Source organism: Frieseomelitta varia, unplaced genomic scaffold, assembly GCF_011392965.1.
Source record: "Frieseomelitta varia isolate USP_RPSP 00005682 unplaced genomic scaffold, Fvar_1.2 scaffold_435, whole genome shotgun sequence".
NCBI classification, from domain to species: domain Eukaryota; kingdom Metazoa; phylum Arthropoda; class Insecta; order Hymenoptera; family Apidae; genus Frieseomelitta; species Frieseomelitta varia.
The window spans coordinates 3,840-75,928 of NW_025110185.1; the positions used below are offsets into that span (position 1 = coordinate 3,840).

Here is a 72,089-nt window from a genome sequence, read left to right on the forward strand (position 1 = left end):
TGCGAAACCTTTTCGAAATTTTCGAGTCTGACGAGGAGTAGGTTCGTTTTAATGCCGAAATTTTTATGCATCGAAAAACACACACTGCCAGAAGGATATTTTCCGTGCCACTTTCCACGAGACTGAACCTTTCCGAAAATTTCGCAACAAGACGATCGAAATGGGCGCGTTGACGAGTTGTTCGAGAATTCATGCAAGCATAGTTCACAGTCAATTGCAGCTTTGTGTTCGTGATACGAAGCGGTGTACAAGAGTATGGCAAAGTACGGTTCGGGGCTTGATATTAGGCGAAATCACTCGCCGGTCTATCCACGTTGGTGTTCCCAGATTGCAATATAATGACGTCGTAAGTCGACGAATAATTGCGGAAATTTGTATATTCAGCCCGCGGGACTCGCCGTGGCCTCGATAATCCGCCGTTCCTCGAATCCAATGAATCCTTTATGCCGCGACCAAGTCAACCCGCACCTGGCCTATATAAATTCTTCCGTGCAAAATAATTTTGCATCTCGCGTTTCAGCGACATTGGTCGACATTTCGTTTGTGATTAAACGATTTAAATCTACTAAGAGATTTAAAACACGAAGAGAGAATCGTAACGATCCTTGTTTCTCGCTACAACAAACTTCAATGAACATTTGTATGAAATTTAGATTGCAGATGCAAAGTATAAAATACATGAAAATATACATGAGATATTCAAACTGAAAACGCTCGCCTGTAATTTTTAACGAATAAAAGACACAAATTCCGTAGTTTGTGGTGTTACCATGTTCTTCGAACATTCTACGTTAATTCTGTAACACGAGTGATTCTACTTTTATATAAAAAAAAAAAAAAAAGGATATAAAACTCTACAGTCTACTTGTTACGTTTATAAAATCGAAGAAACGTTCCTCGAGCGATTCTCTGATCTTGCTGGTAAAAATGTTGGTAAATGTAAGTTCTAATTAAATCTTCTCAGTTTTCGATAAATAATTTACCGAACATGGACAAATGGACAACCTCTGGGCCTGAATTTTATCAAAAAGCGAGGGTTGTTTGATCGAAAGATAATTAAAGACGACTATCAACAAGCACCATCGACCCCTAGCCCCAAGCTCGAGCAACAAAAGTCACTGTAGGAAATTTAATTCAAAAGGAAGCGAAAACTCCGGAAACGGCGTCATCGATGTCTCATAAGCGTGCACGTTGCACTTATGAGGAACTGGCTGGTAGTTGGAAACGAACGAGGCGACAAGGGGGTTGGGGGGCGCGGCAGAATACCAAAAAGGTTTCGGGATGTGCGGTGTGTCGAGGGTTTACGAGAGGAACGCGGCCACCGCAACACACGCGGTGGCCGAGAGCAAACCAAACCAAAGATTAATGCACTACACTTACTGGGGCAATTTGCGCCAAGTGTCGGCCCTAGACCTGCCCTGTATACCTCCGGGGTAGATTTGTTCCAGGGTGGCGTTCTCGCGGCCAGATCCCTCTCTCTCTCTCTTTCTCTTTCTCTCCCTTTGTCTTTTGTAACAGTCATCCCTGAGAAGACTCTCCTCCTCGGTGTCCGGGAAACGAGGAACAATAAGACTTGCCGAATCGATGGACACGTCGAAGATGTTGGCAAAGCTATTGATGTAGCAATTGTGGAATATTTACGCATGTATGGGAAATTTAACAGTTTCAATACTTTTATAAGTGAAGAGCTACGTGTGACGTTATTAAACTACTGATGGTTCTACTGAGATTATCTTCAATTACAAAAAATTGTAGAATTTAATTGGAGATTCCACGGGAATGCGGTCACCCCAAAGTGATTTTGGAAGAGAGAGATGAAAGTACTGTTTCCAACAGCTGAACTATTTAAATATTCTAAATCTGAAACAATCGTCCAAACCATGACCGTGTTTGCTTAGAAGATTTTGCTACAGACGACAAAATATTTTCGCACCCAAGAGTTTTTAACTTTAAAAGGTTCCTCCGTTAAAACGAATCGATTCTAAATAAATATATTATAATGAAAACTCAAGTTTTAGTACCGCGCTGTACCACCTCCAGACACGATTGTAAACGAGACTACTCCGTCACTAACCTTCCTCTCAATTTTTTTCTCCGAAACCGAAGCTCCGGTGTTCCCGATCGACGCAAGTCTGGCGCGGCGAAGGGAGGAAAACGCGCGGCAGAAAGACGAAGACGGGAAGCTGAAAGACAGAGGTGGGACCCGGTTGAACGGGAGTGGCAGTTCTTGCGATTAGCGAGCGACTAGGGGAAGCTCGTTGCCGGAGTCTGAGGTTTTAATTAAGCATTCACTGCGGATGATATCGCATGCCTCTTTATACTTCATAGCGGCCAGATGTTGCTACGAGGACCTTCCTCGCCTTAGGTCCTTCGTGCTCCGCCGCCGCGCCGCGGAAGGAACGTCGCTATTTCGTTTTAATTATGCATGTTTAATTTGCTTATATCCTGGCCGCCGCTGATACGCGCCGCGACTAGACGTTTCTGCCCGAGTTTCGCCACTGTTTCTCCCCCTTGCAGCCCCTCCTGGCAAAGATTTCACTGTGACCTGACGCTTGATGGTGATTGCTCGACGTTGCACCGTGTTTCAGGTTCACTTTGCCAGCAGAATTCTGCAGCATGTCACGCGTAATATAATTTATCATTTGCATTCAGCGTTGAGGTATAAATTCATATTGTTACGAGAATGTGCAAGGATGTTCTTTCTCGGGCGTGATGAAACTATGAATGTTTCGGTGTTTATGAAAAAATTTTGAAAGACACTCCCGGAACGCGTACGTGCGGACAATTCCTTACGGCGTTCAACGAATGAAACAAATTATCTCCGTTGCAACCTGCAATCAGCATAGACATTCCAATTTTAAAAACACTGGATCTCAAAGGTTGAAGGAAACCCAATTGAAACACAATACTTCCTAGTACGCGTATATCAATCGAATGAATATCTTCAAAAAAATCTGCGAACATTCTTAAGAAGTCGGTAAAGAGACACTGTTCTTCCTTTCACCGAAGTTTCCAACGATTATTCATAAGTTTGCGCACGATAATTAAAACACACTGACGGTGCACCCTCGAACGAAAAGGGATGACAATTCTACGAAGTTCGGACGCAAAGCGACCAGAAACGTTTCTTGGGGAGGAGGGAGCGGCGAGTAAAGGGGACGGAGGGAAGAGGACGATTTTATTTGGAGTCTTTAACGAGTTCGCTTTTACCTCGGACGTCGAAGAGGAAAAAGTTGGAAAGGATGGCAGGGAGTCGTGTTTCGTGAACGAAGGGCGAAAGTTTCCCTTGCGGAGAGGACTCGTTTCAGTGATCCGGTGATTGACAGATCGAACCCCGGCTCGCAGACCATGCTAAAATGGCGACGAAAGATGGTTTATTTTTAATGGCGGATGTGACCGACGGAGGAAAGCGTTCTTTTTTTTTCAGTTTCAGACGACCATGGTCTCGGCTAATTTAAAAATAAAGCTCTAGGTTTCTAAAACTAAAGAATGTCTGATAGACATTCTTTAAATTTGAATTATTCGAGCAACGTTCAGTAACTCTTGAAATTGTTCAATTAATTCGTTTATATGTAGTACGTAAGATAATAGAAATTTCTAGCCAAAGTTTAATTTTATAGTATTGTTAAAAGAAAGACCTTCTTTTAAAAAATAGTCAAGAACTGCATTTTCTAAAATATATCTACTGAAAATTATATATAATAAAACTACCCCTTTCGATTCGAAATTTTTGGTTTGTACAATCACGTACGCTTCTTTAATTATTCAAATGCTCGAACATTTCAATCAAAGATGTTCGAAATGACGTCGAGACAGTCGAAAACGTCATTTTCAAATCAGATTTTTTTTAAACAAGTAAAACGAAACGAGGGCAAAGTTCCGCGCACGCAGAGCAGTTTTAAGACGCGTGGAGTTGTCGATAGATAAGCCTATTGAAAAGAAAGTGGTTTGAAGGTGGTACACGAGTCTCTTTATGCCACTCGATAGCCTATATATTAGGCATCCCGGCGGGAGGGGTGACGGTGTCAATATATATGCAAACGCCGACATAACGATCTATCGGTACGTAAATATATATAAGGGGTGCGAGAGGAGCGCGGGCCGGAGGACGTCGAGGAAAAAGAGGGAGGAAGGGGGTGAGCGGGCGCGGCATCGAGAAAAGGGAGAAGACGAACGGAGAAGAAGCGTGGAAGAAAGAGGAAAGTCGAAGCTTAATATAAAACTTCATTTCGCAATCGGTGGCAGCCGGAGGAAAACGGAGAGAACTGACAGACAGAAATTCCAGTACCGTAAAAAGGGGCCTCGCCTGGAATCTCCCATTTTTCTAGTATTAAGCTTGCCCGAGATAAGATAAGCGCGAACGTTCGTGGATTCGAGCACGCGGCGTTGCTGCAAAAAAAGTGGAAATTTCTCGGTTAGAAGAAAACGGCACCGCGACCGGTGGAAAATTCTTTCGATCTATGCTTTCGGAAAACATTGAGAGTAAGATGGATTTTCTTCTTTTTTTTTCCACAACTCTTGCTGAAAAGTAATTGGAATTGCCAACCTATTTTGCAGCTAATAATTTACTAAATCTGCTGTCTTGCAATCTATACGTGCTACTTGCTACGTTCTCTACTATTTATTCGCACTACTTATCATTTCATCTGTTATTGATTCGTATCGCTATACTGCGACGTTTCGTCTAAAATAGAACGTTGAAACATTTAACATGATTTATTTTCAGTAATTTAATGTTGAACTTTAATACAAGTAGCTGTAGTTTCGTAGATTCATCATCCACACCACAGGTATCGAGGATTATCGAGGATACATAATAAATAAAAAAAAAAAACAGAATATAGATATATAGTAAAAGATAGTCTCAAATTAAAGATACTATAGACACATTCGATCAATGCTTGAAAAAGAACAATTCAAATGCAAGAAACACCACGAGTGTGACTCAATGTTACGACACAAAGGAGTTGAAGATGATACCTACAAATAGAAACCAAAAGCCGCGTAAAAATTGCAGAAGATATTACACAAATATACCACTAAAAGCTGGCCACGATAACTAACGTAACAACAACGTTTTCGAAAATATAAAGGTTCGGAAACTGAAGCACCGTTTCACGAACAAGGTAAGCGTTCGATGCACGCAAGAAATCGGAATTTCGAATCGATCTGAAGAAGAAAGATCCTCGTAGATCTCCCGAGGGGGCCACCCCTTGCATCCTCGGTCGTATTCCTCCTTGAAACGAACTTTTCGTCCGTATATTTCGAGCATCCTTCCTATATTCTTTCGGTGTGCGGCAGAAAAGAAGGGGTCGGAGCCGAGCGGAGCACGGTGCGCGCGATGAAACTTTTAATAAATGGCGGAGTCGATATGAAGTATAGGACTTTGACATATCGTGTGTCTGTAATGTATAGTTAAATCTGGCGGCAGATGTGGCGGCAACTCGCCTCCCTCTCGCGCGCTCTCTCGCTCTCGTTCTCCGCTCTGAGCCATCCGCGCCCTCGTTCGCGTTACGACTCGGCTGTCGCCCTTTCAATCTCACTCTTTCTCACTGGCCGACTCTCTCGCTGCGCCAAAAATTTTCGATTCTAGCCCGCTGCCACGTTCCGATACATATCCCGAGCATAGATCACAGATTTTTAGGGTAAATGCATAGAGCGTAGATCTTGCGAAAACTTTGGAGGAGACCAGCAGAATGAAACTTTTCTCGTATTTGCGGGATTCGTGGTTTAACCACTCGCGCTGGCAGCTAATTGGCGGACCATAACGAGCGACCAAACGCTCGCTTTCTTTTCGAACTCGTCGGTATGACATCACTGGATAGAAATGATCGAGAAGTAATAAGTTTATTATTTGTTTCGCCTGGGTTTCTATTTAAATATACTTGAAACTGAGAGAATATTCCAATTTTGGGACAAAAAATTCTCGAAGTGCGAGACACGTCACTCCAGCACAAGAGGTTAATGTTCCCGTAATATCTCGAAAACTAGTTCTGATTAATCTTTTTTGAATCTTCGAAGTGAAGAATATTCTGTTTTACGTGTGATTCTTAAATGGAAGGAGCCCGTAAGATAATTTTAGTAGAATACTCTATAATAATTTTAGTAAAATGATCTATTACTAATCGAATAATCTACTAGTATTTTATTGAGACAGACTGAAATCCACTAACATTCATTTTGCTTGTAACAGAGAATTTGGTCACTCTCCAAAATTAGGTTAAAAGGGGTAGAAACTTTTTCTTGCTATCATCTATCATTTTCTTTCGCGTAGGAAAAGGCTTCCCATAGCTACCTAAATTTGTAATACATTTCGCTCCACTGCGAGAGAATATTATTCCATCGTATCTTTAATGCACCAGAGGCAAAGAAAGGAGGAAGTAAAAAGCGATTCATCTACATTCTGGGGTGCATCGTGCAACGAGGGTAGTGACATGAATTTTTTTTTTCTTTTTTTTTTTGCCCGGGCAAAACGGTGGCAAAGTTTTCGATCAAACGGGCTGTCTAAATGAGAGCTCCTCCACAAAGCGGATCAGGGTAATCTGTCATCAAAACTGCCCCATGGCAAGTCGCCGTAACACCAGCCGGCGCCCCCAGCGGCCGGAAACCGTAGTGGCAACGCGTCACATCCACACGTCCCATCCCTGAATCTACTATCGAATTTACTACCCTCGTAAAATTCCCAACGATTTTCTCGGAACTTTGCGCCGATCGGGGCACTGTTTTGATCGCGTTAAATCGTCCGGTGCTCGCGTTTTGAGTTCCGATGGATTCTTTCCTGCGAACTTTGACCATGTTTTATTCAAAGCGTATCGCGGAACGATTCGCAGGAACCATGCAGAAATGCAAACAAAGTAGTCTACATCAATGTTCTAAACGCCAGAACCGAAACAAAAACAAAAAAGAAAAAAGACTCTTGCTATTCAAACCACATTCGACTCTCCGAAAAAGAAGAAACGCGTCTCGAAGAAAAGCATACTACAAAGAAACATTCCACGATCTCTGCCACTCGCGATACTCATGCGAGGAATCTATTTCACGGAACGGAACGGAACGGAAGAAAACTCGGTGGTCGTCCATCCGAAAGGATCTTTACCTTCTCCTCGGCTGTTCCCCCGAAGGAAGTGGAAGAACCGCGTGGCCGAGCACGTGAGAATTTCCCCTCCACGTGGCTGATCGTCGGAAGCGGCGCGCTCGCGCGTCCCGCCCATAGTTGCGCCGGAATCCATGACCGCCTCCGTTGGCCTCGTGGTTGTGGCAGCGAACAGGAGAGAGTCTGCTGGTCGCACTGCCGCGCCGAGGCGAGAGGCACACAGAGCTCTACTCGGCTACGCGGGTGCCTGTGTTCGTCGTACCCTCTGACGGGTTCCGTGCCCTCGGAACCTCGATACGACCAGCCCGCCTACGACGCCGGAGGGTTGTGCCTCCACCGTTGCGATACCGCCTCCCCATTGGTCGACTCGTTCTACTAGCACCCGATCACGTGACTTAGCCGCAGCACGGTTGCACGCAGCAGCGCGAGAGAGAGCCGACCGCGCGACGAAAGCGGAGTGACGCTGAAGAACCAACTCGGCAACCAACCGACCAGGCCCCCCTACTCGACGGAGAAAACGAGACAGCAGTAACAACAGAGACACGCCACGGAGAACATTGCAGAAGCGAAAAAGACCGCGGTGGAATTCGTCAGCGTGCCGCTGTTGGCCTCGAGTGGAAGTCACCAGGCGAGAGAGCCTCTCTCTTCTTCGTCCCCGAGAGTTTCCTCTCTCCTCTCCACCCCCTGCTGCACCCAGTGTTTCCGCCACCATCGTGCTCGATCCTCGAACGCTCGATCCCTTCCCACCTTCTCTTCCAACCTCTTTCTTCTCTCTCTCTCTCTCTCTCTCTCTCTCTCTCTCTCTCTCTCTCTCTCTCTCTCTCTCTGTTCGTTCTCTCTCTGTCGTCGTCCGTTTCACTTTGATCGTTTCTCTCTCAACTATAGTTCACATCTCCGGCGTCGCCCTTCTCGTACCACCTCCACCTCCACCTCCTCCTCCACCACGTCACTCCATGGCAAGTGTACATCGCGATCGCTGGCTCGCCTGCCTAGCCAGCCAGCCAGCCTGCCTGGGTTCCGGCCGATCGGAACGCTCCTGGTAGCCGCGGAGTACGCGATCCGGTGCGCGCCACTCTCTCGTGCCGACCTCGTCACCGATCATCCTCGTCGATCCAACGATCTCCTCTGTGAAAGTGTGCTTCCGCGTTTTTCCTTGGTGATCCAACCGCCGTACGGATCGGTTCTGTGATACTCTCGAGATGGTATCTACGCGCTGCGAGTGTTCTGTGCGACGTCGTGCTTCGATCTCCAGTGAACTCGGCGAAGAGATGGCCCGATGAACGAGCCAAGTGGGAACCAGCTGTCGTCTACGGCTCCTGGTCGAAACCCGATATATAATTCTCGTGGAATGAGTGAATTCGCGCGATTATGACTCCGCGGTGTATGAAACTGCAGTGCGAGGGATTCGTTCATGGTGTAGTATCGTTTCTCGTGTTCCAGATGACGGAGCCGCAGCACGATTAAACTCACTTTGGTTCGAGTGAAAACAAGGACCATTCAGATATATTAATCAGTAAGAGAATCAAGCGGAGCCAAACTGAGTTGTCTCCGTTTATACACAGGCGAGAAGGAATTTGAAAACGAGTGTCATCCACCGTTCCATGCGCGACAAGCAACAACTGTTGCCACATCGAGAAGAGGATCGCGAGAATTTCACGCAGCTAGGTGGTCCTGGCAGCGTGCAACCAGCCGGAAGGCAGCTCGAGGCATTGGTCCACGCGGGCAAGGAGATCGCGAGCGTGAAGACGAGGCCGACGACACCCGTCCTGGCGAACGACGGAGGGGGTGGCTTCTGGCTGGCCACGGTGGCAAGTGTTCCGGCCGGGCTGCCCCCGCACGGGACCCATCATCCAGCCATGGACCCGACATGCGGCTCAGCAGAGACAGGCTTCATCAACAGCCAACCCTCCATGGCGGAGTTTATGACCGCATTGCCCCAACTGGCCGGCGATGCTAGCCTTCAGCATTCTCCAGGCACCGGAGGATCCATCAGTCCTGGATCCCATCATCCTGGTTACCACGCCATGATGGATCCTCACGGGGTCGCCGATCCGTCAGTCAACGTGCCCGAATACCCGTGGATGAAGGAGAAGAAGACCACGCGGAAGAGCAACCAGCAAGGTAAGCAAGTGAAAATTGTGAAAGATTTGGAAGGATCTAGTTTGAAAGATAATGATACGAGGTTTTACGAGGAGTTTCTTGCGCGAGGAGGAATGAGAACTGTAACGTCAACTGGGACCTTTGTAAGAGGAATTCGATACTAAATGGCAAACGAGTGGTTCCGAAATTTGATATTGGTAGGTTTCCAAGTATTTATTGGAACGAAACGTGTATTGAAAGTTGAAATGTAGAAATTGTTTTGAAGAAGTAATTCGAATGATTCTAAACGATTGTATTCGACGATGAAAAGATAAATGGATCTAAAAGGCACCCCGCTTGTAAATCGAGAGACATGATTAGTCTTTTTCCGTGTAAGTTACATTATCAATTAGCAGGACCCCACAGGACGATTCAAGGGATCGTTTGGTATATGTTTCGCTGCGAGGGTGAATCGACGAACGTCGATTAACTGTGGCCCATAGCGGTCTACGTGTATTCACCAACGATTACTGTTCTTATTTCATATGGTTTTACAACCTTTCCACGATGCCTTAATAAGTACAAATCCCTCATTCGTCGCGTTGATCCTTCGATCGTTTGATCGTTCGATTTTAACATTTTTTGAACGAGTTACGTTGGAGCAATCAGTGGCTCGTATTTTAAAATAATCGGCCAGCGCTAGCTAATTTCTATAAAACAGATTTTCAGGCAGAGAGGAGTTAATCCACAATTTTATTATCCAAAATTCGGCATCCAAGAATTCGATATACGCTATTTAACATACAGTCTACTATTTGTAGGATTTAGAGAACCACAGTCGGGATTCAAAATATCTTTACGAGTCACTACACGACACCGAGATACAACGGTGTCTTCACGTTGCATCGCTCTCGTCTCATCGCTTAATAAATATTTTTATTCATTTGTATGAATATTCGTGCAATTATATTCACGTCACAAGTGTTCATTTCCAACTCCCCATAAAAGCTCGATGGAGCAACAGGACAATGAAACATAAAATCACCCCTTTTACACATTAACAAACACATCATTCTTCGCAAGGAAACGTTCGTCGAAAAAAAAGATCAGCGAGCCGTCATTCATCAACATCTATCAACCTTCTATTCACTTCGGACAGAACGTTTAATCGTCTACAATCGGTGGGGTATAAATCAATTACCGAGGAGAGAGAGCTCGTAAACACGAGTGCGAATTGTCCTCTAGATCCTGCGTTTGTTACCCCTGACAAAACTCCAATCGAAAACCATTGCATTAAATCGGCGTGTTAAGCTGCGTTTACGTTAAATAAAAGTAACAACGGGCTATCAATATTTTGTACACCAAATATCTTACAACGATTAAAATAAGAATATCACTAACAATAGAATTTCAAGTAACGTAAATGAGTAAATGGAAGAATATGCTCTCGTTGCACTATTTTCTCAAAATTATAAATATCTCGGGTAAATTAAATTCGTGGCAATGAACCACAGTGAAGGATTGATCAATTAGCTCGTTCGATTAAAACTCGTCCAATATAATCTAGGCTTTGCCAACAGCCAGAAAATTATAAACATCAAAATTAGAAATATATCAAAATAAATAAATTATAAATCGGTAAATTAAATGCGTGGCAGTGAACCACAGTGTGAAAGTTCGATCAACTCGTTCGTTCAACTAAAAATCACTTGATATAAACTAGGTTTTGCCAACAGTCAGAAAAGCCACAATCGCAAAACCAAATCAAAATTATAAATATCTCGGGTAAATTAAATGCGTGGCAGTGAACCACAATGAAAAATTGATCAATTAACTCGTTCGATTAAAACCCGTCCAATATAAGCTAGGCTTTGCCAACAGCCAGAAAATTATAAACATCAAAATTAGAAATATATGAAAATAAATAAATTATAAATCGGTAAATTAAATGCGTGGCAGTGAACCACAGTGTGAAAGATTGATCAACTCGTTCAACTAAAAATCACTTGATATAAACTAGGTTTTGCCAACAGTCAGAAATTATAAATTATAAATATCTCGGGTAAATTAAATGCGTGGCAGTGAACCACAATGAAAAATTGATCAATTAACTCGTTCGATTAAAACCCGTCCAATATAAGCTAGGCTTTGCCAACAGCCAGAAAATTATAAACATCAAAATTAGAAATATATGAAAATAAATAAATTATAAATCGGTAAATTAAATGCGTGGCAGTGAACCACAGTGTGAAAGATTGATCAACTCGTTCAACTAAAAATCACTTGATATAAACTAGGTTTTGCCAACAGTCAGAAANNNNAAATTATAAATATCTCGGGTAAATTAAATGCGTGGCAGTGAACCACAATGAAAAATTGATCAATTAACTCGTTCGATTAAAACCCGTCCAATATAAGCTAAGCTTTGCCAACAGCCAGAAAATTATAAACATCAAAATTAGAAATATATCAAAATAAATAAATTATAAATCGGTAAATTAAATGCGTGGCAGTGAACCACAGTGTGAAAGATCGACCAGCTCGTTCGTTCAACTAAAAATCACTTGATATAAACTAGGTTTTGCCAACAGTCAGAAAAGCCACAATCGCAAAACCGAATCAAAATTATAAATATCTCGGGTAAATTAAATGCGTGGCAGTGAACCACAGTGTGAAAGATCAACTCGTTCGTTCAACTAAAAGTCGCCCGATATAAACTAGGTTTTGCCAACAGCCAGAAAAGTCACAATCACAAAGCCAAATCACGGAAATGATTCGTTCGAGGATTCATTGGCTAAATGGTGATGAAGCTACCGCGTACTCCGAGTCAATTAACGCCACGGTTCCGTGTATGCGCGCGTTTCTACGTGGATCGTGTGCACGTAGATCGTCTGTCCGGCGACACCACGTTGTGGCTTGCCACGAGGTGCCCGTTGTCCGACGGCTAATGATAGCCAGCAGCCGCACCTTTTCCTCGACAAGATGGCATCTGGACCTCGTCACGTGCGAAAACCGCGCGTTTCCCAAGCATTCGTAAACATTCGCCGACAAATTATGATGCATCGTCCGGCGGAACGTGAGTTCGCCGCGCGAACAATCGATACACCGATGGCCAACACATGCGGGCCCTTGAAAACCCTTTCAATGAGAACGAATTGTTGTCTTCCGACGTATGTACGAGGACACGAGAACAGTCCACCCTGCGGGGAATCCAAAATTGAAAGAAGAATCCCACGTCTTCGACTGGCTGTTTTTCTGAAATTCGTTCTGGTTTGTGGCAGAGAACCTCTCGGTCAACGTCGATTAGTATTTTCGTTAGGTTGTGCTCAACATTTGTGGATGGTTGGAAAGATGATGACACGCGGTGCCATGGTCACGGTTGTTGAATTTTTCCCAAAGTCGGTAGCCTATTCTCGTTTGTTCTCTGATTGGTTGGCGGCTGAGCGAGATCTTCGCTCCAAGGATTTAACAACGGAGAGAAATTGTCATCGAGGTGGTGTGCGTTAACGCAATTTCCTGCGTCGTTACGGGGCGTTCTTCTTCCAATTGTGCAACCGGAAGTGGTGTAATACCGAAGGATCGCGTTACGAACGCGAGCTTCGATAGCGGTGTAATTGACTCGTCGTCGTGTCATTTTAGTTAATTAATGAAATTGCGAAATGCAGGCGATTATTGTCGTGATTTTTCTACTACAGAGTTTCCTCGTTCACAAACACTCTCATATTTACAATCATCTTAAACGATGACCTGTCATAATGGTACAGATACATGCGTCAATCTTTTCAAATTTGTAATCAATATGTAAAACAATTTCTACGAACTGCAAAATTGAAGTGAAAGAAACAGCAACTTCGGTCCGTGAAAACTTGCAAGCACAGGACAGTCATCGGGAAAGTCTTACAATCTAAATAAACAAGTATATATTTCATCAAACAGTATGATATGTTTGTTAGACGTCACTTTTCACTTCGTCAATTCGATTTTTGAAATTCCACGGCAAAGCATGGCAAATTGAACAGAACTCAACAACATTCAAATCGTAAAGAAACATCCTCGATCGATTGAAAGAAAGAATGGAAAAGTCCTCTGAACGAGAGGAAATTTCGAAATTTCGTCCGCTTGACGCATTGACTGGTATATAAACAGAAGGCAGCGGGATCGCGATCCATTTTCCAGCAACTTGTTGGCTATTGTCGTCCCATCGAGCACCAATAAATCTACGGTGGAGGACCGTGGCGCGGTCGTTGGACGCAAGGTCGCGCGCCGCCGCCACGATCAAAGGGGCGGCCAGTGGTTTATGGGCGAAACCGGGCCAAAACGGGCATCGCGTACTGTTCCCATTTATCCGGAAGGCGGTTGGCACTGTCGTCGGCCTCGGTTATCCGTGGAAAGTCGCGGGCCGATCCGGTCGCGGGACACGTCGGAAGATTAAGTGTTCGGCAGGAAGGTTAACCAGCCGTTGGCCAGGCGGTAACACGCGGAATCATCTGTAAATTGAGCGCAGGGCCAACGGGAGAGAGCGTCGGGACGGCCATAACTCACGTGGCCTGCTCTCTGCCACCGATCCTCTCTTCGTCGTCTCTATCTATCGCTTCTCCCTTTCTCTCTGCCTGTTTGCCTACCCCTTGCCCGTGTTTCGCCTCTCGAACCCTCTCTTATCGTTGGACGCTGGACGACAACCCTTCCCGATCATCCGACCTTCCATCGTGGCAATTTTAAGACGCACAGTGCGTGAAACACACAGACGAAGACAATTACGAGGAGACTGTGAATTTCTGTCCGTTTGCGAGGTCTAGACAGACTGTGAAAAATATTTGCAGTATGAAGAAAATACTGAAAAGTGTAGAATTATTCTGATTGACGTGATTAGACTGCGGTTTTTTATATATTTTCCTATAGGAAGCTTCAAAACGTAAAATTACAATAGGCAAAAATATAGAAAACATTGAGTATTTAGATTTCATTTCTTCAGTTACGTCCATATGAAGATATTACGTTATTACGAAAATCAACTCTACCCTATCGTTTGTTGGAAATTTTAGAATTTTACTGACAGAAAACGCTACTGACAAACAACGAGATCGGAGAGGATGCTATTTTTGTTACGAGAAATGTCCGCCGTTTAACGCTTTCGGCGAGATTCATTCTACCGTTCACTTTCCCGTTTTTTTTCCGGGAGACTTTCTCTCGTTAGCGGGTACTATATTATCATTGTACTTCACAGTAGCAAACTTCATAATTAAGAGAAGATTGTGCGAAGATACAACAAAGTGTGATCCAGTATACTGGCTCCGAACAATCTGGAAAACCAAACTAAAGAATGGTTCCGGATTTCTTCGAGCTGCATTCGTTATTAATTTTGTCCACAGAAGAATTTTCGCCTCGAATCGTCTCGCGTCTTGCTCGAAGAAGCAACTGGATTTTCACGCGTTTCTGGGAAACTTGAAGATAATGTAAAAATAAGAAATTGTAGAGGAGTGAGCATTAAAAAACGTCCAAATTAAAATCAAAGTTTGACTTTGTTCAGAAAAATTTTTCCAAATATATCACGTGTATTGTATATCTTTGAATATAGAATTTCGCGAGCCTCCGAATATTACCAAAAATTCGCAGAAAACTTCATTCGACTGTCTATTAATCGTCTTCACTTACATTTACAAATTTATTACCCACATTATAGATAATATTAAATTCTTCGATTCTACGAAACAACCAAAATATCGTAAATTTAATCGATCAATGTTGATATTTAATAATAATTAAATATATAATTACACTTATTTACAATAAAGTAGTATTTTTATAAATACAAGATGAAATATCGTAAATTTTTTTAATCAATCATCAATGTTGATATTTAATAATAATTAAATGTATAATTACACCTACATGCAATAAAGTAGTATTTTTATAAATACAAGATGATATATTTACATACTTATTATCTACAATATAGACAATATTAAATTCTTCGATACGAAACAACCGAAATATCGTAAATTTGATCGATCATCAATGTTGATATTTGATAATAATTAAATGTATAATTACACTTACTTGCAATAAAAAGTAGTATTTTTAAAAAATACAAGATGATATATTTACAAACTTATTATCTACAATATAGACAATATTGAATTCTTAGATGCTAACCAAACGTACACGTTCGTCAAACTCCATCCCTTAGTTGAATTTCAGCAGAAATCCTCCTCGACGACGCGCCTCTTCGGCTCCCTGTCAAACTCCGGCCAGAAGAGATTGTTCGAAACTACCGGCCGATCCTCAAATAAGCCGGGGAACAATCGCGCGAACACCGCAAGTATCGCGGCGATATTAATTAGCAAAGGGATGACGACGTAAGCGGCGGTGTCCTCGTGCCACGTAGACACCATCAGCATCGTCGCCAAGGATGAAGATACGGCTGGTGTCTCGTAGCACGGCGGAACATCCTGGCAAGGAGATAGCAAGGAGGATAATGATAATCCAGCTTCTAGCCTAGTGATATCCCGGGGGATGCAGGGATTAATTGACACATCGGCGTTTCGAAGGAGAGAGTCTTCTGGGCTGGCGCCTCCGCTTTGCTAGCCGTGGCGACGTGACTGATGAGACGCCTCGAACAAGCCATCGTGAAAAACACCGTTGGATCCGTGGCGTGGTTTTTTGCCAGCCACGGATCCGGCAAGAATTACCGGAGCAAACCATCATCGGCTCTCTCTCTCTCTCTCTCTCTCTCTCTCTCCTCTCTCCCCGCTCGTCTCTCTGCGCAGCCCCTCCCCCCTTGGGCGAATAACTCGTCTGTCTAATCAGACGAGTCGTCCACCCTTCCTATTTTCTTCGAGAAACCCGAAGCGTGGAAACAAACGCGCGTCGATGTTACAGATTGGAATTTAATGCGAGTACGGTGACACACGCGGGAACGGGACGGGACGGGACGGATGACGGGAGGAAACGAGGGTTGTCTTGAGAAAAGGACGTGCTCGAGGAACGCTCCAGACAGCGGGAGGCTGCTAATTGAAATTTTCGGATGAAGACTCGGAGGTGTCTGGAATATTCGGTTCCGGGCTGTGAGTGGCAGATAGTGGTGCTACGAAGCGAGATTTCTTTTTTTTTCTTTTTTTTTTTTTTTTTTTGAATTTTTAATCAAAAGGATTTTTTTTCGGAATTCGTTAAAACAGTTCTAACGTCTAAATTTTCTCTATATCTTTGAAAATGTAAGATCAAGTAGCGCGATATTTGGAATCGCTGCAATCAGTCGCATACGGAAATTTGAGAACGCGTGAAGAATATTTGAAAGTGATTAAATACCAGTGATTAAATTTTGCACATTCCGAGTCTCTTAAATTTGTGACTAAAAGAATAAAAGGATGTTTTACACCGCTACGCTAAATTTTACATGTGAGACAGAAAGATCTTCAATCTTACTTATATCGAGTCTCTTTCAAATTTCAATAAAAATTAAAAGGGAAAACCTATACCTGTTTGACACCATTAGAATTGCAGACATTCAAAGTTTAAATCTAACACACGACGGAGAAGGAAATTTTGTTTTTAAATTTAAAATCGAATAAAACGAAGGATGCTTGGAAAGTAGATTCTGCGGTGACACGCAAGTCAACATCGAAATAAAAAAAAAAGAAAAAAAAAATCGGAGGGGACGGGGATTGTCGAAAGAAAGGAGGCAGTCGAAGTTTCCAGTCGATTCCGTGATAAAGGTGATTGAACGATTAGGAGTCTCGAGGAGAGGAAATCGCGGTTGGAAGAGAAAGGGGGCATCTAATTTAAAGATTCATTGGAAAGTAAATCCGCGGCGAATTAGAGATAACTCTCCTAGGAAATCCCAGCCAGCGAGCTCCTTAGAAGCCGCTACGTTTGCTCGACGAAAGAGAGAAAAGAGGAAAGCGAAAGAGAAGCAGAGGGGTGCTCTTAAGACTATGGCATCACCGGGAACGTATTTAACCCGGGGGATAAACCAAACGTTTGGTGGAATGGAACATGAAATTTCTTCGAGTGTTGTTGAACACAGAATTTTTAACAGACAGCTGACTTTGGACTCAATTTAATTTAATTCGACAGATTTATGAAAAAAAAAATCCTTGTTTACGAGTAATACTCGAAGAAAGAAAGGGGACGTCCTCTGGATTTTTCTAAAATTCGAAAGATCGTGGGTGGCTGAATCGTGGAAAACAGAAGGCCAGGGAAGCTCGTACGGTCATAAAATCGAATGATAGTTCAATTCTCTGACGTAAATCCAGCGTGAGCCTTTCTTATCAGCTGCTCCGCAATGTTGTACAAAGTAGAATCGAAAAGTTTCGGCGACTGCTGTCAGAGGGGAGAATTTTGAAACAGTCGTGTTGCCAAAGATACCCATTTAAGTTCCTTCTTTCCTAAATTAATTCGGTAAAGAAAAAGAAAAAGAAATACAAATAAACAAAATCTGAAATCTACCAATAAAATTACACGGAAACCAGGAAAATTTGACTCAATTTCGAAATTGTTTCTTTCTCCCATCTTGTACTTATCTATTATCTCTATTCACTTAGATTTAATTTCTTTTAATACATATACGTATACGTATTGAAATGAACCGACAGTACATACGTGCAGAGAAACATATTCTTGATACATAAATGTACATTTCTATTGCACCCTTTACCAACAGGAGAAACCATAACAAGACACGTATCACAGTAACGTCAGGACATTTAATTTAATAGTTTATTTTCATACACACACATACACGTTGTCACTGCATTTCTTATAAAGAGTTCTCGTTTTTGAATAAATCGTTATAAAAGAACGGGCTAACGCCGATAAATAAATAAACAGCAGACATTCTACAAGGAGGAGGGGAGACACATCCTTAACAAATTTACGACAACAGTTACTACTGTTCCAACACTTGGCAAGCGTCCGTAAAAACTGGGAATCGGCATCGCGGCTTTCTGCGTTTATAACACGGAACTGCACATCTGCGTGGAACCGGTGCTTGAATAATAAACACGGTATAACAAATTGATAATCCGGAACCCCATAATCGTGCGCATATTTCGGCGCGGGGGAATCTGTGGACCGACACTAAAAGAACTTTCCACGCTCGTTGTTGCGCCAAATGGGCCGCTATAAAAGCGTGGGGCGCCCACGCGGCAGCCCTCTTTCCTTCCCGATTCCGTTTCACCCTCCTCGTCTCCGGCTTCCGTCGTCTCGCGCTGCGTTCACTATGATCGAAGCAACTATAAATCCGTCCAACAAGTTGAGTCAGTAGAAATAAACGAGCGATTGAAACAGAAGCGTATTTACAATCTCCAAATATTGTAACACTTGGGATATAAGCATAGCGAGTCGGTGTAGGTCGCGGTGCAGCTGATTAGATTAATAAGGTCAGGATAGAGTTAATCAATTGTCTCTTTCTCTCTCTCTCTCTCTCTCTCTCTCTCTCTCTCTCTGTTTGTTCTAATTGCTTTATCAGCTACATTTCGACTTAACCTCTTGCGCTGGAATGACGTGCCACTCACATCGAGAATTTTTTGTCCCAAAATTGCAATATTTCCTCAGTTTCAACTATATTTAAGATTTGTAGAGCAAAACAATTTATATTTAAGTATTATTATTAAGTATATAATAAGTATACTTAGTACACTTGTATAAATATACTTACTATACTTTTATACTGATAAATATACTTAGTATGACATACTTTTATACTGATAAATATACTTAGTATATCATACTAAGTATATTACTATATCATACTTACTATACTAGTATACTGATAAATATACTTAGTATGATATAGTAATATACTAAGTATATTTAAGTACCCAGGCAAAACAAATAATAAACTTATTACTTCTCAATCATTTCTAACCGACGAGTTCAAGAAGAAAGCGACGAAATTGTTGTATACGATTCGGTCACTCGTTATGGTCCGCAGTCAGTTACCAGCGCAAGTGGTTAAATCTATCTTTTGTCTTTTTACCTCTAAACCCCTGTTCGCTATACGTTTTCGTCTTTAAATTCAGGAAATTAAAATTGAAAATTCTGTAAAAATGTTATCGAGTGTCTCGTCAGCCGATGGTTGAAGTCCCTTGGCATTTGTCACGCGAATCGTTTCGTTTACCCTTACCGACGCCGCTGTAGAATACGATTCGCGTGTGTCGAGTCCCGTTTCGTGTTCCTTCGTTTCATCGCGCGTGTTCGATTTCGATATTTCGAACTGAGCGCTGTTCGATAAAAATGTTTCGACAAGCCCTGTCGAAGATTGATGAATCGCGGGAAAGTGCCGGCGGAAATCTGATCAGAAGGGTTCGGTTCTAGTGAGATGTAAATAATAGCTACGCGGATACACTGGTGCGCGAATGGTTTTACAAAAGGAGCGTCGGTCGTCGTTCGTATAAACTGGTGGATGGTTGTTGGAGGTCTTGCAGTATTGCTTGAAATTTGTAATTTGATAGAGTGAAATTTCGTGGTATCTGTGTCGATTGTTGCGTGGAAATATTTGTGAAAAGTTTGGGGATAATTTCGGAGTAATTTTCGTATTTTTGTTAAAACTTGAAAAATCGTCATCCATGATTGAAGAAGTCGTAAAAACGAAAACTTTTCCAGTCTTTTCTCTCTTTCAAATTAAAAAACAAAAAACTTTCGAAGGTAATTGAGGGTTCAAGACAGATTTGAGGGCCAACTCAATGGCTCCCTGTATTTCTCTTTTAATTACACGCTACTATAGTATTTGCACTTTCACCACGAGCGGTGTGAATCATGATTTCGCTGCGATGGGAAGTTGCGTAGTTTTTCGTGCACCTATCTGAAATCGTCAATTGTAACGGAATGTTGGTACAATAATTTTAAAAACTAATATCGCAGTCTAATAATAATAACTGAATTGACTAATTACTATAACTAATGAATATTCGGGTTAATAGAATTTTTATTATTCAAAAGTGTCAAATTAAAAGATAATTCTGTCAGACCTTTTAATAATTTTTATAAAGTAGTATTCCTTAAAAGTTTGTGAATTTTCTATCTAATTATTATGTGTAGTGTGTTACGTAATTATTAGATATTGCACTCTACGATTCTTACATAAAAATGAAGAGAAAGAGGGCACGCGAGCACATTTTTGGGGTTGGTTTCTAGCAACCTTCGGCTAATAAATCGCCGGACCGGGACTGTTTATAAACCGTTTAACCGTTGGCAGGTTTCGCTACGAAGTAGCACGGAAAAGCTGCGGCGAAAAAGTGGGAGAAACGCCGAGGAGACGAAGCAAAGGGAACGAGAACTATGATGGATGAGCATGAACGACGCGCGTGAAACTCGCCTCGGTCCCGTGCGACAATAGAAACAAATTAATAATTGTTTACTTAGCAACTTACTATCAGTCGACTTAATTACCACGAGCTCGATGATTTTTCCGCTCTAATATTTAATTGGCGTTCAAGTTAGTCTCTCTATAACTGCTTCGATAGTTTATGAACCGGAGCGCTGAGGGAGTTGATCGTTACATGTTCAAGAAACAGTAATTGCCCTTCGTGGAGTCTAATTGTTGGTTTCATTTTATCCTGATATTTTTCTTTTATGATTTTACCTTTACGGTCACGTTCTGCTATGTTCGTGCTATTGTGTTCTTTTTTTTTCCCACGTATTTTTAGTGCAGCGTTTCCTATTTTTCTTCCCAGCCGTCAGCCATATTGCATTTTTTATTATATTCCTATTTCTGCTTCTACTTGCAATTTTTTCCAATTAATCATTTCTCGTGTATCCCGCCTTTGCTTCGGAGGAAAGACGTAGGGAATTTAAAGACGATCTTGGATCTATTCCAATTAATTTCCAAAGAAAATATTTGCTTCTAGACAAAACAAAATATATCCTTCAACTTGCAGTTTTGTTAACCATCGCGTAATAAATTGTGAAAGTATCGCAGATACTTATAGAACGATTAAACATCCGAATTGTGTGTGACATTTTTCTCAATTTACATTATTTTTCCTGTTGAAAGAAATTTTAAAACGACCGAAAACGTCATTTCCTTCGAATTTTCCAACTCGTATCTTTCTGTGTTATACAACCGCTGCCGATCTTTTCGTAACAAACAGTAGAATGATCATAAAGTGGACGATCTTCTCTACATTCTCAAATAAATATAAAAATTTCAAGGCATTTTCTCCCATTCTAACTTTTCAATCTCGTTGCAATCTTCGTTACGAAAACACAAAGCCAACTTTCCCGCAATAAATAATGGAGTAACGACGATTAAAACCTTGCGGGTATCGATTTCGAAATCATCCCCCGTCGAACTGACGAGGGAGGTCGGAGAAAAAGAGGAGGAGAAAGAGAGAGAAAGAGAGAGAGAGAGAGAGAGAGAGAGAGAGAGAGAGCAGCGAGTGCGTGGATCGTCGAGAGTTGCACCCTCTGGTCGGTCTCCCCCGAGCGCGATTCGACGTAGCCGGTAGCTACCAGGGGAAAATAATGCATTAGAAATTCAGATGACCGACGGAGAAGGTCGTGGCGCGATTTATCAAATAAAAGCGCCACGCTACAGTCGGATGCCCGTCCGCGTTGGTCGTTGGAAGCGACAGTTCATTTTTAATATAAAACGAGACTCGCGAAGAAACGCGGGGAGCAGAGAAGACGATTCCTCGCGCTGCGATGACAAAAAGACTAGGGCTGATATCGCCGCCGATGTTCGCGTGGAAAAAAAGCCGTGATCTCCTCGCGGAGAACACGATTCCTCGAACTCGGTTAGTTCGTTTGTTCAACACTAGACCGGTATTGTCTTTCAGATTGAGAATGATTACGAAAGATGTCCGCTGTATCTTTAGTGTTTGGTGATCATCAAAGTAGCAAAGTTCTGGTGTTTTTAGGGGAGGAGAGGAGAACTTACGTTTTACTATATAACACAATACAATATAATACAATATACATTATTTTACAATATTTTATAACACATATAATATTGTAAACTAATACAACATAACATAACATATACATATAATATTGTAGCAAATACAATTTACAATATAATATAATATACATTATTTTACAATATTTTGTAACACATATAATATTGTAAACTAATACAACATAATATAACATATACATATAATATTATACATATAATATTGTAACAAATACAATTTACAATATAATATAATATACATTATTTTACAATATTTTATAACACATTTTACAAAATAGTATAACACGTATATAAGTACTTATATAATTACGTATATAAGTACACGTAAAAGTAAAAAGTACTTTTCATTTAATTCAGTGTCCTAATGATGTAATACTAGTATTCCTCCTATTCTGTCTGCACATGTTGAAAATACAATTTCGTAACTTTATTTTTGAGTATAGTTTGTATAATTAACATTGTCTGGTTTTTAACAAAAGAAAGTGCGTTGTTGAATAAATATTATTAAATATTAAAATAAATATTATTTTATTTTATTTTATAAACACAAACCTATATTTTGCTAGACACTGACAAAATTGTTTCCCTGTATAAGCCATCAAACACTTGCTCATTTTGCGCAGAACGATTATTGCATTAATACAACATTAATACAATTCGCTCGCATAATTTTCGATTTTATCCAGCTTGCAGTAATATTCTGACGCGAAAGCAAATGTTCTCGATCGACGAGGCGAAATTTAAAGTGTCCGGTGCCAAAACGACGAGTTCATGTGAACGAAGAGAATCGAGTGAAGAATCAAGATCGATTTATAAGACAGTGGAATATACATAAAATTCCTTCCATGGCAAGTGTTCGAACACTTTCGTATGTCTATCTCAGACTCAAAAATTTGTCTTCCAAACACCTTCGGCGTTTCACGTTCACAAAAATCATCGTCATCGTCTTCTGTTTCGACTTCCTGTCCATCTCTCGCATACTCCATTCAATGCCGACAAAAGAAGTGGCCGCTATCGCTCGCAGGCCTCTTGTCCACTCTCGCTCGTTGTTTCCACGGTGTCAACGTCCTGCACCAACGACGGAATCAAACGGCCATCATCAGAGGAGGCCGGGGTCCTTTGAAAGCGGCGCTGTCGAGCGGAGGCGGCCAGAGAAGGGGCTTAACACTTTGATCGGCGAATGACTGGCGACTTTGCATTATGAAGCTAAACTGTTCGCGTCGAAGAAGCAAACGCGGTGTCTAACGCTACCGCGAAGTGTCGGCAACTTTTTTTTATCGCGTTGTGAGGCCCGCTCGCGGGCAACAGGTTTTGCTCGATACCGCGGCGACACGCTAGTTCCTCTCGTGATTATCCTGCTTTGAGCGTTGGTACCCGACCGACCTATTGCGCGCAGCGTAACATTGTTATTGGTTCGTGTCCAAGAGGAGGAATCGTCTTTGTAAACAGCGACGCTTAACGTTACATCTTCGCGCATTTTCGAGATGCTCCGGACTCTCGACAGTGGGGTTGTAGCTTGTTTACGAGATATTCCCCCGCGTTCGTTACTTCCTCGTCGAGATTGACGAAGCTTCGAGAAAACTGGCAGAGCTCCAATGACGCGAGCTGCTTGTCACTTTGCTGCTTGAATTCGCGCTAGTTTCGAATTTAGACGTAGCGGAAGAACGGTTCGTTGGTTTAAGAAAACTAGTGCTTTGTAAATCAATATTTCACGCTGGACTATCGTGCTCTGGATAATAACTATAAAAATCCAAGCTGGCTGCCCGTCATCAATTTCTCAGAAATATCAACCGTCGAGAGGAACTACCAACAAAAAAAAAATTAAAAAAAAAACAAAACTCTGTAGAAACTCTTGGAAGAAAGATTATGAATAGCTGCCTTTAACTTCTCCACACACCTCGAGATACAAATACAAACGACAACAGGGGGGGGGGAGATAAAGGCCGAGACAATTCCCGATTCCGCTGAAAGGATTCCCGTACAATGGGAAGAATCGAGCGTGGCGAGGAATCGAGGTGGCTTTAAAATCAACTTAGCAGCGATTCCGTCGGAGCGGTGTTACAATCGCGGACTATAAGCACTTTACTTTTAAGGGGACATTAGCCGCGCGCTCCCTTCTTACGCGTCCTTTCTTTCGCGGAAACCGCGCCGCCGCCTCCGGGAGGGTGGGAGAAACGGAGACGTGCACCGTGACCACCGTGAAGGGTGACAGTGGCATAGGAGAGGGGGATTGTCCGGGGTAATTAGCCGACGGTCGCGTTGAAAGATCTCCCAGCGGCTGGCTCGGCTTGTCGCGACGGGTCGTGTCCAGAATACCAAAGCCATTCTGTTTGGAAAATGTCAGGCCACCGATAAAAAGTCACGCGACATGAACCATCCAGCGTGAGTGTAAAACAAGGGGACCACGGAGGATTCGCATTTAATTTAATTATCGAGGCGCGATCACCTTCGGAGCGATCCCTACATTTGACACGATGATTGGTGAAGGGAAGGTTTGAAAGGTAGCGACGGTGTAGAGAAAGGTTATTCCTTTTGTGATTTGAGATGGTGTTTTTTTTTGGAAAAATAACGTGACAGATTCAGGACGCTTGATTTCGTGACATTTTGAAAGAGCAAGCTGTGACCACGGTGCAGATAAAAATTACTTATTTCTTTATAGAGAGTGCAGGTTTTGATTTCTAATTATAAATAAATTTATCAAAGGAATTTAGAATCATGACACAGCTCCTCCAACATTCAATATCATAATCTATTCATATTACTAAATACATTCTATACGTCTCGCTTTTATACATTTTATACATCTACTACAAGTAACATAATCTCATTTGAAAACGTTAGTCGTTCCGATCCGACGATCTTAATTCGACGTGATCTACATGATGATCAATACAAACAAGTGGAATCGAATCCCGCACCGCAACCACAATCCTCTAGACAAACTGGAAACTCAAATAAGCTGAACGACACGATACGACGAAACATACGATCGCACCTATACACCAATACACAAAATCCAACCCTCAAACAGCGTAAAACCTTCGGAACCTCGAACTTCCCCTAACCGATCTGCATCCCCCTCTTTGTTCACCGACACGTATATAGGAAAAGAAGAAGCGGTGTAGCGCAGGTTGGCGGCACGGATCGATTGTCAGGGGGCACCGGTAGTCGAAGCATGACTCGCGGATTCGTAGGTAAATGCGTTCCTCGCGCGAAACTCCGTACGCGTTGGACGTGGCTGACCAGCCGACCAACCGACGGACGGCTGACTGCCTTTCTGATTGATGATCGCTACCGGACTCTCCGCCGCCATGCATACCCTATCCTCGACCTCCACCTACGCTGCTCGCTCGCCATACCACGAGTCAACCCTTCGCTCGGCCGAGCGGAGAAAGGCCGGCCGATTCGTTCCTGGAATCTCACCACCTCCATCCTTCACCTCGATTCCATGTTTTTTTCTTTTTTTTTTTTTTCTTTTCTTTTGTTTGTTGAATTCTACGCGAATTTCGCCGGTTGTTTTCCGCGCGAAGCTGGCCGAAAAGATTTCGCATTCAGATCTGACCGATCAGGTCTGCCGATTTTAAGAAACACCACCTGGGTCGTGGTTTAATCGCGAGTTTTGTGAATTCGGGGAGAAAAGTATTTTTTGGGAGGGGGAGGGGGAATTCTTTGCTCGCGAGAAAATATTGGAAATTCGAGGATAAACGAAATTTTTGGGGAAACCTTTAGTCGAAGTCATTGTTCGGTTGTAAGTTTGGAAAATGAGAGTTTCGTAAATTTTTGTATGATATTTTTGTAAAGAATTATTGTTCTTTGCTTTGTAAAAATTGAAGATCATATTTCTAGGAAAGATATTTATATTTTAGTATTTTAAGGAGATATTGCAAGTTTGAAAAATTTGAGAATAAAGAGGAAGAATCACAGAATATCGCCAAGATGTTTTTGGGGAAATTTTTAAGAATATTTAATTTATTGCGAAGAACTGAAATAAGAAAAATTTTTCTACTTTACGCACACATGAGAAAGAACGTAAAAACATATTAGAATTTTGATAAGGATGTATTCTATACATTAAAGTTCTTAAAATAGTGAATTTGTCAGAAAAATAAATTTTCCAGAGTACAATGCAGGAGTGTATTTTTAAAATATCCAACGTTTGGGAACAGTTGATATTCCGTGGAATTTTATTGTTAGGAAAGATTGTCGGTAAGAATTAATTAAAAGTTGTATCGATTCGAGGGCTCCGCTGTTACGGAGAAATTAAAACTCCCCGGGAAACTTTAATTGAAGAAGCTTTCTAAAAATTTTCTCGAAGCAACGAATGTTAAACGTTCGCGTAATTACGCGAACAGTCTATTATTGATTGTAGCTAGCGATGCTGCGATATCATCGGATCGATGTTAAAATAATGAATTGGAATAAGCAGCGAAAGACGAGACACGGCATCGGAGTGATGAAACGTGACTGGACGAAAAATCGAACTTCCATCGTGTTTTCCTGACTAACACCCATGATGTAACAATTTCCACTTTAACCACCAGTCCTTTAAGAATATTACACGCCGAATCTTCTCAGAAAATTGTCATTAAATTTGCCCATTTATCATCTACTAAATCACCATATAACTTGTTAATTTATCATCGATCGATCACTTCAAGTCAATTCAATCACTTAAAAACTCAACATATTTTTTAATACATACTTTGTATCCATTTTCCCAAGACTATTATTCAATTCAACAATTTCTGCTCGCATAATCAATAATTTTCAAAAAACTTTCATATTTATCAGTGTGTCGTCCAAAATCGTTCAAAGACTGAACTGAAACTGACCGACAGATCATTTTTAATAATTCTTCGTTCCATTTCTCACGTGAATGGCAAGTTGTCTCTTTTATTAATGTTCCTTTCGAAAACTTTCATTTCATTGGAGGTCTCAAGTTTCGTGAAGAATATCAAATTATTTATATATATAATATATAATATTTATAATATATTAAAATTCAAGTTTTAATACATTATACACCTCTCTGGATTATTTTATTTAATTAATTTAATTTATAATCAAACTAATAGACGATCAATTTTTATTAATAAAGGAATAATTAATTTTATACCTTCATCAATAATAATATAATTTATTTTATGTTTATGTAATGTAGGTTCTCCTTTTTCTTTAAATTTAATTAGAGATTTTAGTATATTATCTCTTTGCAATAAACACTAGTCATGTTGCGCTCAACAACTTTAAATATTATTGAGCGACAATCTTCGTCGCTAAATATGAAATAAATCTACACGCTTGTGAGATCGATTTCACGTGCAACAATCTAGCACGATGAACCTGGATGAAAGATCCATCTACAAAAGCCATCGGTGAGAGAAACACAGGGCGCTATTTAACTGCTAATCGAGCAGAATACGCGTACACGGATGACCTGGCACGACCTAGCCGAAGGAGAAGAGCGGTTACAAGGAAAGGGGATCCGCTTCCTCCCCCGGGGGCCGACAAGCGCTGAGGTTCCATCCTCTACGTTCGCCCACTTCCTTTCATTCGGGGCAATATTTCTTTTCGCGAGTCCCCTTCGCAATGTCCTTTATCTAACAAGGAGCAAATCATTTCCCTATTATTTGCTCGCTATCGCGCTCTCGCTCCTCCGAGGTTTCCTGCTCTGGCCTCGTTCGAGTGTTCCAGCCTGTCTCGTTTCTCTCGCTACGAGAGCACTAACCTTCCTTTCATCTCTTTCTTCTCTTCCCTTTCTTCCGTTCTCTCCTTCGTTTTCTGTTTCTTTCTTTCTTTCTTTCTTTCTAGCTCTCAGTCTCTGTCGCTCCGGTTCTGGTCTCGCTATATTTTTTGGAGGCCGTCCAAAGTCTGTTCATCGTGTGTTTCATGTCCGCTTTCAAGCTCGTGGTCTTGTTCGTCTTCTACTTTCTATTATTTTCTTCGTTTGATCCACGGTATTTTTCACTCGGCAGTTTTCTGGTTTCAAGGATGATACTTTTTTTTTATCGTTTTTTTAGTTTTCAGAAAAAAAAATTTGCTAGAAAGAGAGTGACTTGCGAAAATCATGCTTTGGAAATTGAATAAATATTCTTCAATTGTATAAATATTCAGTTTAATTATAAAAATTCTGAAAATTGCATTCGTTTTAAATTGTTAATATTGTCGCGAAACTATCACAATTATATGTATGATATGAAACAAATCTGAGAAAATATATGGACAGAAATTACAAGATATCGTACAAGCACATCGCGGAGATTGTGAAAATATTTATTACTCAAAATAGCATTAATATTTATTTAACAACCTAACAAACAGACAACTATCCACTATGTCATTAAATTTTAAAATTTTGTAGAATTATGTACAACATTTGTGTAACACGTTCATTACATAAGTGTGATATGTATATCTAAATAATAATAAATATACTAATAATAAATATACGATAATAATAAATATACTAATAATAAATATGTATATCTAAATAATAATAAATACCTAAATAATAAATATACTAATAATAAATATGTATATCTAAATAATAATAAATACCTAAATAATAAATTGCAATTTCTATAATTTTCTCATTGATTACAAATTTACCCACAATCACGCAGCTCGAATACTTTCTTTAAAACTGCCTTTACTCTCGAAATATATTTTTTTACAAGTATTCATTGTCCAACCATAACAAAAAAAAAAAAAAAAAAGAAAGAAAGAAGGTTCTTCTTTTCGTCGCGAGGAATTCCCGGAACACGCACGAAAACAGCATTCTCCTTTCGGCGATTTATTATCAGGCACGGTGGCCTGCCTTCGAAGTTCGCTACGAGTTTTAAGGGGAGTAATTTAATCGTAATTAAGTACCTACACGCTCGCCTCTAAGTACATAAAGTTTATACACGAACGCGCGACGCCTGAAGCGAGCGGCCGCGGTCCTCTCGGCTGAAAGGGGTGGCCAGTGGTCGGTTTAAACAATTATCACAAGGGTTGCAGCTTGCACGAGTTGACAAGGGTGATAAGTTATAGCGCGTGTGGGGTTGCTTAGGAAATGCTGCGTGGTCAAGTGCCGCTAGCCACGATGAATTACATCTATTACGATAATGCAACACTCTCTCCTTCTCTTTCGTTCGTCTTTTCGTTCTGCCGACTTCGATGCGAGTTTTACTTTTTCGATTTAATCCGAAAGGAACGACGCCCCGCGTCGTAATTTACTCTAGGCCGCGGCGCGGCTAATTAGCTTGGAAAATGAAATTCCCGCGAAACCGCGCCTTTCTCTCTCTCTCTCTCTCTCTCTCTCTCTCTCTCTTTGTTGCCAGCTCTTTCGCCGTTACGAGTTATACTCAATCGCCGTGAATCGATCTCTGTATCTTTTAGTGAACTAGTCAGCTAGTCTTAGTGAGCCAAGGACTTTTACTCGTGCAAATTCATGTTTTTACAGGATCTAATCTTTTAAATATTTCATTTTGATGAACAGGAGTTTTGTGTTTCATGTTTTTGCATGTTAAATGCACTTTGTAAATTTTGAAATGAAATATATCATTCACATCGGGTGAACAGAATATTTTCACGAAGAAAAATATCATCGAGTTTTATTAACATTATTGTTACAAGAGATTGTTGTTAAAATATTCCTTGGCATTTAACGAGTCTTGAAGTTATTTCCTACGTGCCCGTAGTTTGATTATTTTAACGTATAAAGCGAGCAGAAACGTTGCAGCGTAGCTGCATATTACAGTAGAAACAGCCGTCATTGTCAGACCAGCTGGTAACGAGCCTCGGAAACTTCCTCCAAGTAGTCTCAGTTTATAAGTACCACTTCTCGGTTTTAATTTTAGACTGACATGAAATAGGCTTCTTCAAGAGTGATTAATACTTCTAAAAATTGCACACTATAAAAATTATAAATTTACGCTTTCACAAGATTTATAAAAATTTCGTTCGTTTCACCACAAATATAAAATATTCGTTGTAATATTCAGACAACAAAACGAATCTCCATTTCTTCAATCGTAATCGTCGTGTCTAAGTATTAATTTATTTAAACATTCGTCACAATTTCTTCAGTTGCATTCTTAAAACGTAAATTTAGTAAGTACGAATACGTACTCTATAAACACAGACCAAACGTCTCTCCTTAATTCTATAATTACTCTCGCTTTCAAGTTTTAACAATAAGATCCATCAACCTTCGAACTCGAAAGAAGAAACGTTTCCAATTTCACCGCAAATTCAAAGAGACAGAAATTCCAAAAGAGTTCGACAGGAAATGTTCGACAGAAAACTGCGAGAGAACAGGCGGTTCGAACAATATTTTCATTCATGGGCGATGCTGGCGACTGGCCGCACCCTCGGTGTCGCGGAGGAGCGTTACATAAGAATCGGGCGCGGAAAGGAGCGCTCGTAAATCTGAGCGGCGACGCGTGTGAGGGGGTGCTGCCAGACACGGGCCGAGTGTCCTTTATAGCATTGTTAACAACTAATGTATGCGGCCCCCGAAACCCTCGCACATTTAACATTCTTTAACATTATTATACACATGGCGGCCGTCTGAGCACGGAGGTTCAGCCACCGGACAGTGTCTTCGTGCCTTGCCACCCAAAAACGACCCTTCGCGCTCTCCCCGGGGAAGATTTCTCTCGGTTTTATGTAACTGCAACCTCGAAACCCTTTTCCATCCTTCTCGCGTCGATCTGCCACCCTTTTTCTTCCCTTCCTCCTTTGCTTTCTCTTTCTCTGTCTCTCTCTCGCCCTCTTCCCCTTTCCTTTCGGCGAAAGCTGCTGAAGTTCCTCGTCGTGTTGGAAATCCAGTCACGTTTTAAGACTTACGATCGGGACCGTAATTTCGAAGAACAAGTGCCGCTTACTACTTTCTGATACGACTTAAGAGAGGATGCAGGGGGTTGAAACGACGCGTGGAAGTGCGGCCTGGATCGAGTGTGATCTAGGTTTAGAAGGGAAGCCTGAATTGAAGATGGCAAGTGAAATGGATCATGAAGAACGTTTCATAACAGGCTCTGCTTCTGTCGGTGGTTTGTAGTAATTTTTCAATTACTCGTAAACCCGTGTTCGGTTTGCAACGTGTACGGTAGGCTCGGAATTTCTATTATTGAAATAGAAAGAAACACGAAGAAGACACATCAATTTCCATCGACTTCTTCCAAGTATTAATTAAATTCCGTTTGAGAAGACGAATAATTACTTACATGTATAATCGGAAGACAAGAAAATTTGCATCGAAATTCGTCTGTCCAGAGGCGAAATAATCTCGAGATCTCAAGTTGGAGCTACAATTTTAACACTCAATAATGAACGACGCGACAACGTAATAACGATTAAATATAATATTAATTAATGAATCACGATACATGACAGACTCGCAGCCAGAACAGACAACGCGGTCCCGCTTTTCCTTCCCGGGGAAATCGTGGAAAGGATTTATCACGGCGAACGCAATAATTCAGCGTAACGCGATTAATGAAGCATACCGCGGACCTTGTTTTGCGACATACACTTCCCTTTCTCTGTGTATCGCTCTAGACTGTAGACAGAGACTTCCAACGAACGTTGTTACAGAGAAATCACGTTCTATTTCTCTACTTCTTCGATCCTTACACGAGTAATTACATTTTTTTTAAAAAAACGTGGACTGATGTTAAAGTATTCGGGAAACGTGGATCCCGCTAGATTTTCCACGAGAGCGTGAAAAATTCCTAGGAAAACTTGCAAATGAGAATCTAGATACTTAATTATGCATACATATAGAGATTAATTCCGGTTTTAACCTCTTGCGCTGGAATGACGTGCCACGCACGTCGAGAATCTTTTATCCCAAAATTGCAATATTCTCTGAGTTTTGAGTTATATTTGAATATAACTCAGACAAAATGAATAATAAATTTATCATTTGTCAATAATTTCTATCCAGGAATGTCATATCGACGAGTTCAAAAAAGAAAGCGACGATTTATTGTACACGGTAGTGGCCACTCGTTATGGTCCGCAATCAGTTGCCAGCGCAAGTAGTTAAGCTAAGTTTAGATTAGATTTAGGTTAGATTTAACTAACCGTAACAAGAAACTTCTATCGAAAATATCCGCCAACTATCGTTCAGCGAATTCATTCGCAATCGCACCTGCCGCACCTGAAATAACCACACAACCGAAACTTAACAAACACCGTGAGTAGTTGTTTTCCTCCAACGATCGACGCACGCAGCCTGTCGAAATTACAAAAACATAGGCAGACAACGATCTCGGGACTAAGCTTTCTCGAAAAGCTTGTTTGAATATACCAGATAATAATCGTCGATCAATCTGCAGCGGCATTGGAACGTGACAATAATACGTTCTCCGTCAGATCTCTGCTAGCCACGGCAAGAGAAGGCTGGTCAGCTGACGGACGATCGCCTAATTGCGCGAATATCGATCGATCGTGACATCACTTTCTCGTCGACGACACGTGAGAATCCACCAGGTAATAAGGTGGCGCGCAATTTGCATCGGGAGGGACGTCGCGAGAGCATGTTCGCGCGATGATTACGCAGCTTCGGCGATCGCTCATCGACGCGATGGGAAACACTTGGCCAATTAGCGACGATTACCACGTGACTGTCGGAATGCTGGCCTTTGCTCGATCTTCCATCGTTTGATGATGCAACGACGAGTTATTATATCGCGGTACGGTGGATGTTCGTTTGGTGTAACAAAGTCGTGGGAAGATAAGAGGAAAGAAGGTTAATGTAACTTCAAGATTTTTCGGATATCTTCTCTTGGGAATTAATATTTTATTAGGTGAGAGTTAAAAAGTTTGAGAAATTCTTCCAATTTGGAAGATTGGATTCTTCCAATTTATTTGGAGAAAATTTTTAAACAGTGGATTCGAATAAACAGAATTGCATTCATAATATTCCGCGATCGGCGATCTTCATTTATATGTCAGTCGAATGCCGCTGATGTCTCAACGTAGTAGCATAGGTAGAGTTGTGATGCAAATGGGTTAAGGGCAGCTTTGACAGTGTTACTGCAACGAAACAGATGAAGGAATTATTCCAATTCAAGCGACAAGTTCTACCAATTGTGTGGACAAATTCTGAGAAAGGGCCCAGAACTTTCTCCAGTGCTCAACAATTGCAGATGTCCCAAATGTGTACCACAAACTGTAGAGAAAGCCTAGGACTTGGGATTGTTTATAACTAGCCCTCCAGGCCTAGCAGTTAATTAATTAAGGGTATGGATGCGTTTGTGTGGATGTGTGTATGAATGACGAATTTTTGCGTAGATGAGGAAGAGGTGAGTTTCGAGCTGTCAGAGAGAACAGAGTGAGTGTCGAGCAGTCAGAGAGAAGACAATGAGTTGAGAGTTGCGAGTCTAGCGAGTTTAGCAATTAAGAAAATAGTGTAAAACTTCACTTTATAATCATTATTAAACGAATTTTCTTTATTTAACTTTAAACAAACAACCATCTTTTAACAAAATTCCTACAAATTGGTGGTCTCAAGCCGGGATTCCTACAATTGTAAAGCCAAAGCAAATTTGATATCATTGTCATTTGATATCAACAAGACAAGGGGAAACATTGTATGAAAAATCGTCCTAATTCAGGCGACAAGCTTGAAGATTATAAGACGATCAAAGACGTACGTAAATTGATCAATAAAACAAATATAATCATAATGATAATTTTAATTTAAAATTAAAAAGATGAAAGATGAAAGAAAATTAAAACATAACTTTGATGTTGCTGCTGGCAGTAAAAACAGATAGGTGAATTGTACGACGAATCGTCGTTGTCGCAAAGTCGAGAGAAAAAGTTTCGGGGGACGGGATCGAAGATAGAAGAGACGCGAGATTTGCGAGAAGGAGAGTGAAGCCGAGGGATGGAACCGTTCGAGGGAGAACGGCCGATCCTATTTCCCCTCGCGACACCGCCGTCAGGAAGGCCGCGGAGAACTTAAAATTTGTATAGATTAAAATAAACTTTTTATCCAACGACGAGTTTCCCGATCCTCCATTGGTGGAACGGAGGAAACAACAGGGGATTGTCGCGAGACAAGAACTTTCTGAGCGAAACCTGGATGCAACGTGCTTGGAACAGTTCAACAACTTGCAAATGCTTTCGTTTCTTTGCCCTCTTACCTGTTTCGTACATGTTCTTTTCATTTTTTAAACTGTCAGTTATTTCTCCACAATTGTTAATTTATTTATTTTTTTCTTTTTTTTTTTTTTTTTTTAGTAAAAAATCATGCGTGACGACACTCGGATAGAATTCCGAGCTCACGGTCCATCGGAGCAGANACGTGTCTGTCGGCGTCACCATTATTTTTTTTTTTTTTTTTTTTTTTTAGTAAAACGCGATTTGTCGAGATTTCTTATGTCAGACATGAAAAGGTGTACGTTTGTAACGTTTTACAGAAAAAGTTGTATTTCAGTTTTCACGCAAATTTCTATTTTTGAGAATATAGTTAATAAGGAAAATCTTTGTAGAAAAGTGTTTCTTACGTCAGATGATTATTGAAATCATTATGTAATTACTATTATATTATTCCGATATTTATTATTATCATTTACGTCATCACTGAGTTATAAAGATATATTAAAATGCTGTATATAAAAGTCTAATTATGGCATTTATGATGTGAAATTTGTATTTTGACAGTTTCTCAGAATTTCTCACAAAATGATCTATTTCTGCAGTTCTTTTCATATTCTCACTTGTGCTATAAAAGAATTAAGAACAACAAGAAAATAATAAAAGAACTGCAGAAATAGATCATTTTTTAACTAGTCGAAGGTGACAGACATTTAAAGTCAACAAAAATTCAATCAAACTCTTTTTGGATAGGAAAAAAAGGTAAATGTGTTCGCGTCTAGAACGTCCGAACAACACGAAGGCTAATTAATAACCGTTCAGAGAGTGTACGAGCGATTATTCGCTCGTAAGGGGAAGGGCTTATTTTTCTATGGATACCGCGGCGCAGTCTTAATGGTATTACGGAACGAAGCTCGTCCGAAATTGGCCGACCCTTTGTATTTTGATTATCGTCGGATTATTTTAATCACATTAGCGCTGTGCGCGGTAACGGCGATCCGCCTGCTACAGTAAGGAGCTTCTCGCAAAATCAATCTCGCGTCTAATGGGAAGATGGCGCTTTTCATCCCCTTGGAGACCACTCCCGTTTTGCGTACCGACCACCCTTCATCTTTAGAATCGTTTTCCACTACCCCTTAAGCTCTCGATACAACGATTGATCGACGTACGTTAACACCGCCAATTAGAATATCCAACATTTCTGGACCAAAACTATCAATATGTGTCGAGGCTAACTCGAAAATTTTTCGTAAAATATATAAACTAAAGTTTGTGTTCGTTATTGTGTGATTGACTTTTTTTCGAATTCTTTACAGTTACGTTTCTCAATTTAATTAATATTTAACAAATTTCTATTTGTGTTTGATTTCTTCAATTGTTATATTTTCATAAAGATATGAATTTACATAAATCTCTTGGTCTCAATTGTCCAATCACGTATGTCTCGATTCACTTGAACGAGAAAATCAAGTGTCACTCCACTTGCTTCAAACTGTCGTTATCAATCCATCCTTCTTTTCTCTCCCGTATCCCTTGATTAGACTTTTCACCCATCCCACGAAAAAGTTTGCTTTTTTCTTCTAATTTTCTTGGGTTAGCTAAATAATCAAATTAACCTAATGACATTTCAAATCAAGACTCTATAACTTTGTTTATTTTTGTGTATTTATTTTAACTCCTTTTTTTCCTGGCATTTCTCGCCATTACCAGTATTATTTTCGCGCACCACCAAGTTGGGGACTACTGATTTAATTCACTGAACAAATCTCCTACAAATTCGCAACGCGTTCGAATCCCCGATCACGATCCAAGATGATACACCGTGCATCAAGGTGCGCGTACAATCTACTGGACAATTCAACGATTTCAAGAAAGAAAGAAAAGGGAGGAAAGAAAAGGGAAAGAAACGAAGGCGGAATTGATCGCGGCGCGTTCCGACGTCCCTGCTCGCAGCTGCGATTAGAATACGCCGCGTGTACCTGTAATTAGATAGCAGCTCGAGGACGACTCGTACAAATCGCCAGGATTGCGGACGGGCCGTGTTTCTAGCAGTGTATCCGCGGTGTATTAACCGGCGCCTCTATCTCGAACACACCGAAAAAAATTCTGACGAATGGCCGCGATCGGTCATCCGTCCACACGCTTTCTTCCCAACCGGCCGAACCTTCCTATTAACCTGCCTCGGTCATTTGCTTACTCTACCAGTGTCGCGAATGTTTCTTGCGTCACGAATCTATTTGCTGGAAATCACGGCTTGTTTCAACGTTCACCCAATGCAGGTGTTGCCCTGTTTCACGGAGAATATTAATAGTCGCTGGAAATTTTACCTTTTCCGTTTTCTTTTTATTTTTTGGTTGAATATAACGAGCCTCAGGACAAACAAAGAATCTGTCAAATATTAACATTTATCAGAGTACTATGTATATTTATATGTTTTATATGTTATTATATTTAGTTATATGTATTATATAGAATATTATATATACGTAGGCAAAACAAATGATAAATTTATTACTTCTTACTAATTTCCATCCAGTGTGATATCATACCGACGAGTTCAAAAGAAGAGAAAAAGCGACGAATTATTGTATACGGTTCGGTCGCTCGTTATGGTCCGCGAACCAGTTGCCAGCGCAAGGGATTAAAACGAGAAAACAGAAAGTCGAAGTTTTCAAGGCTCGAGGCTATGAAAAATTTGTTCAAGTGTCCATTTTCATAATCGACGTGCGTCATAATCAATAACATTTTCAACCCTTCACCCACACTCAAACCACTTCGTCTCTACGACCCGCAAAACCAGTACAGCAAACGATCCAACAAACCACTCGGTGCAAGCCTTTCGACCCAGCGTCACGCCGCAACTTGCCCCACACGTTGCCGTATCAAGGATCAAAGAGCAGCGATGAATTATTAGCGAGTGGTCGGCGTTTCGCGGTGTCGTGACGTTTATCTCGGTGCACGGTGTGGTATAGTAATTTCAGAGGCGTGCAGAACCGATCGTGCAGACACGGCTGGTAGCGGTCGACAGGGGCAGCTGTCCTCGCTCGCGGTTGCGTTAGCGTTTCGCCGATGGTTGTTCGCGTGATCGGCGAAACACCGGCGTTATCCTCGTGTACAACGTCGGAGCCGCGATCAGGGACGTCGTGAGCAGAGATTTGTTATCGCGGCGACGCAGATAGGATCGAAAGGGAAGAAAGGAAAAAGAAAATATAAATGAAACAGCCGCCGTGTAACCGGCAATTCCCCGAGCTGCCGGCAATGAATCAAAACGACGGCGTCTGGATCCTGCTTCCGCGACACGATGCACATTTTTCCCGATCCGTGGGCGTGCTTGAAAACGCCGCGATCAACGCTGATAAATCCTTCAGACGTAATTAGCACGGCCTCGGCTACGAGGCTGCTGATTGTGAGACGCGTTCATACATTTTTATAAGAAGCTATAAGCTCCGCTTGGTTGTTGAACCGCGTTCCAAACGGAAGAGGGTGGTTCCTTTTCCAGCGGTCGTTTGCATTTCGTTCCTCGCTCTGCTGGCCAAGAGGAAGTTTGATCGAGTTGTAAGCGCTTGTTGGTTTTCGGCCAAATACTGGCACGGATTGTTGAGCCTTATTTATTTCACAGCGAGATGATTTTCGCGGAGAGGATCGTTGAGAAATTTTCTCGGGAGAGATTTTAGCTTTTCGGTCGTCAAATTACGAGCATTAGAATTACAATAGAAATTTTCGTCGTCTCGTGTAACGTCCTGAGTGCTTAAAATCTTAAATGGATACATCTTGGATCGGCGAATACGTAAGCACAGCCTCGGCAAATACCCACGTAACTTCTGCTCTTCTTATTCCCGTACTGAAACAAATGATCTGCCAAAACGCAGTGTCCAGAAACCAATCTTCTCGGTATCCTTGGAAGGAACATACTCGGCTCCACCCAAAACGGAGAACCGGCCCGAAAGCATCTCTCGTCCGAAAAACCGAATGCCCATCCGCGTGCTACCTTCCTATCCCAACCCTATCATCAATCCCCCTCTAGCATCCCTCGTATCAAAGCATTCCATTGGAGAAAAAGAGAGGAGAAAAAGAAAAGGAAAGGAAAGGAACGCGGCTCGCGGTACGAAGAACCGAGGAGATCGCGCGCGGCCGCCGAACGAAATTCGAAAAGAAGGAGGGACGACAGCGCGAAAGAAGGTGCCTGGCGGAAGAGAGCGAGGCGAAGGAGCCGAGAGAAGCACACACTGACGAGGAGATGCACATACGGGTCGAAGGTGGTCGCTCCACCCCGATGATTGCAGGTTGCATCGGCACGCCTTCGGACTCAGCCTAGCCAGTGTGGTTCGCGCGCGCGCGCTCGGTCGCACACACGTTCCATTCGCGAGTCTCTCTCTCTCTCTCTCTCTCTCTCTCTCTCTCTCTCTCTCTCTCTCTCTCTCTCTCTCTTTCTTCGGTGCATCCAATTTTCTTGCAGGAAGAAGGGCCAGTGGCTCGTCCGCGGCCACCATAATCACGTTGCACGCGGCAAACATGGCCGCCGCGCCGCGGCAACGGCAGCTGCATCACCGCGCTCGCTCCTGCTTCCGCGAGCTCGCCTTTTTTCCCCTGTTTTCGCCTTTTCTGCCCTTTCATTAATTTTTCGTCGCGGTTTTCCTATTTCTCGTGCACCTCCCTCCCTTCTCCGCGAGCTCGCCGGGCCAACGTTTCGCTGCTCGCGTTCCAGCGTTGCCGTTTCTTTTTATCTTCTCTCTCTCTCTCTCCCTCCCTCTCTATCTCTCTTCATCTCTTTCTTTTTTTCTTCTCTATCTTTCTTTATCTCTGTCTCTTCGCGATAGTTTCCTCTCCTCCTTTTATTTCTTGTTATCTCGCGGTTCCTCTTGCCGGCTCGTTCTTACCAGGTCTTTGCATCGCCGTTTCGTACTACGACGAAACGAACGGAGCTGAGACTGGAGGTTATGCTAATGCGGCGAGCTTCAGGTTCCAGGAAGAAGCCTCGCTTTCGCGAAAAACGCGACATGCGAGAGGGGTGGAGCACGGAACGTTAGTAATAAGAAGGTGTGTCCTGTTGTTACGTGTTTCTTGTGTATGGTTTTAAATCGGATTATGGTTCCGAGCGGGGAACATCACGCGCGTGTTCCCCGATTGTGAACATAATCTAATGAAAACAGCCTTCTCTGCGTGTGAACGAAACGCACGTCGAGTTCTCGATCCTGGATCTCCTGCTTTCGTCGATTAAATTAATGACACTGGCCACTATAAAGAAATTTTGACGACATGCCATCAAGAAATGAAAGTCCAAAGTTGAAAGTCTAAACGAACCACGTTTCTGCCGATTTTCTTTAGTATTTAAATACTGTGGCTCCAAAATATATCTATATGTATCCTTATTAATGAAGGATTCTTTTGTCAAGTTTTACATTTCCATAATTTCAAATTTCTGTCGCAATAGGAAATTTAATAGATGCCAATTAAATAACCCTTGGGCCCAATTAATGTGTGAATATTTTTTTGGAGTTTGATAGTTAAGCACGCCAAAAACGTTCCTTTTATTCTCATTAAAAAAATATACTGTGCTTTCATGTGATTAAATTATTTCCTATGTCACATTGAGTTGTGATACATTCTTCTTCAATGAAAATAATTAATAATTATAAATGTATTTATTAATTTATTTAATTTTAACATCAAGAGTCCTATATATTCTCTTATTTTCTAAAAAAAATTAGTTCTAAATCATTTCGAAAAAATAATAAAAATCCACTGTATTTACAAAGTTGCAGCATCCCTATAATTTCAAGCCACGAGTCGTCATAATATATCATATCCGTAGAACAGTTTTTTTACCTTTGTTCTCATAATTAGCGTTATTCACACTATCTATCCACTATCTCATACTTTTAAGAATTGCGCTTCAAAATTTTCTTGATGTGCTAAAAAAGCGCTAGAATCAATCTGTCAGAAATCATTTACAATAAACATTTGTCCATTGACCTACGATTAGTAATACCTTTCGTATAATTACGAATGTATAACGTTCGTGGCTATCTTGCAAAAAAATATAATACTACTATCACGATTGTACAAAGACCATTTCCCGATCGACAAGAATCGCGGTGGAATGGACGAAACGAGGGAAACAATCGGAGCGGCTGGAAACTGGAGCAGCAAGGTGGGAAATATTTTGCGGGTTGTGGTGGTCCGAGCGTGGTTCTTGCCTCGCTCGTCGTTAATTGATTATAGCTCGTACGGGCCGCGAGCCCCCGAAAAGCAAAGCGACCATCGCGGCCATTCCGGCCAGCGCCACCCTTCGCGTTTAGTTTTGTTCGTTTCCCTTCCCGTTTCCAGGCTACGCCTTCGTATAAATCTGTAATGAGCCACAGTTTACGACGATTCCACCCTCACACTCCCCATTTCACCCCCCCCCTCCCCTCCCGCTCCTCGTGCATTTCCTCCGGCGATTTATCCGCCACAAATTACCCGATCGCCCGTACAACCCGTCATCAGCCAATGAATAATTTTTCGATCGTTAGCTCAAGTTCCCCGAACTACATCTCACAGTCAACGGTTGCTCGCTATATCCTTCTTTCCCCTTTTCTTTTTTTTTTTTATCGTTCATGTTTCTTCTCCTTTTTTTTTTTTTTTTTGTTGTTAATGTCGAATTTTTAGTCGCGTGGTGGAAGGAGAATTATTTGGACAGCAGAGTCTCTTGCACGGGGACGAAGTAACATTATCAGTAGAGTGAATGTTTAGAGAAATGAAATTTTGCAGATAACTTTTGCTAGTTAACTGATTATCCTGTTTAACGTAACGTGAAGTGAAACTGCATCAGTGAAACTTCAAGATTGGCAATAGAAAAGACTGAAATTTCAAAAGTAGATTTTACAAACGGCCAGTTACCTGAGCATTCTATTGGGCATAAAACTTTAAAATTGCAAATGAGAATTTGATAATCAATTTATCGTGTGTCAATTCACCATTAGTTAAAAAATAACTGTATATAAAAATAATATAAAAAATAATAATAATAAAACTTTTACTAGTTGCCTGATTATCCTGTTTAACGTAACGTGAAGTGCATCAGTGAAATTTCAAGATTGGCAATAGGAAAGACTGAAATTTCAAAAGTAAATTTTACAAACGGCCAGTTACCTGAGCATTCTATTGGGCATAAAACTTTAAAATTGCAAATGAGAATTTGATAATCAATTTATCGTGTGTCAATTCACCATTAGTTAAAAAATAACTGTATATAAAAATAATAATAATAAAAATAATAAAATTGTGTATAAAAATAATATAAAATATTAAATATAAAATATTCTGGTTTAGCAATTGCCAAACACGCAGCTATTGGAGCTACAACTAAGCTAAATTTATTTCGAAAAACTTTGATATCAAACGAAAAAAACTGTTCAATTCCTCAAAAAGCCAGAGCAATAAATCTCGATGAAATTGATGAATTTATCTTTCGCATAGTGCTGACCCGTTCCGAGAGATGCCGTGAGATTTTTAAAAGTTCCCGCAACTTGCATAACTTGCGAATTTCTTTCTTTCTTTTCCTTTTTAATATTTATCGATAGTTTCAGTGCTGATCGACACGTACGAAATCGAAAGGCGAGCGTATAAAGTATGATAAATCGATCACCGCGAGTGTTAATGGAGAACGGAGACGATGGCAAGATTTCACGTTAACGAAGCGCTCTAGAATTTCGAGGGCAGAGCCGAGATGATCGAGAGGTTATCGATTAGTCGGGGCAGTGGTATCGGCTCTCTCTCTCTCTCTCTTTCTCTCTTTCTCTCTACCTGTTTTCGAACACGGAACCGGCTGTCTCCTCGTTTGTTTCGAAGTCTCGTCACTCATTTTTCATGCGTTTACGCGACCCTCGACACCGAAGCGGGCAGAGAAAGACGGATAGAGCGTGTAGCAAGAGGAAAAGGAAGCGGCACTGTTGTTCGTGTCAGTCGATAGAGCGGCTCTTTCCGTTCTTTGTTCTAGGCCGCAAGTTTTCTTCCCGCGGGCCAAGGGAGAAACAAAAGACAAATTACAAAGACGGCCATCACGTGACCCATCCCACCTGTCTATAGGGAACTGGTCCAACGAGCCAGATACAAAGAAATCCCGACTAGGGTCACTTGCCTGTATTCTTCTCTCATTTTCGACTGTTGTTTCAACACACGGAAGCCTCAAATTCGTCGAGAGATCTTAAGGGGAAAAAAGGAGAAATTTCTACTTTTACAATCAGTGGAAAATTTGCGAGTGCATTTTGATTAAAAACATTTATATGTAACGTATTCAGGTGTAAAGTTTCGGACTGATTTTTCTAGCAATACATTACATCAAATCTTTTACAACTTATTTTATAAATTCGAAATTAATTTTCATACATGTCCATAGTAATTCTTTTCGTTTTAATAGACACTGATAAGTTTAAAAAAATAGGATTCTAAGGAAACAGAATTCTACGCTGTTATCTTGAAAATTCTGAGTTTAGCCAAACTTTTGACTAGCAATGTGTAATGTGTGTTAAAAATTTGTACATTTTCTTCATCGGTTACAACATAGTTGCATTTTGAATTTGCTTACATAGATAGGAAATTGTTTTCTATAATATAAAAAACTGTATTTCAGAATATTACTATCATCACTATATTTTAGAATATTATTATATTTCGTACAGAGATTTAGCTTGAGACTAGAAACGAAGATTCTTTCAGATTACACGTTTAAATTTTCTGAATTATTTGGACAGAATCCTCGACTAAATAACTAAATAACTTCGTAGTAAATCTTATGAAAAAAAAAAAAAAAGAAAAACGAAAGAAAGAAGCAAAAATGGCTCGATGAACTGTGATGTCGAGTAGATATTCTGGTTTCCACGAAGAAACACATTCTATCATTTTGTTACACTTGTACATGAGAAGAACATGCGGAGCGACGGCCGACGGCTCATACGTGCTCGATGAATGACGAATCTGCTACGTCTAACAAGACCTACGCTATTTCAATACCACTGCCTTGAATTCTTTCCCAATTTCTCTCACAATAGTAAACAATAGTCAAACAAAAATCGAGGCCATTTAGAATCGTATTAAATAAATTCGCCCTTCTTGCGCTACAAATAAATATTCGACTCCACGAAATAAAATAAATTTCAAACTTACAACTTATTACGATCTTAGCTACCGAAAAATTTAAAAGTTCGAACAATTTATTCTGAATTCTACAACAAAATCCTCAGTTGCAATTTGCACGAGAAATTAAAGACGGTAAGCCGAAATTCTTCCTGCATTCAAGGGAAACATTCGAGGGAGAAGCATTTTCGAAAAACGTGTCACACGTTATATTCCGAAATATAATATTCTATTTCGGTGGTGCCTGCTGTTTGACACGGCCGCCAACGCGTCACTCGCCGCTGTGTTCATTCTGAGAGCCAACACTTGACAGTTCGTCATCCCCTTGGCCACTCGAGACAAAAATGAGAGACTCGACGCTATCGAGCATGGTATTTTTGTTGCTACCGAAAGTAGCGATTCCTGTCGCTATTTCGGTACGCAGACGAATGGTCAAAGCTCTATCAAAATCTCCTCCGTATAGCGTATCTCTGAAGCTTGAAAATTTTAGAATAGCAATTTTGAATGTAATTGACGAAAATGGTTTCTCCCCTGGATGTTTTTTTGTCTTTCGCAAATTTTATTTTGAGAAAAGATGTATCTGGTCTTTGACAGATGATGAAATCTACAATTAGGAAAATTTTTTCGGGATGTAATTGAAAATAATAAAAAGTATTATGTTCAAAGCAATGAGAGAAATAAATGAAAGTGAAGGAATGATTTAAGCGTCATAATACCACAATAAAGATACAATATGCAAGTATAGTCATAGGAAGTGAATAAAATTCTAATTACAACCATCTATCTCCTAAATTACCACAAGAATTTACAAAAATGAAAATCTACATAGTCCAACGAACCAATCACGAGTAAAAATCCACTCGAGTCTACTCTTCCAAGATCCACTACGCGTTATTATGTTATACCTGTTACATCACTGGCGAATCAAAAGACGTTTTCGGTACAGAATAACCTCCGACGTCTCGTCAGCAACAAAAGAGGCAGCAAGTGCCGTCCAGACAGAAATCATTTGGAACCGTTTTAGCGAAGTAGTAGTAGAAGAAGAAGAAGAAGAAGAAACGGAGGAAGAAAAAAATCGAACAATCAAACGTCCGAACGGCGACGAGCGATAAATCACGTCTTTTGTACCGACTTCTTATTTTCATTCCTTACGGACACTTACGTCATCGATGACTAATATATTCCTTGGGTGGTACGCGAGGAAAGAATCACTTAGAGGCCAGGCTCTCTCTCCCTGCTCGTTATTTGTTGTCGCGCGATTTAGGACGCGTTTCGTTCCATCGGTTGCAACAAAGGTTCGCGTGCGACGCGTTCTCTGCCCGTCTAATACGTCCAAAGATGGCACACGGCCGTCGCCTTTCGCGGACACACGCCGCGCCGAGCAGCCCCGTCATTTATTTCTGATGTCTGAAAAACCTTCGGCACGGTGCAAAAGGTTAATAGCTTTCGCCTCGGCAGTTTATATCAGTAATTTCTTGTCCATCGTTTCGTCATTATCCGCCGGGGTTTCCTCCTTCGTCGCGGGCCACCGCTCTCTTTCTCTCTCTCTCTCTCTCTCTCGCCTCTCTCTGAACTTTTCCACGGAGCGCGTTCACGTAACACACCCCGGCGAATCAACCGTATCTAGAGAGATGGAATCAAGTACCGCGCAAGTTGGTATTTCGGTCGAAGCTTTGGTCGTTGGATTCGAAGTCTTGCTTCTTCATCTTGTTTCAAACCTGCAATTTAACTTGAGAGAATCAACGAGGCAGATAATATTGAAAAACAATTGCCGATACGTATTCTTCTGCTCGGGGAATTTCCGAATTCGTCGATCTGATCTGCACGTGATTTTCCACTGTAGCGTAGGAGATTCCAGAAACGGAAATCGTTTCACGTTTGATTGATAGTCTCGTGTTTCCCAGCGAAAGAAAGGGGGACTCGCGGCCACTTGCGATGGCAACTGATTGCGGACCATAACGAGTGACCAAACCGTACACAATAATTCGAACTTTCTTTTCTGGATAGAAATTATTCAGAAGTAATAAATTTTATATCTGTGTTTTGCTTCACCTGAGTATACTTAAAACTGAGAAAATATTACAATTTTGGGACAAAAAATTCTCGACGCGCGTGGCATTCCAAAAGTTAAAAGCAGGTAGAAACCAAATGTTACAATTATCACCCTCAAATTCTCGTAACAATCTTCAACCTTCGTACGATGAAGAAATTATGCTAAACTCTAACATCAATGCTCCAAAATGAATCCTTCGATTTAAATGCGGAGAGGATTTTTGTAGAAATTGAACAACAATACCGAAAAGGGACAAAGATTTGGGAGAACGGTGGTACAACCGTTTGGAAAAGGGACGACAGAGCACAGCATGGCACGAGACACAACCAATAGGCGTGGAATATCGGCTGATTGACAGGTCCGTCCAGCCAATCGCGAGACCGAAATGCTGATGAGGCCCACGTCAATCACGCGATACTTCCATCTCGCCCGGCACGCACCCCTCTAACCACCCCTTATCCTCTGAAAAGCCCACGCGCGGGATTTGCCGAGTTTCGAGCACGCCACCCTCTCTTTTCTGCACGCTCTCGTTCCTTCCATCATCGCTCTTCGACCCTCCGCGCGGCGGTTTCAATAATTATGGCTCGTGCGGTTCCGGCGAAGACAGGCCGGGATTTCACGTTCAAAATGTCGATCGAGGATTGTTCTTTACCATCGACGAACTTTTCCAGAGCGAAATGCGCGGTTGAGAGATTTTGAAAGCAAGATAGTGTACGCTGGCACAGATTGGAGCAGAGTAATTTAACAATGCGCGCTGTGTTTCCTTTGGATCGTTTTAGATCGAATCGCGTCATTTCGTTGTCAGCAAATTGTAGATTGCGTGTGTGAAGACAAAAAAGTATGGAATTAGAGAAAAATATTATGTACCAAACGTGTATATTGCACACTGTTATTTCCTTTTAGAAAGATCTTTGCTCTCTCATGGGGAAATTTTTAATTAATCGGATACTATTTGTAACTAAAAGCTTTTCTTTGCGTAGAATTAACAATTAACAGAGATAAATTAGGACAACTGTTAATGTTCAATGCAAATTGAATCCATTTTATTTTTCTTAGTTGTTCCATTATAGATCTATAGTATAAATCTTGTAAAACTGATAACATTTTTCAAGATATCTCAATACTCATAAAAAAAAAACATCTCAATATTTATAATCATCAGCGTAGACGATGTGTAACATTTTACAATATAGAAACGGTAACGAGTAGTAAAAATAGTATTCTCCACGGACGCGTTAAAGCGGATGGTGAGTTAGGTTAATAGAGACTGTAATTATTTTTACAGGAAATGAAGACATTATAGAATTGATAGTACGGTCTAATGATTATTGTCAGTTTCACGTTCTCTGAGAGCGACGTAGGACGATTACGTGTTACACTGATGATATCAATCGGCAGAAAGTGTATTACACCTACAATGGCAGCAGTCTAATTACTATACAGCGGTATTTTTTTACCGCAAGAAGTCAGTGTACCTGTTTGCCCGTTTCTGCGCCGTGAAAAAAATTCCTCGAGCAGAGAAACGCTACAAAGAGCTACAAAGAAAAAGTGTCTACCAGAAAAAGGGACTCTTCGCGCCTGATCACGTCAACGATTAACCCAAATATGTCTGTATACGCTTCTAAAAAGAATAATCGCTACCTAATTTTATTTTGCCATTTCATGGCGTTCTTTCAGTAACCAAAAAAACTTAATTAATATATTTAGAACATAAATAAAAGAAGAAGTCGAACTTTTCTAAAAAAAAACTGCCACAAAATTCGAGGCTGTTTAATCAGTACACCGAGTTTACTTTACTTAAACGTACAGATTCATATTTTTGAGAATATGCTAAAGATTATATATTTTGAATTATTTCATATATTATACATACTCGTGTATATATAAACGCATAAAAATGGACAAGAATAAGTTACACCTATGCTTTCGAAAACTAAAGTCAGCCCAACGTCTCTTTATTGATTATTAATTCTACAAACTCGTGAAGCGTTTGATCAAGAAATGAAAAGGTATTTCTCTATTAAGAGGGGGCAGAAACCTTTCTAAAATAAAAAGGGGAGGAAGAAAAGGAGCTGTACCTCGCCGCCGCGACCCACGCTTTTACCACGCCGCGCAATACGAGTAGAAAAATTTCCAAGCTATTACGGTCCGTTTCCCGGAATCTCTGGCGCGTTATCGTCGTTCGAGCAATATCGAACCGCGTTCCGATGCGAGTCGCGATAACGATGCCGCGGCGGTACTTAATGGGTCGAGAGAACGCGCGATCGATCGCGCCGTGGAACATCGAAAAACGCAAAAAAANAAAAAAAAAAAAACAGAAAAAAGATCAAAGAGGAGGGAGGGGGGAGGAAAAAGAACAACGAGAAAAGAGAAAGACGAACGAAATGGAGAGGACGGAGGAGTCAGTGAAGCGTGCCGCGTTAAGTCAGACTTCACCTAAAGCTCGTTTTATCGGAGTTCTATAAATTCTGGCAGCGCGGCGCGTAGGCTCCTACGGTGGATTCGCACGAAAACACAGTGCCGCTAATTTCATAGGAGCCACGGATGATTTATGGTCGGCTGCAGCGTTCCGTTATTGCACCGGCCGATGGAACAAGGATACGTCTCCGCGGCGCTCTCACCGTAAATGTCGGCCGGTGACGCTTTAATAGGCAGCCCGACCTTGACTTTTAAGCATCGTAATTAACGAATCGGCGACACGCTGTGAGAGACGAGGAAGGATTGCGTTGCACGATGGGATGTGTTCGATTCGTTGGCGATTCTACACTAGCCTGTGCGTTTGGAGCTACGCGATTAGAACGTGTGTAATTTCATTCGCAAGTATGGGCAACATTCGTGACGTGACGTGCGCTGTTCAAAGTGATTAAAATTAACAATAAAAGACAGTATTTTCACAGAAAACAATGAAAGCGAAGTGGTTCTAAAAACAAACTTGATAGATAGATAATAATTACAATACCCAATTCTCTAAGAAAAGTAAGCGAGAAATTCTGCTGACAATGGATACATAATAAAAACGATGATATAATATAATCCTATTTATGCTGAATTCACCTCTTGAATTCAATCAAAAGTTTACCCTTCGAGATATTAATTACGCCACAGAGAAATAGTTCTATAATAATTTGACTATGATCGTCATCTTCTCGAAACATACAGTTTCTTACGAAACTCGAACGCCACATGAAATATGTTACAAAATTTCATAGTGTATAGTAGTAAAACATACAGATCACGAAGTTGAGAAAGATGTATCGTACAATAAGTGACAATAAGTCACAATTGGACTATGTATTTAACCCCGCTGTACACCAATCTCTTAATTGCACATCAATTTTTTAAATATTAATGTATCTTCTGTAGATGTACATTTCGGAACGTTTCATACAACAGATAATTACGCAGGCAATGAAAATCATCCGTGATAAGTGTTGTCGAACACTTTCGCGAGCCATTGTAGATAAAAATATCTCGACACAAAGGGAACGCAAGGAGCGTTCTTCAAAATCCACGATCGGATAGAAGTATCGACGGCTCGCCACGGCAAATCCCAAGATGGAAATATCGATAAGGGCCGTGTCACTCACGCGACGCTTCCACCCTCTCTGGCCTCGGTTACTCTATGAAAACTCCACGTGCAGACTTAGCTGCACCCATCCCTACGTCTCGTCCATCCTTCACCCTCTGCAACCGCTTCCTTTTTTATCTCGCTCGTCCCTTTCTCGGTCTCTCCTTCGACCCCTGACGACTCATCGCCGCGCGGAACCACCCCTCGCGTCCGCCGATCCACTCGCACGCCATGGGGTAGTTTAGCATCTCAGCCCTCCGAAAATCGAGCACCCCTCCTACGGCGTCACGGTGGTTCTTCTGTCTTTTTATTTATTTCACGTTCGTCGCTCGAGAGAGAGTAAGAGAGAGGCAACGTCGTAATAACAAGACCACGATTGTTTGTGTTACAAAAAATTTGTCATATCTGTTGGGATTTATCAATTTGGGCAGTGGTATATTAGTTCTCAGTTTTAATATCGTCTGAATTGAATTTCTGATTTTATAGACACGTGTTTACTGTTTGCTAGCTTTATTCATTCTAGAACTTTCTTCGTTGTACATACCGTATAATATATACAAAGTCATCCACATCTACGTACATGTACAACTCTCACACTTTGACACGCTTGACATGTACGCGTATAGGTTGACAGTTACGCTATAACAATACCACGTGATTTGTTTTGGACATTTCGTGGAATATTCCTTAGCAATCCAGACGAGAAAAAAAAAAAAAGAGAGAAACGGAAGGGGACAAAATATATCGTTCTCAGAAGGAGCGATTCAATTACTCCGACGACCAATGAACAATCGTAAACGCTCTAAACGTCGCGTCCAAGGCGAGCCACTTCTAGCCAGCACGATTTTCATACAAATCGTACCGCGGCGACTGTTACGCGACTGTTATTTCATCATCATCAAAGGAAGCAGCGAGCGAGGAGAAGCAAACAAAAAAAAACGGTGAAGAAAAATTGTCGTGTTGTTATGTGGATCGCGGCCGATGACGGAGGTGGAAAAATCGATTCTTGCGAACGCGTCGAGTTAATTGCCGTTGCTTTATCAGCCGCACTTTTCCCCCGGCTGAATTTTGCATTAAGCTGTACCGACGGCCGGGTTCGAGTATTCCCTCCGTCGTGCAAGTTTCTCGAGCCTGACTATCCAAACGTTCGCGCCAGCGAGCGCACACTCGCCGCAACGTGCGAGCGTACGTATAGACTTTGATTGAAATATTACCCGCGTGTCAGCCGGCTGGTAAAATCCTGTAATTACGATAGCGGACTATTAATGATTGTTTACATCGTTACAGCGCGAAAATTACTAGACGCAAGTTAGATCACAAGGGGGCGAGCGGCGACGCCGTAATAAACGCAGGTCTTCTTACCTCTGCTTGTAAGGAGAAGCCCTTGAAACGACCGCGAACCATAGACCTATCTTCCTCTTCCGTCGTCGCAAGCGTTCCCTCGTTATCTCGCGACAAGTTTCTTACCAGATAATAATTACCAGAGATGTTTCGCATCGACATTGGAATACCGCCGGCTGAGAGAGCTCGGCCGAAAGTTCTCGGCCCTCTCGAGAATTCTCGAGTTCTCGGAGAGAGAAGGAACTCGATCGAACGTCGAGCGAAACAGAACGGCTACGAGCGACACGAGAACCAGCATATTGTTCGCGGCATCGTCCACCCCTCGGCCGAGACGCCTAAATGATCATTAATTAAGCCGCCGTTTCACCGTGCCGTAATCAAGCAAAAAGCGAACGTTCGCTTTTAGCAGGTACCGATGCTCGCGTAGTTTCAATGGATATTTAAGGGCGACAATGTTTACGGTGTTCGTTTGTTCGTGGTTCATCCTTTCGGAGCTAACACAGAGCCAAAGGGAGTATTAAGGAGGATCTTACAGGGGAACATAGAATGAATGTAGCTTTCAAAGAAATATTCGATCCGTATTTTTTTTTTTTTTTTTTTTTTTTTAATCGGAAACGGGCGATGTTGAAGGGGTGAAACTACAGCCAAAGCGCGAAACATATTTTGTCAAATATCTCGGAAATTATTGTAGGAATACCGGCTGAGTTGCCAATTTTGTAAGAATAAAATAAAAGGATATTTTATCTACGTTATGTTAAATAGTGTTTGTTAAATAAGGATTGACAGGATAAAGAGTCCCGAAATTAATGTAATGGTGTATACCGTTTTGCAAAGAAACAACATATTTAAAAAACCGTGTTTTCGACAAGTCGTTAGTTAAAGTATCCAGCATTGTTTGAAATTAAAATGCTCCAAATTCGCTGTATTATTTTCTTGTCGCGTCTCTTCGAACGAGTAACGAAAGAATCGTATTTTCCTCGAGAGATTCGCGCAGATATCCACGTTAATGCACGATAAACATGTCGAGCAATTGTAATTTCTAATTGCAAGCTTTCATTAGGACAGCGATTACACTAATTAGCGGATCTGGTAACCTTTATTAGCAGGCCGCGTGACTTATCCAACGCGACGTACTTGAATTTAAACAACCTTACAAAGATTTACAATTCGATATCACGCTTGGTGCCCCGCTGGAATATTCACGCTCTGGTAAAGCCCTCTCTCGTCTCGCCAGTTTCTCGATCGCGAAAATCGCTGCTAAACGAGAGAAATCAGGGGACAACTCTTTTACGTTGCAGAAAACGGGCTGCCAAGGAGATTGCGGACGGCGTACACGAACACGCAGCTGCTCGAGCTAGAAAAAGAATTCCACTTCAACAAGTACCTGTGCAGACCGCGAAGAATCGAGATCGCTGCGTCGCTGGACCTCACGGAAAGGCAGGTAAGAACGAATTCGACAACAACGAACTCTCGAAACACGCCCCTTCCTTCCCCTTTCGTCGAAAGAACCGCCGTTTCACAGGCGTACAAGCAAAAACGTTTCTCGTTTCCGCTGATTTCAGGTGAAAGTCTGGTTTCAAAATCGAAGGATGAAACACAAGCGTCAAACGCTGAGCAAAGAGGACGCGGACGAGAAGGACGGCTCGACGTCCGACGGGATGGAGAAGTCGAAAGGCGAGAAGATGCTGGCGATCGACAGCGACGAGAAGAAGAGCTGCCACAACTGTGATATATCTAGCGTGAGCGACGTAGGCAGCACCCTCTCCGGTGACGTGACAGAATTAACCTCGTCTGGTCGTCGAAGCAACAATAACAACAACAACAACAACAACAATACGTCGACAGCGACGAACAACAACAACAACAACAACAACAACAACAGCAATCCAGCTTTCAACGCGAACAGCAACGGAGCAAGCAGCGTCGGCAGTACGAACAGCGTGTCCAGTTCGTTCGAGAAGATGATAGCGGACGATGACTCGAGATCTCAGGACGGTAGCGAGGTAACGTCACCGAGCGTTGCTGGCAAGAAATTGTCGAGCGACGTCCGGGTGAAAGTGGAGAGCGGGCACAAGAGTCCGAATCCAGGAAAACAGCAAATCTCCGTCAGCAAGAAGTCCCCGTCGGCGAGTGCCAAGGAACTCTGCTCGGTGAATAGCAACGGTGTCTTGCTGGCTATGCCCGATTCCACCGTGAGCACGCCCGTTCTGCCCGGTCAGAATTCCACCAGAAGTCTCACGCCGTCGTCGACGCCTGGCACTCCGGTGTCCGTTCAACTGCAACAAGGAAGTCCTTTGGGAATTCAGGCCACGCACGCAGCCTACATGCAAAGGCCAAGAAGTTCACCGTCGTCCACAAGCTCCGTGGCTGCTCCCATGATGCACGGCTCGACCAACGCAGGCACGATGTCTCCTCACGGCGGCAGGAACATGAACAACAATCAGCAAACGCACTTCCAACAACAGAGCGTCTACCAATCAACGTCCGCCATCGACTACAGAAACGGAGTACCCAACAGACAAGCTGTCCCAGCAGCCGCGCAGCAAACGCAGTCTCAAGGCAGCTATTGCTCCAGGGATACCTATCAACAACCTCGAATCTCTTACCCAGGCGATGTCCACCCTTTGTACGCCAGGCAGAACCAAGTTTTAGGATCTCGAGTGGGCCACCACGTTCGCGCAGCAACTGGCGCCGCCTCCAGGACGATGTACAACGCCAGCATGCAGTTCCACCAGCAACAAAACCAATACGCCAACACCGGAGGAGAGTACAACGGCTATCCTCAGGCAGGCCCACCCTATCACGCGTCCTATCATCGAACCATGCAAGGCGGCAGCGCCTACAACACCAGCCAAGGTTACTCCGCACAACACGACCAAACAACCGAGAACTACATGGCACCAACGGGCAACTACGGCTACCCGAGCAGCGGCAACTATCACGCCACCAGCGAGAATCTCGCGTCTCACGGCCATGCCGCTGTTTCCGTTCAGACCGGTCAACACTACTACAACGACATCCAACAGCAACAGCAGCATCAACAGCAACACACGGCCGAGGGCTACGTGACCCATCAACCTCCTATGCATCCCAGTTCCGGTGACTATCGGGCAGGCGCCAAGCAGTGTCACCCGAACGCCTACTACGACCAACAAGCCAGTCAACTGCACGTCCATCAAGGCGGCGAGGCGTCCAGCATTCCCAATAGCTACGTTTCCTCGCCAGACCCGTTCCCGGCGCCGGGGATGACCACCACGGCGACTGCGATCGCAGCAGCCACCGCCGCAGTGATCACGCCGCCGGGAAGCGCCGCCCAGGCAGAAAGCAACACCGACTCCTACAATTACAGCAACTTCTACGCGGAACCGGTGCACACCGCAGCCCCGCCACCCTCCGCGGACAACAGCAACAGCTCGTCGGACTTTAACTTCCTCACAAACCTGGCCAACGACTTCGCGCCGGAGTACTATCAGCTCAGCTGAGTTCACGAGACCGAGAACCCGTGTCAGCTGGACTGGAGCGACGAGCAGTGTCTCCTGAACGCGTTGTACTGATCGGCAGACTGGTGGATTCGGTCGCAGAGCGTGATTCGATTGAAAGTGACGTGAAATAGGGACATTTTTCGTTTGAATCTAGATTGGAACGAGATTTGGAAGTTTGAGTAGCGAAGACTGTGTTTGTATCTTTCCTAGGGGGAGAAGAATCTCGCTGACGAGAAACTCGAATCGCGGTTCGGAAGGTGGCGATTCGCGGCTGACGCTTCGATCGTGGACAGCTTCTGTTCAGACTACGACCGACGTGCGGCTAAATTCTCGACGTGCCCGGGAAACGATTTTTTTTCGGTCGTGAAACGTCCTCTGCCTCTTCGAGTCGAAAACAAAAGTTCGTGCGCGACGCACTTTTCAAGTATAAACGAATCCACGACGACTCGAGGATGTAAATAACGTCGAATGGACACGAAGAAGGAGAGTTTCGAGCAAGAGGAGTTCAAAACAGAAACGTCGAGAGACCGTTTGACTGGATGATGAGAAACTTGAATAAAATGGAAACGAGAAACGCTTCGAATGATCATCGTGCCGGGCCTCTAGAATCATCTCCGTCCGTAACCAATGATTGCTTCACCTGTGCCGACGAACGCAACTGACACAAGTTGAGAACGCGTCGCAAAGGCCGGCCCAAGTGATTTCAAACGATGCGATACGAAGATCGACGTGGCAGAGATACATCTTGCGTGTGTGTGTGTGTGTGTGTGTGTGTGTGTGCTTGTGCGCGTGTCTGTGCGTGTGCGTGTGTGTATGTGTGTGCGCGCGCGTGTGTGTAAATAAATTAGAAACAAAGAAATAGAAGAAAAATGAAGAGGTGCAAGTGCAATCTTTCTAATACGTAACGATTTCTATCGTGCAGTAGATAATTCCGCGATGATCGGACCAGTCTCGAGCCGAGTGATTCGAGTTCGTGTGTGTGTGTGTGTGTGTGCGCGCGCTCAACGCGACGCCATATTGTCGCGCGAACGATCCGCCGAAACTACTTTCGTATCTCCTTGCGAATCATCGTAACACGTTCGCCAGACAGTCTGAGAAAGAGAGAGAGAGAGAGAAAGAAAGAAAAGAAACCGCGAAATGTTTCGAGTAAAAGTGAAACGCGTTTGGAGAAGTGACACGTCGAAGGGTAGCAATTCACGAGCAATAATTGTTAATGAAATAACATGAATGTACATAGGCGGACCCATAGCGCGAGGCGAGGATTAATTTAACACGAGGAAGAGAGTAACATCGACGAGTGACTGAGGACGACGGTCGTGAGAACGACTGCTCGCAAGTGGGGGACGATGAGAAACGCACTCGTAGCGTTTCCAAGCAGGATGAGAACGTCTCTCCCGTGAAAAAAATGACGGAACACAAATGTCGGAAGTTTCGCCTCGTTCGGACAATTATTCCGAACGTCTTTCCAAGTTGGACGTCGCGAAAGAGTTCGAACGTCGATGAGGCTTTCACAGTTGACGAGCAAACCCACGCCGCGTTGTTGTACTCTTTCGACGTTCGTTCTCGATCCTCCTCCTCCCCCCTCCCCTCAAAAAAAAATAGGAGGAGAGACACGTTTTCTCGTTGTTTCGCGTTTCAGAGTATACGAGACGAAGCATACACCGTTTTCGAAGAGAGCTCGATCATTGTTCCACCAGAATCGTCGACGTTGTTTCGTCGTTGTTTCTACTAGGCTCGGCGAACCGGGCAGAGATGTTCGCGTCAACGGAGAAACAATAGTGTAAAGTGGTTACGAGATTAGGTCACGTAGCTAGCGACGCGTAAAGGAATCCTGATTCCCACACTCGACTCGACAGCGAGAATATATTTAACGGTGCGCCAGTACGTTGCATCTGGTTTGTATAAAGGATAACTAAATAATAAATGGCATTTAGGGAGCCGCGAATCGTTTACACGAGGACTTCTTTGTACATAGATAGCGCTTACGATAATCGTACATACGGGACATACATATGTACACGCGAACACGTATGATCACACATATACATAGGACACTTGAAGAATACACACAACAGTTGTTCATTCGATTCTGAAATGTATGACTAACCATTCGCTCCTCCGAAGAAAAAAAAAATGGAAAAAGCTACAAAAAGAGAGAGAGAGAGAGAGAGAGAGAGAGAGAGAGAGAGAGAGATAATTAAGAAGAAGGCGATCATCGTGTACATTCGTTCATACAAGATCGTAAAACACACGGAATCGTTTCATCCTGTTCTGGCAGCTCGCGTTTTCGTTCGATCCCCACCCTTCCACGAATTATGCAGTAAAACCGATCATAAATGGAAACATGGAAATGGATGATAATAAAAGATATCATTATAAAATTAAACAGGATTCGTCGTTACCTTCATTCTTCCCACTTTCTTCTACGTTCTTTCCTACACTAGTCAATATCGAATATATGATTATTACTTTGCAATTAAGTTGTTATATTTGACATTTTCTCGGTACACCGACGAAGCACAACAGCGAAGCAACGGTCACACATCAGTTCGAAAGACGTGGATACGTGTAACATTCAAGTTACACAGGGTTAACACTCTCGTGAGTAACGTGCCGCGCTTCGAAGCTAAATATAATTTCGTTTACCACATTTAAACCGCGGCAGTCACGAGCGTTCACGATTAAAAGAAAGATCCCGCGCTCGATTCCCTTATGAGAAAATAATTATACCTTCGTTTTACCCTGCTGGCCGGCGGACGGGTTGCTTTTAATACACATGTTCAACGATCGCGCCCGGGATTGACGGGTTTTCGTATCGAGAAAACGGGGCGAATCTCGCGCGAAGGGGCTGCAGGAGACCAGCACGGATCTTCGAAGACAGCGCGCAATTTGCGCGCGCGAATCAATTTTAATAGGGTGATAAATGCGGCGCATCGCCGCGGTAAAATATGGATCGAGCACGCCGCCTGAGAAAGAGAGAGAGAGAGAGAGAGAGAGCCGCGCTAAAAATAATATTTCAGTTCGATTGCTCTGATATTTCGAGTCATCCATCATCGTCGCTTCCTTCGCCGACACGGAGCTCGCAGGAAACGCCGAACCGAATACATATATTTCGGCCTGCTCCTCCTTCTGCCAGCGCAACCCTCGAGAAGGGGTCCTCGAAAATTCAGACGTTCGTTCGCGCGACCTTGCCTGATGATTACCACCGTATCACTGACAATAGGAGAGGATACTGATCAACGAGAATCGACGATGTGACAGAAACGACTGACTGCAATGCATTCTGAATGTATTAGATAATTAGAAAACTGGCGGATTTGATCATAAATTCAGATTACTTCGCATCTGTTTTGTTTTTCAAAGGAGAAGCAACGCGAGAACTCGAATACATGGGTGTTATCTTATTGTTAATTGTTGTATAATACTTTGGCCAGTCACCTGCTGTCACGTGTCGTTTAAATATAATCCACGCACTGCCGCTTTTAATTCATAATACTGTCTTTGAGGCGAATGTCTGTGATTTATGAACGTGACTAGAAAAATGTCACGAGACAATTAGAAGATCGTTGACATGAAGTTCATTGGATCAATCAAGTACACGTTTCTACAAATTAATACGTCGTACGACACTGTAATAAAAATTGTCTTTCGAAACAATCAATTCAGAGCAACAAATGCAAGGGGACAAGTATGGAAAACGATCCTCCAATTATCCCGTAAACGTAACTGCACACAGCACACATCTTTTAATATCTATTATTATACACAACATATATATAATAACGTGTATCCAATTATCCATCAGCAGTATCTAAACTACTCTACAGATATATATTTACCTATGTATTTTACAATTCACGCTCGGATTCTCCAGCGGATCCCTCAGAAAGAACGCACACCACGATCCTGAGATCCTCGCGCGCGATTATCCGATAAATCCGACCGCGAACGTTGCTTTCAAACGAAGTTGAGCTCCATGCGTTGGGAGCAATCGGGCCGATAGCCGAGTGCGTGAACTCCTCCGCTCGAGCCGGTGGCTCGGGTTTCGCGGGAAATCAGAGCTGGAGGCAGCCGGTCAGCCGGCGCGAGAGGAAAGGAGAGAAAGAGAGTAGATCTCTCGAATCGAGAGAGTCCCGTATGCGCGTTCGTAGACCGGACGAACGGCTGTGTCAGTGAAGAGACTGACAATGATGGATGACTGCGCGTGATGCGTGTGAGTCAAGCCCATACGATGCCGTTGCGCCGTACGAGCTCATATGTGGCCTCCTGTCCGAACGAGCCGACCGAACTGTTGCTATCGTTGCATCTGTGCAGAACACCCCACCGAAAACGCAACCCCCCCGATCAACGATCACCCTTGGCTCTTCTCCCCTTGCTCCCACCTCCCACTTTCTCTCTCTATCTATCTATCTCTGTCCCTGAAACGTATCTCTCATGGTTCAACTCGGTCCGGCTAATTTCTCGACGCTATTAACTTTTTCTCCGCGATGGAAACGCCGCCCTTCCGCCGGCTGGCCGGTCGGCTGGGAAAAAAAGGAAAGTGGAAAACACCGGGGAATCGCACTTTCGACGAATCCTTAGATATCACAGTTTTTGCCGGCGCGCTGCTGGCCTTCCTGCTTCTCTTCGTTCTTACTTGTACCTTTTTTTTTTTTGTGTCGATCTCTCCTCCACCCTTTCATTCCCGCCCGTTTCTTCCTCCACCTCCCCCTCCTCCTTCTCTTCCTGTTCTCTTTTGGAGAAAGATCCATCCACCGCGCGAGACGCGCAGTTCGCGAGGTGATTGTTTCGACGAAGCTTGAAATTGAAACCAGGAGGAGGGGAGGGGGCGAAAGAGCTGGAAATGGAAACTGCAAGGTACGTAGGAGTGTTTCGTTTCTACCTTCGCGTTGCAAGTGACTTTTAATGACAGACAGAAAGTTCAAAAGTGAGATTTTCTGAAAATCTGGAACAACGTATGATGTACAACTACCTCAGAATTTTATGAGCTTTTTCGAGTCGAGATAAAATAGGAAGAGTACACACAGGTAAGAACAATTAACTTTCCGAAAAGAAATTAGTTTATTTGACGCGAGCGTAATTCGTCGCCTCTGTCAGTGAGGCTGAAGGAAAAGATTCGCGAAAAGGAGAAATATTTTGTCGTACGAGGTAGACATATTTTTATCGCGAGTCGTACGACCACTATCACAATACCGCATAGGGTCGCAGAGGGTGGACCACGAGAAGTCAAGGGTTACTAGCCCCGAGTCGTGCAATGTTTGGCCTCCCCGTCCAACCGTCGCGACCATAAATCTTACGATCGTCAAGGGACGACTCATTCACGCCACTTTGCTTTTCGACCGATATAGCTGAACACCGGAAAACTCCTAAATTCCAGCGACTTTTACTTCGAACAAGCTGTCAGCCGACTTACTCTTTCGTCAGTTTTTTTTTTTTTTTTTTCTTCTTCCTTTTCCCGGTTTTGGTACGAAATTCTTTTTAACTGAGAAAACAAATATAGAAATAAGCAACAAAGAGTAGAAAAGTTGTCGCGTTCGCAATTGAAAATGCTAATATTGACATGGTATTATTACAAATCCTTTTGGTAGAGTTGCAAGAGTCCTAGTCGATTCTTCTGAAGAGTTCAAAGATCTTGCTTATATCTGAGCTATTTATCAATATCCCTGCTAAAACTACAATTAATTTTCTTACTTGTTCTTCTTCCCAAAATAATCGTACAAAATACACAAAAATTCTGAAATGCTCATCGATACGACAGTCTTCGTTACTAAATTTTACACTTTGCCTCCTTGAAAGTAAATTCTTTAAAGAAAATTCTTCAAATTTTAATGAAAAAAAAAAAAAAAAAGGAAGAATCTTTCGAAAGTTTACATTGACAAGAAGCTAAGGTATGCTAAAGATTCGTTTCTAAATCTCGAAGCGAAAGACAACGACAGAAACGAAGGAGCGAAATCCACGAAAAAGCAAATGTCGGCCGGGAGAAAACGGTCGGCTCTCGGTTCGACGTTTAGTGTCGCGTAATTGTGGGCTCGCGCGCAAAAACGTAAATAACGAGAAACTCATTTCACACAGATAGAGAAAGAAAGAGAGAGAGAGAGAGGTGAAATCTCGCGGCGCAGTGGCGCGGTGATGAAACGCCGGGGATTTCATGTAATGTAGAAAGTCAAACTGCAAAAGACATAATGCGGTCCGTGCAAAAACTCGTCATTCGTCGTGAAAAAGGGGGAAAAAAAAAAAAGAACCTCCTCACCACCAATTCGATCGCGCACGCTGCAATCTCGATGTTATATTTCGATGATGGAGCATCGGCACTTCCAAATCGCGAGCCGCCTTTAAACATCGAGCAAACCGCGCGTTTGATGGAAATAAATCAATAAATTGATCGACTGAGAGATGAAGCAGGAAGACAATTTGAAATATTGCCGTTCAATAATGAAGCTACGTTTATTTTTCGACTTCGACGCGCTTCATTTGTCGATTATAGCCATAAAATGCTCTTGTGTCATTCGGGAAATCAGTTCCCTCGAATTTTTTTTTTTTTTTTTAGACAACTATTGTGTAACTATCAATTTAGAGACTAAAGGTAAGAATTATTGACCACTAAGAAAGTTCCTCTTTAATTTTGTGTAATTTTTAAGTGAAAGTCTGAGATCGATGTCACATTAATTTTCATTGTTAATGCAGATATTAGACACTTCATTGAGATTAATTTTTACAAAGAATAATTTGATAAATTAGAACCTGATCTATCCAGTATTCACTTTCTTCCATCAAAATTAACAAAAATCTCTTCACGATATATATATATATATATATGACATTTATTACAGAGAAAACAGTCGTTCCATCTATTTCCTCCAAATTTGAATCACCAGAAATTTCACCTTTCGAATATTATCTAACAAGCGACATTCTCGAGGATGGAAAGAAACAATTAAAAAGATCAAATTTTTGACAAATCAAATAAATATTTCAATTTTACCTACAACCCAGCCCCGTGAACTTTCACTCAAACTCCCTGTTAATTAAACACCAACAGCGAAGCTACCTTTATTTCATTATGTTTGACGTCGGCCTGAAGTAAAAGAAAACCTGAGAAGACGCAGACGTTGAATTAAAAGCAAGAGATCACCGCGGCAGAGTAAAAACGTCGTGGCAGAGTTGCTCGGAGGAACGAAGCGAATTCTCGTATATTGGAGAAGCTTGTCGCCCGAAACGAAAGGAATCTCGAATCCGGGTTGGAGGAAGGTTTGAGTGTGACCGAGCAGGAGGCGAGCAACACCGGAGCGGTTCCGGTTTCTCCGATGCCCCGTGAACGGGGCAGAGAAATGTCGTTAACGCTTAAATGTTAATAAATGTGGAGGGAGCAGGAGAGAAGAGCGGATTCCACGTAGCAGACAGGTAAGGAGTCTCAGCTGAGACTATAAGCGTAGAAGGCAAGAAGTCGCTGCCACGTTGGCGGCTGCTTTTGAGCCTCGGTTTGTCATGGTTCGCATGATAGATGAAGGAAGCGGCCGCCGCGGCAGCCTCCACGCTCTACACGCGCTCTACACCCTATATATATATACGGTGTGTTAAGTTTTCACCGCGGGAACACACCTTGCGCCCTCGAGTCTCTGCTTCCAAGTCTAACCGCGGCTCGTTCGCTCGCGTTCCTTCGTTAATTCCCCCCACACGGTTACAAACCGCAAATAGAATCTCACACGCCACGCGACCATGCAAGGGGAAATTATGGGCCTCTCGAGCCTTTGCTACGATTGTCACGTGAAAACAACCGCAGCGAGTATCGATGGAATTGCTTCGAGTGTCGTTACTGTAAAAGTTGGAATAGAATACAGAGTGTTCTAGTGGCACAACCGAGCAGACGGTGATTCTACGTGTCGAAAAGAAGGAATAAAATTTTTTTCGTTAAAAAAAAACCTTCGTTCCCGAGATAATCGAGTTTTGAATTTTCTTGGAAATAACGCCTTAAACGAAAAGAATTTGCATTCGCTTTTCATTTATTTTTGCGCGTAGAGTATCCATGTGTCGATTGTTCGTACCTGTCTAGCACGGAATTAAATAAGTTCAAGTATACTTGATAAATTTTCAAGTGAAACGGAGGCTTTAATGAAAAAAATTTGATTCTTTCCTTTCGGCTCGTTTCTTCAAATCACCTGCCACTCGGTTGGATCGCTGGTATATCACGGGTCACCCTGTATATTGACTTGCGAAAATATTTGGACACTTGTCATGGGATTTTTATAAATAGATACACACATTATCCTGTGTTTAACAGTACTACGAGTAGTACTGTAACAGAAACGATCTTGTTTCGCGAGACAAAAACACAATCAAACCTTTTCAATTAACCCCCCCCCCCCCTCTACGACGAAAATTATAGAATTCTATTATCACGAAATTTGGTAATAAATTTCGTATTTATCCTCTCCGCTGTCACAATTGACTCGCAACAGCTATTCTCCACCAACTTAAAAAACAATACCAGCGTTCCCGATTTGTCCGAGTACGTACCTACAACGTCCACAGACTTAACTAAGAACTCAAGGGTTAGGCGTTCGATTTGACACGTTCCATAAATCTCGATAGGGTAGGTTGGAGAGCATTGGAGAGCGGCCTGGCCTGGCCGGGCCGGGCTTCCCGGAGGGTGATAGATCCGAAAATCGAGCAGTAAGCGTGCAAAACCATTCGGTGTTTCTTCGCCGAGAGGCAACCGAGACCCTGGTCCACGATCCACGCACATCACCCTCCAAACACCACGTGTACGTGCATACGCGGCGTCGTTATAATGATTAGTTACCCGGTGTCACGCCAGAATTCGAATATTAGTCGGGCCGCATCTCCTACGACCTAAACACTCCCCGATACACTTTGTTAATTGTTCCGCATCTGGTTTCACCTATAGCCCCGCTCGCGGTAGATAACCATTCGTTCCTCGAGGATTTCTCAGCGATATGTATGTAAGGGTGGAAAGTTTTCGATCGATAGTCGATGAATATGAGTTGCATTGTATAGGTTCTGACGAATATGGCCAATGTCACACAATTCCAGTATTGTTAGACGAATGAAAATTTGCTAAATAACATACAAATGATATATATATATATAATTAAATAATAAAAATTATTCGAGAACTTAGAAATTGGATAATAAACAAATTTTTTTAATTTGAACGTTTGCAAGCTTTGGTAATTAAAAATTTGATAATTTCGTTCGTTTAAATTGAACGTCAACCCTTTAAGAAACATTTTCATTCTTTCGGAGATTATAGCAAAGTTTCATTGATCCGTCTATAAAAGAGAGCTATAGCATCAAATAACCCAGCATACAACAATACTTTTGCCGACAGATTAACAAACCAACGAAAGGAATTCAAGACTCCCGGCACCATTCTGCACAAGACTAAAAGGATATTCCAGTACAAGAGAAATTATTTCAATACCAATTATCGAACGCAACCACGAAAAAATAGCCCCATGGACGTTAAAAACACCAAAAACAAACACCGACCTGGCTAATCACAAAAAAAAAAAAAAAAAAATGAAAAAAGCAACATAGAACACAAACAGGATTTTCAGAAATTAAACACCTATAAATAATTAAACAACACCTATAAGAATTTCCACAAGATTTACACGGACGCTTCCAAAACCAAACACGGAATCGGATTCGTAATCGTAATAGAAAGCATCGCTAAAAAACAACGGCTCTCCAGTCACACATCCATCCTAACCGCTGAAACATATTAGAAGCACTACGATACATCCAAGAAAACAAATACCAATCAGCGGTAATCTACACAGATTCCTTGACTTCGACAAACAATACCACCAAAAAGCACAAAGTCATACAAATGGTTCAAGAAATATACACCGAACTTACCAACGACCACAAACAAATAATAATCACCTGGGTCCCGTCACACCAAGGAATAAAAGGAAACGAATAGCCAAAGAGGCAACAACTGACCGAACAAAAGAAGCCAACATCCTAATACCACACCAAGGCCTTCCACTAGCTTCAACGACCAAAGCTGAAAGAGAAGAATGGAACAGAATTTGGATTACGACAAATAGAATCAAAATACACGACATAGCACACCATTTCTACCAAAAAAATACCAAATAACAGAAATATAAGCAGAAAAGAAAGGATAGATATGACTAGATTTCGAATCGGACACTCCAAGATCACACACGAATACCTTCTAAGCAAAACAGAACCACCTTTCTGCAACACCTGCAACACCAACAAATCACCATCAAACACCTGCTATATGAATGCAGAAAATACCGAAACCTAAGAATTAAACCAAGCTCTAACCTGCCAGAATCAACAAAAAAAAACGTTATCAACTACCTAAAAGAGATCCAACTACTAGACCAGATATAAAGAAAAAATTCCAGCAGGTCGCTAAAGGCCTCGTAGTCGATGCGACTATAAAGCCCCCATATAAAAAAAAATAAAAAAAGAGAGAACTATTTTTTATCATCGCTGTATTTTGTTTTTCGTACGACCACAATATTTACCCGCAAAAAACTTAAATGACCAGTTGCGAAATGTGTGGGTGTCCTAATTAAAAAAAATTCCAGAAAATCAAGGGAAAACCATCAGATAGATAACAAAAGCGTTCACGGCTTGGTTTCTAATAAAGGGTAGGAGGGCGTGCGAGGGGATTCCCGGCGCATGTAAAGAGGGCACACTGTATAACGGTCCTATAAAATGACTAATGATGTAAGGTGGGTGTAAAGTGAAGCGGCTATTGATTCGTAGACGCGTAAATGACACGTCTATCGGCTACCGAGGCCACCAGTCATGCTGAGGTTTTAACTCTTAGCACGGTGAACCCCCGAATCTCACTCAGCGACCTATAGAGATGATGATAAACGGTCCACGCCACCGGGAGGCTGCGGTTTACAATTACCCAGCAATATTTTTTCGACCGACCGCATTAAGAATGCCGGCGGTCCGTTGATTCCACTGTCGCAAGAAACAATCGCGAACAATCACCTTCTCGCTAGCTCCGCGAAACGCCACGTTGTGATCCCTTTAGAAAGAAAATGAGTCCCCCTGAATTATGAGATCGCTGCGATTTTTTATTAAAAAACGAAGACCCGAGAATTCTGATTAAAACTGAAAGATCTTTTAAGGGAGCTTTTAATTATCGAAATTCCAATCATATTCATATAAATCTTGGTTAATTCGGGATTAAGAGTGAATTAGAACGGTTCGACCTTATGGATGGTTTCTTAAATTGAAGAGAGTGATGGTTAATCTAGGTTAAGTTGAAAGTAATGTGTTATCAAGAGCGATAAAAATGATATTTTCTATTATTGGTTAAACGATCGTTTCGAGAAAAGGAAAGAGGGTAGGATACACCACAGAGACAGATCGCAAAGAAAGGACGGAAAAGGTGTTTACTTCTGGTCTGACGTGGAATCCAATCAACGTCTCCATTGCGACTTGACCTTACGAAAATTGGGTCGAGGATCCACGAGGATGATTAATGCTCGTGCTGATTAGTCTCGGATCTTCGAGACGAACGAGTCTTCGACCATTAGCCGTTCTATGATCTTTGTCCATCGGTCGGGTAACATTAGATTGTTCATAAGACAGGCATAAAATCATTTTAGCTGGTACCTCTCCACCGACACCTTCGATTCCACGCAGCTGATTGACATTTATTAATTATTCCTGGCAGCCCGTTCAATCTTTCTCCGTGAAACGTCGAACGAATACACACTTTATATTTCATATTCTCGTCCTTTGCTTTTTACTATACTTTGTGGACTGAAAATGTTACTTAAGAAAATTTTGTATTATTTAAATCATCTCTCGCTATTTTTTTTCTTTTTTTTTTTTCTTGGTTTTAATTACTTTATTGTTATTCTATGTGTTTTGTGGTCTTGTTCGATCGGATAAAAAAAGCACTGTAAAACTATGGTATTTCGTTGGTGTGCAATCGCTTGTTGCACGTAGCTTCCGCCGTTTATCAGTTAGGGCGCGCAAGGTTTGTTTATGTATGTTAACATGGCGTCGGCCTGTCTCCCCCATGAGCTTCGTTGATTTATAGGCGGAGCATCTGACAGTAGATACCACCCCCAAACTCGAGACAACAGCTGTTTCATTCTGTGAGCACGATGTGAAAGTAAGATTGGATTTGCTAAACCTCCATCTACGTTAATCAATTTCAACTAAATTTCGCGCTCAACATGCTAGGAACTTTAGTTTTTTAGTTACTTTTCCCATTTTACCAACAGTAAATCAATTCACCCAAAACTTTCTGTTTTATCGACTACTAGTAAGAAATTTCTGCTCTATTCACAATCGTTCAAATATCTTATGTTGGTAACAAGAGTACTGTTTTATCGATAGTCGGCAGCCGGGTATCTGTTCTTGATAAAAATGAAAACCACACGGTAAAAGAATTTGTACCTACAAACACTAACCACTAAAAATTATAAAGCACAAACAAGATATTTCGTTCGTGTTAGAAAATTTGAAACGATAATTGTTATATTAGACGAAAACTATTAAAAGCATGATATTTAATTGACTTTGAACTTGACAAACTTTATTTAATTTTATTACTATATTGATCGTATTACTACAAACAAATAATGAAAATTTAGTTTTAAACAAATATAATACAATACTATATATAATGTAGTACAGTATTAGTACAGTATAATACAGTACATTATTAATCTCGCAATCAATGCACATCACGAACTAAAGAATTGTCGCAACAAAAGTTTTGAACAAACAGAAAGAAAATCAAGTAAATTTCATTCAAACTCAAGCTACAGTACGAGCTGTACGAATTGCCTTTCCTCTCTTTCCCTTCTTTCCATTTCAAGTTCGAAATCAAGTCGCCATTGTGTCGTTCTCGTCGCGTTAACGCCTGAAGCCTGGACGCGTTTTCATTAAATGGAGTTTCTTAATAGAAACTTTAGCGAGGATTGGCAGCATCTGCGAGAGAGTGACGGCGGAGCCAACCTTAGTGGGATTGAACAGGGGAACCGACGATCCTGTGTGTTGACGTCCGAAATGCTGTCCGATCGATCTTCGTCAGACTTGATTTCGCAGCGGTACAATCATCCAACAAATAGAATTGTACGTTACCCTAGCCGTTCCCCGAAAAACTTCACAACTGCCGTTCCTTGTCGACAGCCCTTATACCTAAATCCTTCGACTTCTCTCACCCCTATCGACTTGTACCCCTTGTAAATTCTCCTAACTTTTTCCAGCCCGAAGAAACTAAAATTTATACCATCTTTGTCCTTTGAATGCTAGAGCAACTTTAAAATTCTCTCCCCAAAAAATTCTCCAACCATTGAACTCTAATGAAGTTACAATTTGTACCATCTTCATTTTCTTTTTAATATTAAAACTACCATCTTTTTCTACTCTGAAGAAATTTACAGGATTTTTATCTTTTTAATGCTACAGTTATATATACTTAAAATTGTCCTCAAAAATTCTCTAATCTTTTTTGAAGAAATTAAATTTTGTACCACTTTATCGTTTCGATGCTACAAGGAAGGCCAGTGAAATCTAAATGGAAACAACGATGCAACGATATAAATATACCGAAAGTTATTTTAATTATTTTGATAGTTGTGTTAATCATCGTGAAGATTTTTAAAAAAAGTTAAATAAATAAAGGAGTGAATCAAATCAGAATCTCTATGGAGAACATTTCTCCAACTACACTAAATTTAGTGGTATTTGTAATTACGTGTCAGACAAATAGTATGAATTTATAAACGTATTTATAAGCGTACGTTTAAGGAACGTATTCGTGTAACGTATATCATAATGGCCGACAAAATTCCAGCACCAATGAAGGAATAATGAACAAGAGGTTTCATTGCAGGCGCAACGTGCTGTTCGTAGCTACGCGTTTTATCGCCTAACGATCAGCCGACACGCGTAAGTGGCATGATTGATTCTCATTGTCGGACAGCAGTCGTTACCATATTTACCAACGACCGCGTTTGTCTTAATTAAAACATTACCACACCTAAACCCTCGAGCAAAGAAACGCGAATGGCGTGCTTGCGATCTTCCGCATTTTTTCTTGCTCACGTGGTCGCCATTTTGGTCTTCGTTTACTAACGAGTTAAACACCAACTGCGAGATCGAAATCGAGAAAGAAGGGATTTCTAAAAAAAAAGGGCAACACGCCACGTGGGAAATTTGAACATTCTAAAAGTTGATGGTCGAAACACTAATTACTATGGAATCTTACAATTAAAAGATCGAGTAACAAAAAATTTGGTCCCTTACAAGATTGAATGAGAGTTGAAGAAAATTTTGTACATTTTGCCCGCAAATTTTCGATCTTGTACTATCTAACATTTATAAAATGGTTTCTCGTGTAAGGACGAAATTATTCGAGTGTTTGAAAAATAAATTATAACAACAGCATCCATCGTTGGCTCGTATAATCTGTCCATTTTGTCCTAATCGCGAGAATTTTGAACTCAATGAAAAATTTTCTTTTTTTTTTTTTCTTTTTTCTTTGCAACGAAACGATAAAGGCAACCTGCATAGAAAATTCACGAGTCAAATCTTTCGATCTTCCCTAAATATAAAATTCCAACATACTCCTTTTCCACTTTCAGAAGGAGGGAAAGCTAGCATCCGAGGTAGGATGCGAGGGGGAGGGAAAAAGAGAAAGGAAAAAAGGGAACGAACGGATAGACGTACAGAGTGGTAAAGGCAAAAGGAAGCAGTGGCAGCGCGAAGAATGTCATAGCTAGTTGTTTCTGACCGAAGGGGGAGGCTGACACCTTCGTGATGGATGATCGTCGACCGTCCGCTAAAGCTGCCGTTGCTGCTGCCGACGCCGCCGGAATGGCTGTTGCTGCTATTGCTTCTGTTGCTGGAAAGAATACGGAACAAACGGCCGCGGGACTTTTCGTTTGTCGACGCTGCGCTATTTTATCGTTACGTTACGTTAAACGGATTCAGCTACGCCTCATCTATAATCTATATACGTCGCTGGTTATACAACTCTTTCCTTCTCGAATTATCGCAATCGTTGAGTATCAAGAGATTTAAGAAGTGTCTGAAACATACATCTGTTCCTATAATTCTCGAGAAAATTATTTTTATTTAAATCGCTAAATTTCACGTGCCGACATCCTCCCTATTATTTTCTCGATAAAAAACATTACTTTTAGTTAACTTTGGCGAAATAACCGAATCTAGACGGAAAGCAGAATTTCGGTACAGTGGGTACTAAACAACCCTATTGGAGTAGTACATTTTATTGTACTTTGAGAGTCTCTCGACAATTATAACCTCTCTGTAAGTATTATTCTAGAGAAAGTAAAAAAACTTTCTCCACGGCGAAACTGTTCCAGGCAAAAGTTTTTAGTCCCCTGTATTATAAAATTTCTACCCTCTAGGAAATCGTTCTACATATTCGAAACCTTGCAGCGTTCCCCCGACAACGTCGCCAGCAATGCGGGGGATAAGTTCGGTACGCCATCGGCTTCGTAACTTAATCCAGGAGAAGTTGGAAGGAAGATGACAGTACGCCGGTGCCGAAGAGGAGAGAGAAATTGGCCCGACGGTTTCCCGCGGTGAGACAAATTTTTCCGCGAGCAAGTAGGTGCAAAGTGCGGTAAGCCCGGGAGCATTCAGCGGATTCGTGAAGAGCGGGTGGTAGAGAGGGGTTGTAGAGGCGGCCACACTCGATGCTGTGCCGCTGGGAGCGTGCTAATGGCTACTGACACACAGTTTTGATGGATCGGCCACCGCTCTTCCTCCTCTCCGCCTACGCGAAATATGCGAGTCTAGCGATACGTCGACGCTTCGCGATGATAGGAAATGCACTGACAAACAGGAAGACGGGCAGGAAACGTTATTGCGTTTCGTACGAGCCATGATTCGAAGGATGATCAATATCTGGGTCGACTGACGTAAGTTTTCTGTTGGGACGATGCGCGACGATCTTTTGAAGGGAACTCTTTCGATCGTGCTTTTCAATTTGGTATATATATATATATATATATTTCTGGTGAAGATTATGGTTCAAGAGGACTTTATACGTGAGTTTCGTTACACGTGATGGATGTTGATTGCTCAAATCAACAATTGACAAACTGTAGGAACTTACAGTTGCTGTTCGCAATGAAAAGTCTCAACAAATCGAGAGAAAAACAGGAGTGCAAAGCGGCGAAGAAAAATACATGTAGACGAAGAAAAATTTTCACTCATAGCGATTTGTTTTCTTTCCACTGTAAAACTTTGTTCACTTTAATCTCTCTCTGCCGGGAGACAACTCAACACGCAAATTCACTCTTCTCAAACTTCAGATTATTGAAAAAAAAATACGTGTGTCCGACTAAACTTGTTCCGAGCGTATTCACGATCGTTTACGTAGTTTTTCAACGGCGACGGGACTGGCCATCGTCAAACTGGTGATGCGTGAATATAATAATAAGAGGAGAAGGATCGTGTTGATTTCTAAAGGGGAAGAGAGGCGGCGACCACTCTCGGAACTGCGATACGTAGATACGCGAGGAAACGGATAGATACTAATTGGGCAAAGGAAACGAGACGAAAGGACGCTGAGAGTAAGAGAGAGAGAGAGAGAGAGAGAAAGGGGAAGAGGAGGAGACAGCGACGGCGGCAGACGCGACGGCGACACTGGCATCCGCTCGCGTTGTTCGCAGTGACGCATCTGTCCCCAAGGATACACCCCTAGTCCCGAGGCCTACAGACGTCCAACGTCCAGAAATTCCCATTGACAACCTGTTCACCTCCGCTCGCTCGCTCCACGACGTGTTCACCGCCGCAGAGAGTATTCCGTGGAACAGCCGCGACACCGATACCCACGCCCGAGGACTTCCTGGGACCATCTTCGACACTCGGCTCGAAAACGAGAGCCAAGATCAGACAAGAGGATCGTGTATAGAGAATGGAAGCTTTCCGAGAATTCATTTCAAAAATCTTCCACGCTTTTGAGTTGACCGAATTTTAATTTTCGTCGAAGCTGGCAGTGTTGATCTTGCGAGAGGATAATTGGCTCGACGAATGCCAAGACACGTATTCTATTGTAGTTCGGAGAGTACTTATCCGGGGAGTTTGTCTATCGGTTGATTCGAGTTGCATCTTGAAGTAGTTACGGGAATTAGATCAACTCTAAATTCGAAGTGTCGAATGAATTTTATGGAGGCTGATTAGATAAAGAGTGAATCTGAATGCTTTTGTAGCAGAAAGAGTTCGTGTTCAAAATTAATTATATAATTATGTAAAGTTCCAATGGTTATACGAATGATCATATAATTTCGAATGGAATCGAACAAAAATAGAAACGTGGTAACATTTCTAACTCTTTGCTGTACTTTACTACGTTTCTCAGAGAAACTTAAGCTCGCAGGTTGAACGTAAGACTCGAAGACTTGCCAGCAAATATTTTTAACTTGGATCCGCGAAAGCGACAAAACAACAAGATCTTTTCACAAGATACGTGCGTTGGTATCTTACGTCTTACCTCTTCCTTTCTTTTTTCTATTTTTATTCCTGCAAGAAGAAACATTCCCAGCGAACTTTGGTCCCCGAGCATCGAACGACTGCGAGCGGTTGCATGTTTCGAGGGATTAAACGCGTGACTAGGAATACGAATCCTTAGGGACGTAACAAGAGGTCGCACAAAGTGTAGGATCATGTAGGTACGTTCGGCCGGATCTCTCCAGAGAGTTCCCGCGTACCTGGCCCAACATGCCTACAGAACTGGAAGAATTTCGGACAGGACTACAGCATTAAGAATCCATATTTCAGAATCGTCCCTTCTCCAGCTACCATCCTCAGACTCCTCTGTATAAACTGGCAGATTCTTTTACTCCTAATTAATGTAGCGATCGTTAGACTAGTATAGCGGATTTTCATACGTTTGCAGAAAATTTAGGTGCACGAGATTATACAGAATATCTCTCTCTAGTATTCAATAACATTCAAAATATTTCTATATGATTTCTATATGATAGGTGAAACGATACTCTACCGAATATTACACTCTTCTAATTTCTATATGATAGATGAAACGATACTCTACCGAAGATTACACTCTTCTAATTATAATCGCCAAATCTAATCTCCAAAAATATAAATTTGTATAAAATTGTATATTCTATTAACCTCTTGCGCTGAAATGACGTGCCATGCAAAAGTCGAGGACTTTTTGTTTCCAAAATTGCAATATTTCCTCAGTTTTAAGTATATATTTAAGTATAACCCAGGCAAAACAAATAATAAATTTATCTTCAAATAATAAACTTCTCGATAATTTGCTTCTCAAGAAGACGACGAATTATTGTATACGGCTCGGTCACTCG

At 41.9% G+C, this 72,089-nt stretch overlaps 1 protein-coding gene across 1 annotated transcript; it reads left to right on the forward strand.

Annotated features, from left to right (window-relative positions):
- Positions 1–8,329: 8,329 nt before the first annotated feature.
- On the forward strand, positions 8,330–53,814 carry LOC122532105 (homeotic protein proboscipedia-like). Its single transcript, XM_043660583.1, has 3 exons — positions 8,330–9,214; positions 51,553–51,695; positions 51,817–53,814. The coding sequence occupies exons 1-3, from the start codon at positions 8,695–8,697 to the stop codon at positions 53,734–53,736; spliced, it is 2,583 nt and encodes an 860-aa protein (XP_043516518.1). The 5' UTR covers positions 8,330–8,694; the 3' UTR covers positions 53,737–53,814.
- The last annotated feature ends 18,275 nt before the right edge of the window (positions 53,815–72,089 follow it).

Bases quoted from the DNA above. Each gene is read 5' to 3' on its own strand.
- LOC122532105 (XM_043660583.1), top strand. From the start codon at position 8,695: ATGCGCGACAAGCAACAACTGTTGCCACATCGAGAAGAGGATCGCGAG. The intron at 9,215-51,552 runs GTAAGCAAGTGA...TTTACGTTGCAG, and splicing joins GCGGAAGAGCAACCAGCAAG to AAAACGGGCTGCCAAGGAGA. The intron at 51,696-51,816 runs GTAAGAACGAAT...CGCTGATTTCAG, and splicing joins TGGACCTCACGGAAAGGCAG to GTGAAAGTCTGGTTTCAAAA.